Below are 63,025 nucleotides of genomic sequence, written 5' to 3'. Positions count from 1 at the left end.
CCCCCCAACCCATATACTCTCATAGCCACCATCTCTCTACGGCGGACTTGTCGTTCCCGCTCAAACTCTCGGCGGCACATCATTTCCAGTCAAGGCATCATAGGGATACGGGTTGGTGTAGTTCATGGTAGCAGCCCTGCCCTTGATAGTGCTGACCACGGATTTCAAGACACCCTTGCCGTGGGCGCAGGTGGAGGCGTTGGTCGGGACCGGCCAAGTATTGACGTACTGGGCGTCCGACACGGGGCCCGGGTACGACGAGTTGAAGAACAGGCCCTTGGTGTTGACGTTGGCGTTCTTGTACCCGGTCTTGTTGGCCACGAGCTCGAAGACGTTGGCGTGGCAATCCCAGCGGCCAAGGGACGGCAGGCCCCAGTTCTGGGACACCGAGGCAATGGTCGAGTAGTGGTTGTAAAAGGTGTCGTCCGTGGTGCCCTTCAAGTGCTCAGGGACGGCGCCGCCGACAAGGATGGAGAAGATCTTGTTCTGGATTCCGTAGGACTCGTTCTCGTCGAAGGTCAGGAGCACCAACGTGTCGTTCATGAAGTACTCGTCCGCCAGCAGTGGGCTCATGAAGTTGCGCAACCATTGGGACGAAAATGTGATATTGGTGTCGTGAGCATCGTTGGTCATGTTCGGGGTGATGAAAGCCCATTGGGGCAGAGCCTTGTTCGCGAGGTCCTCCTGGAAGCCATCGAACCCCTTGATCAACGCTCGTCGGGTGGCATTGTTGGTGACTGACTTGTACAGGATCAATGGATCGTGCTTGCGGACGTAGTCGTTGGCAAAAGTGACCTGGTTGGAGTAGTTGAAGCCCTGGAAGCCAGGGAAGGGGATGTCTTCCTGATACTCGCCCCAGCTGATTCCCTTGGTGTCAAGCAGGTCGGCGACGGTGGCAACGTCTTCGGGGATTTGGTTGAAATCATCGTTGTCCATGCCGAAGGTATCACCACCAGCGGCAGCACAGTAATTGGGCTCCGAGGGGTGAGTGACGGCGAAGTAGTTGGTCAATGTGATGCCTTGTGACGCAAGGAACTTCTGGTTCGGGTCACCAGCGGCCGCCGAGTAGTCAATGTTCTCCAGCCATATCTGGTAGAAGCGGTTGAAGGCGATCCCCTTGACGTTGCTCACAGGTGACAGACTGGTAGCAGTGGCCGCGGACTGCTGAATCTGGGTGAGCGAGGGCTCGATAGTCGAGACGGCGGGTCGGGATGGGAAAGGAGAGGCGGCTGCCAAAGCACCGGCAGCCACGAGCAAAGCGAGAGAGTTCATGATGATGAAAGAGCCTGTGAGGTGCGTTTCCCAGAATGCTCGCAAGGATGCAGAGTCTGACAGAAGCGAGGGAACAGCATCATGGGGCAACGAGCTCTTTTATGGTTTACCCACTGCCCAAGGTAGAAGAAAACAGAGCTTCGATGTCACCGCCCGAACATGTTGCTGGGGTGCTGAGAGCTCCCATTGCAGCTGGACCACAACTGAGAGCATGCGCTCTCTCGCAGCGTATCTTTTCTGCATGCTCGACGTTACCTTTCCTGGACACGAGAGAAGTCGTGAAAAAAGCATGCCATAAGGGGCCAGCTACCCACCGAGTTAAAGCTTCTGGTGGAGCGATGTTTAGGTACCGAGTAGTCTGTTTGTCTGTATACTAGAACGCCTTGTCGAAGCTTGAGGGCAAAGTGGATCCTTAATGGAGTTCTGCACAACGTTGCCAATCCGCGCTAGTGATGCTAAGCAATGAGCGCCAAGGCAACAGGCCAACCAATTCTGAAGTTCAAGCACGTGTCGCCCAACTGTACTTCTTTCTTCCAACGACAACCTCATGATTTGGACCTTGAACCTCATGCATCTCTTGCAAGGTTCGAGCAGGGACAGGCTGCTTAGAAACGTGTTCCTTCTGATAGGATGGAGACCACGGACAACCTAGCTTTCAGAGACTTGCCGGAGGATGACCGCTTCTCGCTACTGGCAACGCCTGCACGGCGTCCTCAACATGCATCAATGTCACTTTATGGCGAAGGCGACCCAACAATAGCCTTGCCATTTGTGCTGGTATCCATGCGAGCTGTCATGGCAGCCTACGCCGATCTGGGCAACCATACCAGTGATTGCGAAGAGGATGCGAGCACCTCAGACGGCTAGACTGGTGTACTGCCCACTATCATCCCAGCATTTTGTCTCTCCTGCCACGACGGGAACCGGTAAGAGAGATGTTGATTGCAAACCTGAAAAAGATGCCCCGCCGGTGAGATTAGACTCCTGTATGTACTTTTACAAGTCATTCGACACCATTCCATTGTCGACTGCCTGTGGTTCAGTTCGATCGTTCTGCCAGGAAAAATACCTCAAGATATGTCTGCAGAGCAAAAGAGCACTCAAGCGCAGAATGCCACTCCATTTTTCGGTGCGGGAGTGCCGTCAAGTGGGAAAGGTACCGGGGTGCATTCGAAAGGCTCTCGAAGAACAACATACCTCGTCCTCTCTGTGGTCGTTGTAGTGGTTGTACTCGGACTGGCGCTAGGACTGGGCCTTGGACTGGGACTGAATCATTCCAACAAGGGTCAATCGAAAAGCACCGCTGGGTCACCCTCGTCGTCGAACAGCTCGTCGCCCGCCGAGGATTCACATGCATCTCTGTTGGTTCCTCCATGGAGATCAAATGTTGAGGACTACACCCTCGACATAGCAGGCTGGGACTTCAATGCACCGCCAACTACACGCGAATACAATTTTACCATTGATGAAATTGAGCTGTCGCCGGATGGTGTCTTTCGTGAGGTCATCGCCATCAATGGTCGTATCCCAGGCCCGCTGATTCGTGCTAATATGGGCGATCGGATCCTCGTCCATGTTCAGAACAATCTCCGGAACGGGACTGCCTTTCACTGGCATGGGCTTTACCAGAATGGTACAAACTGGATGGACGGTACGTCCGGAATCACACAATGCCCGATCCCACCGGGGGCAAGTTTCACCTATAACTTTACCGTGGAAAACCAGTTCGGAACTTATTGGTATCACACCCACTACTCGACCACGAATGGAGATGGACCAGTCGGACCACTAATTATACATTCGCCAGATGAGCTCAGACTGCAAAAGCTCTACGACGTGGACCAGGTTGTGCTTGTTCAAGACTGGTACCATGACTATAGCCAGGCCCTTCTACCCGACTACCTCTCGAGCGGCAATGAGAACAGCGAGCCTGTTCCGGACAATGGCTTGATTCAGGGTACCAACTATTTCAACTGTTCAACCCTCGACTCCGATAGCGGCTATGTCTGCGAGCAAAACTCGACACGTGCGGTGTTTACGGTCGAGCACGGCAAACGCTATCGATATAGGCTGATCAACACGGGAGCTTTCGCGACATTCGAATTCTCGATAGACAACCATCCCCTCTCTGTTATTGAAGCGGATGGAATCGCGACAGAGCCTCTTTCTGTGCACCGACTCGACATTGCTGTGGCGCAGAGATACTCAATCGTCGTCAACGCCAATCAGACGGCAGGATCGAACTACTGGATTCGAGCCCAGATGAACACGTTCTGCTTCGGAACCAATCCGATCCTCGACCCTAATGTTATGGCATTGATAACATATACCAATAGCACAGATGTACCAACAAATTCGACAGACTGGAAAGATGCGATGGATGTTGAATGCGTCGGTCTGAACTCGTCACTGTTGACACCGCTCTTCGAATCAGAGGCACCACCAGCCAGTATAATGTATGCCATCGCGGCAAATTTCCAGATTGGAGACTACGCCCTGGATCGTGCCTTTATCAATGGGACCTCCTGGGTAATGGCCGACGTGCCGACGTTGAACCAAGCTGTAGCTGGCCTCCAGGCTGGCAATGACTCGTTTACGACCTCTGGAGTCAGCTCGGCGTTCAGTGCCAGCCAATATGTCATCGACATTCCCGATTACGCTGTGGTGGATCTGTTGATCACCAACTATGACGAGGGAGCCCATCCTTTCCATTTCCATGGTCATACCTTTTGGATCCTTGCCTCGTCCCCAGATCAATACTTCGACTGGTCAACCTATGATGGCTTGAACAGGACACTTTCGAATGTCATGCGACGAGATACGCTTATGGTTGATGCATACGGCTGGGCGCTCATCCGATTTGTCGCTGATAACCCCGGATTGTGGGCCTTACATTGCCATATCAGTTGGCACATGGAGGCGGGTCTCCTGATGCAATTCCAGGCCAGGAGCGACATTATGAAGACGTGGACTATACCTTCGGACGTGTTGGGGCTCTGTGCAGCCTGATGGATTGATGATGACATGGATGTAGATGTAGTTGACAGATATTTCCCACCACCAGTTGCAATCGAAATGTGTCTGTCGGTGTGTTGTTTCGTAGCCTTGTCTCCCCTGCTTCCCCCTATTGCCAGTAGTCAGTGCGTGTAGTCTTGGCGCCAAGATCATACGCACCTGCATTGAGGCGCAGCGCGGCGTAAGGCGGCAGCAGCCACGTTCCTGGAATGGAATGGTTCAGGAACAACGGCTCCAGGCGCGTCAATTCAAGGGGATCGAGTCCCAAACTTCTGGGGAAGAACCCGTGTTTGCGCTTCAGTCATTGCTCGTCTTCTTTTTTCCTCGTCATTCACAGTCTTTGTATTGCAAACATTGCCTTTCCCAGTCACTCTTTCCGGCCATTCTACCTCTTGTTGAGAGTCCTTCTTTTCCACTTTTCTCAAGCCTGATCCTCGCGTTCCCCCGAGATTCGAAATCCGAACCCCCATCGTCTGCTCAGGGACCACCATTTCAACATGCAACTCCGCGATGTGCTTTCCACAGTTTTAGCTACGGCACCGCTGGCAGTGTCGGGAGCTGGAACCCTAGGCTTCGCCGTGGGAAATACCAACCCAGACGGCACCTGCAAAACACAGTCCGACTTCGAAGCCGACTTCAAGGCTATCCTGAGCAACACCGATGCTCAGATCGTCCGGACCTATTCCTCCTCCGATCAGTTTGGCAACCCGTGCAAGACCCCTTCCCAAGTTCTTCCCGCGGCCAAGTCGGCAGGCATAAAGGTGTTGTTGGGCATGTGGTGAGTGGTATTCTGGGCGCAGGTTGATGGAGACTCAAGGCTGATGGACATGATTCAATACTAGGCCTGATGGAGGTGCCTATGACAGGGAGAAGGCAGCAATTGACGAGGCCGATCCCACCTCTTTTGGTGATACGCTGTACGGCATCACAATCGGTTCAGAGGGCATGTATCGCGGCACCTACAACGCCGATGATCTTCTAGGCTGGATTGCCGATATGCAAAAGTCCTATCCGGACACCCAACTCGGGAGTGCAGACAGCTGGAACTGTTGGAATAATGGGACCATGGACTCCATCATCAAGAGCGGTATTCAGCTAATGTGAGAGCTACCTACCTCTGCGTGTAATGGGACCGGTGCTGACCAAGAATAGTCTGGCCAATGGCTTTTCCTACTGGCAATACCAAGATATCTCCAACGCAACAAAGACCTACTTTGACGACATGGCCCAGGCGCTCGGCCACGTCCAGGAAGTCACCGGCAGCCTGGACAAGATCCATTTTATGAATGGCGGTAAGAACACTTCTCTGAAACTGGTGAAAAGCACGGGACATTTCTGACAGATATAACAAGAAACCGGCTGGCCTGGCACCGGAGGCACAGATGCTGGCGCGGCAAAGGCCGGCGATGACAATATGAAAACGTACTGGCAATCTGCCGTGTGTGGGCTTCTGGACTGGGGCATTGACTTGTTCTGGTTCGAAGCGTTTGACGAGCCCGGCAAGGCTGACGCGATTGGCGACGACGGACAAACTGCAAGCGAGCAACATTGGGGATCTTTCACATCTGACCGAAAGCCCAAGTTCGACATGCACTGCTAGAGGGCCTTTCCGGGGTTTATTGGTCCACCTTTTGACAGCCTTTTTTCTCTTTTGGCATATAGGTCTCCCAGGTTGGAGGAGGAATCTAACTCGCCAGGTGTTGCGAAAAGGGGCCACATCTGTTGTTGGATTGGGTAATCTGAGCCAGGTTCAACAAAATGGGGAAGACACTTCTCTTGCCAATAAGGTGCGGTCGAATCTGGTGGTGTCTGTCTGTCTGTCCTCTGTCTATCTGTCTGTGTATCTTCGTCCGAGCGAAAAGAAGAGGCAAAAAGCTTTCTTTCAAACCAAATGAGAACAGGCTTGATCGATGAGAAAAAGCATTTTATTGGCGGCTCAAGTGCACACCAGCGTTTTGCTGCCAAAGAGCATTGTAGGGAACGATCAGAAGTTCGAGCAGGACCTTCTCAGTCAATATAATGGTTGAATCGAGACGATGGCAAGAACGAATGGTTTGGCTGGGTAATTTATTTACTCACTCACTCACTCACCAAAGAAAGGCGTCTAGCCGTAGTTTCCCTGCGCTAATAATATTATCCCCAGAGACCTTTACGGTCTTGTCCAAAGAGCGAAGCTGATCCCCTCACGGTAGAGTTAGTTCATTTGGAAAAAAAAAACAATCCTGGATAATACCGAGAAACCAGACAGTGAGGGCGAGCAAGTGCTATGCTATCACGTGAGTACCTTTCCAGAGGTTGAGGCAATGAGTTTGGTAAACACCAAGCAAGCAATCGACATTGCAGACCCTCCGCGTGTCTTTTGTACCTTGAGCATATCTACAAAGGTGCTGTACATAGGTACGTACCACCACGAACCCAGTACATAGGTAAAAGTAGCTAAGGTAAGCTAAGGTACCTGGTACGTGGTACGAACGGTAGTACATATGGAGTTTGTCCAACCCCGGCCATCTCCCAAACAACCCCAGCAAAACGATGCGTGTATATTTGTGCATGTTGTTCCATAACTCACACACGTCCAAGACTCGTCCTCGTGCGTGTTTCGTTTTTCTTTGTCCAAGAAAATAGGTTTCATGACCCTGCTTTTATGGCAGGAAGAACGTCTCGTGTCGACCGGGCCTTTTCCTATCCGGCTTGATCGGCCCTCCTCCCTTCCTGTACCAGGTCGACCCTCTTGACCGGGTGCAATAGCATTCCCGGCAGACACATCCTGCCCTCGCCTGCGAGCTCGAACTGTTCCCCGCCGTCGTTGTGGAACTTCATGCCCAACCATCGATGCCAGAGCACTTCCGGAAAGCCGGCATTGTAGTACCACGTCGTCCCTCGGAAGTTGTGTTCGCGCTCGCCAAATACCGAAGTGCGGGCGCCACCTGTCGCACCGTTGCGGCCTCCGTTGAAGACCGAAGCGAGGTAGTTGGTGGGCCATTTGCGGTCGACATACTCTGGATGAGGCACGTAGACTGCTTTCAAGCCGTGCTGCAACGCACATGAGGCGGGCCACATCTCCGAGAACATGGTGTGTTTCTTCAGCGCCGTTTCCTTGTGCATGGTCAACAGCAATCGACGCGAGAGACGAGATGCTGTAATAATGGCAGTACGCCGTGGGGGTCGGCCACGCGTGATATTATAACCCGTGGTATCGTCCGTAAGAAGCCATGTCGTGCCGTCGGGATCGAACAGTGGGTTGAACACGATCAGGTCTGCGTCTTCGCCGACGCCCCACGTGTATTTATCCTTGTCAAAGGAGGTCGGTGGAGTTGGGTCAGTTTCCATGGCGACATCATCATCGAGCGGTCGTTCAGGACCCCAGATTGGTTTGTCTCCTTGTTGTTTCATTGCTCCTGCAGGACTGTGCTTAGAGCTCGGGTCATTGGGATCCTTGTTGGCGTGGTTCAGGCTGCTCCACAGGTTGGCGACGCTGTTTGTGCCATGTTCCGTCTGGATGCGAACCATTTGGTTAAAGTCTTCCCATTCACCGTGTTCCGATGGGACATAGAACCGGCTGTTTCTCTCCCAGAGAAGTTTGCGGGGTTGTTGTTTGGCCCATTTCGTGACACTGTCGAAGAAATGGTACCAGTGGTGTGTAGTTCGAATGTCCATCTCCCAATTCCAGAAGAAATCGTACTCGGGATGTTGATAGGCAAAGTACTGCATTGGCATAAAGGTGCTGCGGTACACACCGTGAACAGGCAAGCCGCGCATGTTTGTCTCCTCCAGACCACCGTACATGAGCTCCATTTGCTTCTCAGTCCAAAGAGTGCCCATGCCACGGAATTCTTCGGGCAGCGAGTCTCGAAGAACGCGCTCGTAGGTCTCATCGTCAGAAAAGATAGGCACGTCATTGGATTTGACTTGGACCAGGAAATGCACCACGTACTCTCCACCGCTTAGCATATTCAGTTCTGAGATGAGGGATCGGAGGTAGATCTTGTCTTCGGGTGTGTATGGATAGTCCCACCAGGTACGGATCACGACCGCTGTACGAGGAAGTCTTTCTGATCCGGACTTGGGTTTCTTCGGCACGTCACTCGGCTTTGGCGGCATTGCCTCGACGTCAGCCACCTCATCTCTCTTGTTGTAGACTGTGCCGACGGGCATCACTCGAAACGTGTCGATTCGCGGCTTCTCCGGGAGTTCCTTGAAGCGGTGATTGTTTGCCAGAACACATCGTTGCTGAGCGTCGGCCCATTGAACGGTTCTCCAATCCACCTCGGGCGCTTCCTGCCACACTAAATCAGCTCCCTCTCTTTCTCCTTCCTGTTGGGCACCGCTCCCGCCTCGGTTGATGCTGTATCCAAGGCCGTACGGACCTAGCCGACCAAATCGATCGTAGCAGATGTCGTCCCTGAGTCCAAGGAGCTTGGCCGAACCCATGACCATATCCGGAAACTCTCGTGGGATGCCCTCGTAGATGCGCACACGCGGTATCTCGATGGTGTTGTCGGCATCCAGGTAACAATCTACCTTGTCACCGTATTTGGCAATGTATTCTGGTGAAGAGTAACTGGGATATGGGTCGAATCTCTTGCTCGATGGAATCGCTCTCTTTCTCCTCTCCTTCCCCGTCGGGGCTTCCTCTGCCGGCAGATCCTCGACCGCCTCCTCAGTGATGTTCAATTTCTCCCATTCCACCTCGTCCTCTTTCCTGGGGTATTCAGGCACGTTGCTCGCGACTGGAACCAACGATCGGATTCCGCCGTAATATCTTTGCAGAAAGGGGAATTCTTCCCAAGGAGCAGGTCTCGGCTTGATCTTTTCTTGTTCAATCGCCTCTTGCACCTCCTGTTCCGCGACGTAGCTCATTCTGACCAGCGAAAAGATAAAGATAAGGAGAGTGACGGCGACGCCGAGGCAGAGATATCGCATGATGGATCGAGCATTCTGCCGAGATAGGCCGGAGAAGAGGATCGATTGGAACTGTAGGCTTTGTTGATGAGCATGGGTCTATACGAGGCAGAGGTGGCCCGAGAGGATGCGAGCGAGGGGTTTCCCTCTTCGTCGTCAAACGTATCGTTGCTATCGTCTTCGCTGCCGTGAGGGTGACGGTTCAGGAACCCTTCCTTCTCGACATCTGATTCTCCCCGACTCCGTATGCGTGACATGGAGGTTGCGTTGTCTATGCCCAGTGAAGAAGTGCGCGGCCATCCCATTGTTTTCGCGAACTCGTTGCCCCAGGCCGCAGCCTCGGCGCATCCTTGTCTTGGACACGCTCTGTCGCAAGACCGGCAGAAAAGCGCTGACTGCGCGAGCGCACAGGTGTGAAACCCCTTTCCGAACGCGCGGCGAAATCGTTCAACGACGGTTTTGTCGGGTGCAAGACTGAGTTCCGGGGGATGTGAGGTAGTCGCGTCTTCAGGAGTTTCCGGGACGTATTTCCAGGGTCGTTCTTGCCCGAGCTTGTCAATAAGGTACACGCACGCGGGTAACGCAACGAGGTTAAATAACCAAAATTACTAGTATATATACATAAAAGTAAATGAGTCTGAGGTGTTTGTAGATGTACAGAGACTCTTGAAAGAGAGAGAGACAGAGGCACCAAACTTGGACCTGCCAGTTGTGCCCAGAGTTTGGCTGGCTGGGCAAAAAGTCCCTTATCGTTGTCCCGGTTTTAATCGCCCGTCAACATTCAGGCCCACAACGACGCCCCCAAATCCGGGAAAGCGGCACTAAACGCCCATCAAAACGGCGAGTGGGAGCCACATGACTGCGGAGTATGAGGGTAGAGAATCAAGTAAAAGGGGGGCGCGCCCAGGACGACCAGTGGACCACTGTGCAGCTAGCTGGTAGAGGATACATACTGTAGAATTCATTGCCTAGGGTAAAGGAAAGGAGCGGTCTCATTCACAGCGTCGCTTCAGTTCCTCTATCGAAACACATCTCAAAGGGCAAATTGGTGCCTCATTGTCTTGGTTGAGTTGCTTGTCCCCTCTTTCCATCTCTCTCCCAGGGCATCAGACAGGTCGCTGCAGACGCTGGTCTAGGAGTCATTGCCACTTGGTGGCAATCCTTCGACACCCTTGCCCAAGTCCTCCTTCAACGCCTTGCCTCCGACCTCCAAGCTCTTGCAGTCTTGCAACACAAAGATCATGCGTGACCACTCCGTCTCGCTGGTATTCTTCCAGGCGTGCATCGTGGCTCTCTGCACAGCGACATCTCCTCTTTGCATCAATCTTCTCTCGCCGCTGTCCAGGATCATCTCGATCGTCCCCTCAAGGACAATGCCGTAGTCGAGACTCTGAGTTCTGTGCATGATACATTCGTAACCCGGCGCCATGTCGACAACCCGGCAGACTGTGCCGTTGGTGTTGACGAGCCCGAGTTTGCCGCTGGCGACGACTTCGTCGTGCGTCTTGAGGTCACGGTCGTTGTTGAGGTCTGGGGGAAACTCCGAGGTTGTGTACACCACGTTGAATCCCATGAGCTTGTCGTCAAAGACGGTCCAATTGCCGGGTCTGCTGTCCTGAACGATGGCTTTGCCCGTGTTGCCATCGTGACCGGTGATGTGAGTGGTCAGGCCAGGCAGATTGTTGGGGATTTGGGTCGGGTTAGGCGGACGAGAGGAAGACATCTTGACTGAGATGGACGATACCGGTAGCTCAAGGTAGATGGATCGTGAGGTGTGATATGATGTCGTGTGAGGTGTGTCGTGTGAGAGATTTCAGAGCGGACTGAAAACTAGACAATGAAGTCTTGGTGAGGCGAGGTAGTCCCAACGAAGAGGCTGCCGTTACTGTCACTTTCACCTCATCACAGACTAAAAAGGAAACAACGAGTGATCTTTTTCACTCTGACTTGTCTTCTGAGTCTATAGTTGTCCAGGAATCGACATTGACCTGGGACAAGCTGGTCTATACAGCCAATTCAATTACAATACCCCGCTTCTAAACGGGGCCAGAGCGTGTCCTCCTCCTTCACACCCCGCAAAGGAGAAACTACATGCATAAACCCGTTTTTAGCCATCCATCATGAAACATCGAATCTGCTCTACGCCGATATAGGCTTGTCGACACATGGTCTAGATCATCACAGAACCATCTTGAATGACGGATCTCGGTCATCACCGTACCCAATGTATTTGTCGTATTTGCCGTTCGCCTTGTCGCGATTGATCTTTGCGCAATATAGGACATTGCACAATATCCTGTCGGTCGATTGTTAGAAAGGGAACACATTTGACCGATATCAGAAGCACGTGTTGGAAGACTTACGCAAACCATGCATAGACCAGCAATCCCAGGATGATGGTGTGTGATTTGTGGTATTGAGGAGCTTGAGTGGAAGGATAGATGAAGGCTATTCTCAGACATCAGCGACAAACATTCTGGTTCAACGACGGACAAAGATCAGTGCTCACCGCTGACAAATCCACCAGCGTTTGCGATAGCGAGCTGCATGCCGCTTGTCGTGGCACGCTTGTAGTGTCCGGCTGAATTGTTGGAGTTCCATACCAGAACAGGGGGAACGCTGGCATACAATCCTGTGGCCATCAAGAATGTCATGCCATACTTCGTGTGGTTGTCGTGCTCGTCCACATTGGCGATAACCGCATACCCAATGATGGCCAGCGGCAAGCTGAAGAGCATCGCAACACCTCGCAATTTGAAGCGATCCGAGGCAAGGGCGACAACCACTGTGATAACAGCTGCAACAGCATAAGGAATAACGGACCACAACTGGGCCTCGTTCGCCGTGTAGCCCAGACCTTTGATAATGGTTGGCAGGAATAGCCCAAATGAGTACAGGCCGGAAAGAATCGAGAAGTAGGCCGTTGCGGTCAGCCACAGTTGAATATTGAAAACTCCCCGTCGGACTTCTGACCATCGGAACCTCTCAACTCCTTCTGCATTGTGGCCGTCGGGTAAGTGTGCGGAGGTATCGTTTCGTAACCTCCTCTTGCCGAGTTCGCGCTCCTCAGGTTTGAGGAACCAGGCTGTTGATACGCTGTTTGGGAGAAGGAAATATGCAATCACTCCCGCTGCAAAGGTCAAAAGACCCTCGATAATCATGATCCAGCGCCATCTGTCAAACATTTCTCGTTAGTAGGGCTCCCAGATCAGTTTGAGAGGAAGCTACTCACCCAGCATCCACAGCGCTGCCAGTAGGGCCGATGGCAGAAAGACCACGTGCCAAAAGACCTCCAAAGGCTCCAGCAAGAGATGCGCTGGTATAGAACAGTCCAATGCGAAGGGCCAACTCGCCTCTGGTGTACATTCCTGATAGATAGAGCACCATGCCTGTGACCGGAGATTAGAATCAATCATGAACTCTTCGGTCTTCCCGTCGATTCGCGAGAAAAATGGCGAGAGGCTGAATGCATACCTGGCAGTAATCCTCCCTCTGCAAGACCCAGGAATGCTCGCACAGCCAAGAATCCACCATAGTTTCGAATGAAACCTAGACACATGCCAATGATACCCCACGCAGCGGTGAGAAAGGCCAGCCATAGTCTCGGGCTGAACTTCTTGAGAACCAGATTGCTGGGCAGTTCGGCAGCAATATAAAAAGCGAAAAAGATGGCGAGGCCGTTTGCATATTGACCGTTGGTGAGACCTGCATCCTTTTCGAGACCAAGGATCTTTGCATTCCCCACATTTGTACGGTCGAGAAAGGAGCAGAGGAAGAGCAAGGCGAGCACGGGGAGAATTCTGCATGGAGCGATATGTTAAGCACAACACGTCGCGCCTCTCAAGACGGGGCGGGAATCTCTAAAGAAAGAGAACGCATACCTTGTGTCAAGCTTCCAGAGAAGCTTCCGCGTCAAGGCTTTGGTATGAGCGTCGTCACCAAAACCGGACAGTGAGCCCGCCTTCTCTACCGGAACCACTTGGCTGGATGTCTCGAACTCATTCTGAGTGTCCTCTGGCTTCTCGACCATCGGGTCTCTTGCGACCTTTTCTTCGGCCATGGTCAGTGGGGGCTTGTTGGGCTTTTTGCCACTTAAGGCCAGGATGGAGAATGTCCGTTGCGCGGCAAGAGACACCTTTGACGGTGTAGAGTTGATTCACTTGGACACACACACAGCAATGGACTTGTATTTCAAGGCCAGAGGATATAAGCTGTTTCGAGGGTAGACTGAGAGGACAGAGGGTCAAGATCAAGTTGTCATCCAAGGGACATGTGTCATTCTTATAGTATCCAAAGAAATAAGTGAAATACTGGGGCCCCTGGCCGTTGATTATTACCCCGTGGGTTGTAAAGTCGTCTTTGATGGGGACACTATCCCGCCTGCTATGATTGAGGGATGGACGTTGTGGCCCCAAATTTAGCGATGGCTAACAGTCTTGTTGGGCGGTCGCACGACACCAAGCAGTGGCCAAGCACTGGAGAATGTTACGCTCTTGTTGGCAGAGACCAATCAAGGAAGAGGTCGTGGCGCAAGCGAGGGAGGGCGGCACCCGGTCAATGGCCGTACAGAAACTCAGGAGGGGGAAAACGAACGACTACGGCAACACAGTCAAGCCTCTGCGGCGATAAGTGAACAAGCAGGATTAGATAGGATCAGTCATGTGAAAGGCGTCGTTTGGTAGGAAAGGAAGTAGAAGAATGGCCGAAGGCACAGACGCAGACGGAGATGAGCCGGATGAGGCCGGAGTCTGTGGCCGAGGTCCATGTGCCAAGACGCCGCCATTCCTCTTCGGGCCATTTTCTGGGCGCCGGGACTCGGTTCGGTGCTTCTTTCTACCGGCAAATCCCCTTTGTCTCGACATCAAGAATTTGTATCACGACTTCGTCTCATCAATAAGCTCAACACATTGATCACTTTCTCAAAACGGGCTTTCTTTTGGGGGTGCGGGCCATCAATAATATTATCGCCGGAGCTCATAGCGTCTTACAGAATCTCCACGAGCTAAACCCAGCCTTGCATCGTGAGGCTCCACCAATCAGAGTTCATCGGCCGGCACACAGTCGTTACATGAGTGATAACAGCGCTGGCAAGGCAGCGGGAACTCGGTCGCCACAGGGACCACGGCATCAAGATTGTAAGTAGAGAGAAGTCCAGACCCTCTTGTCTCTCACCACCTCCTTTTTCTTGATTCACTGGACGCTTTGTAATGGATATTGCTCCTGATGGTACCCGATTGACACTTACACAACAATCCTCCCAGCCCAACGTCCAGTCCAGATAAGGAGAGCAAAGAAAAGCCCGTCTCGGTCACGGTCAGACGACATGTCGAAACTCTCGGAGCCGTTGAAGCACCTCATCAACGCCGCGCACGCCCTGCCTGGCCAGCTCAAGGCGCCGCCGACGATCCGGTCGACCTATGCTCAAATAGCCGCCAGCGCGAGAGACCGAGGCGTCGGTATCCCCGCGTGGGTCACCATCTCGACCGCGGCGACGATGACGATGAACTCGCCGTCGTCAATGGTGGAGCTGTACCACCTGACGCAGACGCTCCCGTCGGCGCCGTCGCCCACGGCCACGGCAGGGCTGATGCGCGAGGTCGGGCTCAAGTGCATCTCGTTCAACGGCATCCCGCGCTCGATCAACTGCCTGGGCGCGTTCCGCGAAGGCATGCCCAAGGACGTGTTCGACAAGATCCCGCCGCCGGTGTCGCGCCAGCTGACGGCCCAGAACATCGACGAGTCGATGGCCCGTGGCCGCCGCCTGTGGAACTCTGTCTACTACCCGTTTGAGGAGAAACTCCTGGCCAAGCTGGCCCAGTCGCACCCCAACCTGCCCGTCCACATCCTCTCGGGACACTACTCGAACCTGCTGGCGGACCCGCCGTCCGACGCACCCCTCCAGGTCGGGAGAGTGCTGACGTCGCTCACCGGCATCGCCTGTCTTCGCGCCCAGACCGGCGTCGCACCCCAGGTGGTGAGCCACGTCTTCGGCCTGCGCAAGGCGTACCAGGACGGCACGGCCGAGAAGGACATCGAGGGCGGCGAGTGGCTGGCCACGGACGAGGGCAACCAGTGGATCCTGCACTGCATCGACGAGCTAGTCCGGGCATTGAGTCAAGGCCGCGGCACGACGTTTGCGCCAGGCATGGGCGGCGAGGAAATTCCGAAAGCCAAGTTATGAGACTTTTGTCGTCCCCGGGCTGATCATGCATGGTGTCAGAGAGACCAAAAAACATAGAGTTCCACAAGAGAAAAAAAGCGCTGTAGCTCCGTACGTAGATTTGTGTCTTGAAATGAGAAAAAGATTCATCCCAACCCAAGTCTATCCATGACATCAGCACGAAAACTCTTGCATATTTGTGACGGTGTTTGTCCAAGTCATTGTCACAGGATTATGAGGGGGGCAAAAAGGCACGAAACTGGAGTTGGGAGGCCAGTCTCAATCACATACATGTATACCAAGCCAAAGGGCATCTGACGTGTCGCGTTGTGAAGAAAGATCGAAATGACATGCAAAAAAAAAAAAAAAAAAAAAACATAATGTGACTTTTTTAAATCATAATTTTTTTATTGTATATAGACAAGTCTTTTCAACATTTGCTGTTCCAGCTTGCTAGCCCAATAACGCATATATATATTCATGAGGCACGTGTTATAAAGATCAGTCCCGTTTCCGGACCTGCAACGAAGTTCCGGAGATGCTTCGAAGGGGCAAAAAAAAAGAGGATTAGAGTAAATCTATTCCATCGACTTGACCTCGTCCGCAACGGCAAACCGTGCGTCCGTCTTGGCCTTGACATCCTCCACCGAGACACCGGGAGCCAGCTCCGTGAGGGTCAAGGTGCCCTTGACGCGGTCGACCTGGAAGACGCAGAGGTCGGTGATGATGGTGCTGACGACCCTGGCGCCGGTGAGGGGCAAGGCGCAGTTCTCGACGATCTTGGATTTGCCGTACTTGTCCAGGTGGTCGGTGGCGACGACGATCTTGGTCTGGTTGGGGTTCGAGACGAGGTCCATGGCGCCGCCCATGCCCTTGAACACTTTGCCCGGGATCATGTAGTTGGCGAGGTCGCCCGCCGCTGAGACCTGCAGGGCGCCCAGTATCGAGACGTCGACGTGGCCGCCGCGGATCATGCCGAAGCTCTCGCAGCTGTCAAACGTCGACGCTCCGGGGACGAGGGTGACTGTCTCTTTGCCTGCGTTGATGATGTCCGGGTCGACTTCGTCCTCGGTCGGGTAAGGTCCCATGCCCAGAATGCCGTTCTCGGACTGGATCCATACTTTGACATCGCTCGGTAGGAATGAAGGTGCCAACGTAGGCATCCCCACACCCAAGTTGACGTACATGCCGTGCTTGAGTTCCTTTGCAGCACGGCGGGCGATGCGGTTTCGCCGAGCCAGGGCTTCTGACTTGTCGCTCGTCACACATGAGTCGGAGGAATGACCTGCCTCGTCGCCAGCAGGACGAGTCTTTTTGTTTTCGATTTTCTTCTCCACGGTCGCGGGCACGATGCGGTCAACGTAGATACCAGGGACGTGGATGTCGTTGGGGTCCAAGGAGCCTAGAGGCACAATGTTCTCGGCTTCGACAATTGTCAATCTGGCAGCCTTGGCCATAATGACACCAAAGGCCTTGGTCGTGTATCTTGCCCGTTCATCAGCACTTGAGTTGTCTTGGGTCTGTGGGCAGTATTGCGCCACCAGAAACATACCTGAATTGACAATTTCCGGCCTCGTCAACTTTCCACGCACGGATGATGGCAACATCGCCGGTCAACGCAGTCTCCATGACATAGGTTCTACCGTTGAAGATCCTTGTCTCGCGTGGCTTGCCCGCTTCCAGCACGCTCGGTTTCTTCGTCTCCGGGTCAGCGGGTCCTAATCTTGTGGGGATCTCGCCGGTTTGGATGAATGTGTCTAGACAGGGGTTAGCAGCCTTTACAGCGTAACGGGCTCCATAAAAAGGTACTACTCACGGACACCGGTTGGCGTGTAAAATGCCGGAATACCACTGGCCCCAGCACGCATCCGCTCCGCAAGTGTTCCCTGGGGGCATAGCTCGATGGCAATGTTGCCGTTGAGGTATTTCTGCTCGAGCTTCTTGTTGTTCCCCAAATAGGAGAGAATACATCGCGTGATTTGGCCTGATTGCGTCAGGGGTGAAAGCCCCCCGGCGCCTGCCGCACCGGCGTTGTTGGACACAGCCGTGAGATTGTTTAGTGACTCGACGCCGCGCTTGTGCATTGCTGTTATGATGGTTTCTGCCGTTCCACAGAGGCCGAACCCAGCACTAAATATCACCGAGCCGGACTTGATATCTGCCACAGCCTCGTCGGCGTCCTTGAATAGCTTCGACCTCGTTCGATCGATAACAGGTTGGTCATCGCTACTTACTGATTGCGATGAAGATGCTGCTTGAAGGTTCCTTGTCCTGGAAGATGTAAAATGTCGAATATCTTGCCGACTCGAGATGATCCTTGTTCCGACCCGTGATTGGCTAAAGGCAAGGGGTTTGCGAGACACCGTTTTACAGGCATACGCTGCTGTCTTGGAGCCATTCAGGGCTCTGATGTCGTTCAGACACAGGAGCAGAGTACGCCTTGCTGCGACTGCCATCTTTCCTGCTTGCTTTTTTCCTTCTCACTTGTTGTGGTCGATGTGGTTGGGGCTGGACCAACAATATATGCCCGTTACCAATCCGGGCTCCAGGAATGGAACAACGATTCTTCGAGTCTATGACCGGGACAGCCAGGAGCAGAGCAGCGACATCGGCTAACAGCGCGGGTACAGTCGGCAGCGAGTCGCTCAATTCGGTCAAACTTCAGTTGGAAGAATTCCACGTGACGAGACGTAATCTCGGTTGTATTTTTGATGCCGAAGTTTGCGGGCGAAACTCAGGTGGATGTGTGCGGTTAGCGGAACGGATGGAGAAAATTCCCCGACGAGAATGGTCGCGGCGTTCCGAATCTGGGGACGAACAGCGCGCAAGGGGTCGAAGCTCCCTGGGATAAGCGATGTTGTCATACACAAAACAGCGCAGGATGGTTGGACTGTCGAACTCCAGTGTATATTGCTGTGCAACCTCCCGAATTTATATGCGCGTCTGGAAGACAGGTCAGACTTCCGAACGATGGTCATCAAGCCGACTTAAGCCATTTTCCAAGGAACCTCGCGCCCTGTCGTTGTCAGAGAGAGAGAGAGGCGTGCCAGCCAATCCCATTAGCAGGTTTTGCGAACAAAAACAGCGGATTATGGCCAAATCGAAGCAAAAAGGGCAGCCCTTCTGGCTTGGGTAATTGTTGAGACCTCTTTTCGGCCGGATCCGGCTGCTGACACATTCGACACAGAGGAGCTGCTGCGTCGATGGCCGCATGTTTCAGTATGGAAATTCAGCTCATTCCGCTTGTAGGAGAGACCACAGGGAGACTGATGAGTACTTTTAGCACACCCGCTGGATCAGACGAAATAGTAGGTCGAATGGCCGTGTGAAGGGCCACCAAGTGCTGAAGACAGCCATAGCAGAATGCAAGTCATGTCGACAAGGCAAAACATGCTGCGGACGATGATCCGGTTCGCAAGCAGAGATGGTAAGTCATCACAGAGACGCTTGACCCGTGACAAACAACTCATCTAATCCACAGGCATTCCCTCCTTGTGGTGGGGAATCTCGGCTTCGATGCTTCGCCAATCCACATATTCAACCGCAAGATTCGGCCTGTATAATTACTTTGCAGGTATCGCCAGAGAACGAACTGGCCAGAGACGATTACCGAGCTCGTGGGAGATTGTCTGCGCGGGTGCTGCGGGTGGTTTGGCCGGACTCGTCGGAAATCCCACAGAGGTCCGCAGCTCGTATTACGTGATTCGTGGAGTCGCTGATGTTGGTATAGGTCGCCTTGGTGAGGATGTGCGCGGATGGAGCAAGATCGCCAGGTCAACGATTCGGATATAACCACGCAATTGACGCCATTGTGAGGATTGGCCGTGAAGAGGGACTGCGGACCTTTAGCAGAGGACTAGGCCCTAATGTTGTCCGAAGCGTAATAATGAGTAAGTCTCGAATATGCCATGTCGGATCATGTCGCTAAGCAGGTGCAGATGTTTCTCAGATAGCAACGTACGGCACTCGCTTCCTCGTCGGTCTTCATGCTCATATTCGTGCAGGTATTCTGCCGCAAAGCGCCAACTCCTCTCAAACCCTTCCTTGGGCCTCAAAGATGGCATCTTCACACATTTCCTCGCTTCATTGCTTGCAGGCACAGTCGCAACAACTGCTTGCGCACCTGCCGATGTATTGAAGAGTCGAATCCAAAATGCGGTGGCCGTTGATGGCGCGAAACCAGTAAGGCATCCCTTAAGAGGCCTGGCTAGGAGCTAACAAACCCCAAACAGAGTGTAAGGAAGATTGTCACCGAATCTTTACGCAACGAGGGGCCTGGCTTTCTGATGCGAGGCTGGACTCCTGCTTGGCTGAGGCTAGCGTAAGGCATTAACAAGATTTCTGTGCTGGCTCAAGTCCTAACATTCAGCAGGCCGAACACAGTTCTTACTTTCGTCTTCATCGAGCAGCTGCAGAAATTGGTGAACCTGTCAAGGGATATGAAGTCAGTCGAGACAGTTCCGGATGTAGTGCCCACGCGAGTGGCAACCCAGAAGATTTAATGTTGTGACCACGCTGAACACGGGCTCCAATTCACACCAAGACCTACGGCCACAGGTGTGGCCGCTCATGTGACGTTGGGCCAGTCTAACCAGTCGAAGAACATAGTCTCGTCAAGTTGGAACAAGTCCTGCGAAGTACTAGCGTTGTTGATGGCTTCGAGGATCTGGTCGTCCGTCATGTCAAACACATACGGCTCCAGTGGAACATTGGGCGCAGGCATTGAAGCTGTCCGTGGGGGATTGTGCTTAGGATTCTGATCTTGTTGATGATGTTGCTCCTCTGAAGGGCCCGAGACAAAGCCCTGGTTGTCTTCGGGAGGACTGAGTACTGAGCTCTGCATGATTCGCCGAATGTGCCTCGCGAAAAGGACAGAGAGACCCTTGCGGTGTCGCGGGGAGCTGCCAATCCTCTCCAAAACTTGGGCTGTCTCTTCAATCAGGGTTCTCGCATTTGGGGCTAGCATGGCTCGATTGCCCTGACTCGTGGTTCCAAGGGCGAGAGCAAAAGTTGCCGCGAAAGAGACCATAATGACGGTGTTGTTCGGCATCGATTTGAGTCGATTCTCTCCCTGGACCGCTGCACGCATGACATTCATGGCTGATGCAAGGCCTGCGGCACGAAAGAATTGTTTCACGTCGTTCGAGGCCGTCGGGTGGTTAACGACGTTACAATATGTGGAAAGTTTGGTGTGAGAAACAAGGATCTCGACGTAGGGAGGTAATTGACCTGCAAGACACGGTTATGGCGTGGAAGAAAGAAGATAGTCTGTGTTGCTTACCGTCGCCTTGTGTGATTTGACGTGACCAAACTGCATACCACTGTTCAAAGAAACGGTCGATTTTGTCTTTCAGGCTATCAGGCCGTCAGTTCAAGCGATATATCCAAAGAGGATTCTGGGCTCCCAACAGCGCCGCTGAGAGAGGGTCAACTCACAATCTCACGGCCGCTGAGCCACCATTGACACCTTGACTACCATCACAAAATTCGCGGACACTCGTGATGAGGCCGACCTTGCCGGGGTCAGCAGACGTCAGAGGAAATGTCAGGAGGCGCGGCATACCAAGTCTCGCCTCAAAACAGCTGCTGAGATGACACTGCCATCCCATCGATCGGCGATGTCAGAAATGTGCCACGTGTCACAGCTGTCCACCAGTGGCCCGATTGGAACAGCATATGGCCTTCCCCTTGCAAGGCAGATGCTGCAGGCACGTGTCAGCTGGTAGTTTCGTCGCGTATTTAGTATCGTGTGCCTACCCTCGATCAAGAACGAATAATGCAAGCCATACTCGCTCACGGGTCCTCAATAAACGACGGCCCAAGGTGGAAGTCGGATCGACGTGCGGGAAACCATCTAATTGCAAAGCCTTTGCGGAATCGATACACTCGGCCTTGGCCACCCGGTCGAGGAAGCCCGCGGGACGGATCGTGGGGGAAGGGACCACAATCTTGTTCAAAGAGAGGTCCAATGCCAGGCTCAGCGCCATCGAGAGATACGCGCATGTCTCATCGTCCGCCCAGTGTTTCGCCGGCGTCATCCAAGGAATGTTAACCATGAAAGCCAACACAATCTCGACTGATCTATGTCTCTTAAATATCACGGTTTGCGCGAGATTGTTTCGGTGGTTGGAGAGTCGCTTCGACAATGCCTCCGCCTTGGGGAGGAATAGTGCAGAGGCGGCTAGAATGGAGGTGAACAGAAAAGCTGACCTTGACCGCACAAATGACGCCGTGTGGAGGGTAGGGTCAAGACCCCATCTCGTATGCGATAGTCGTTCGTAGAAGTAAGCAAACAGCGAGTCGGCTTCATCCTGTGTCACAAGCCCCAGGTCGATCGGGTCAAGATCGGGAGAATTATCCAGCCTGGGCATGAGGGAGCCAAAAAACTGCTGTAATTCGACATCGCCAAGGTTTGCGTCATTTGTTCCTGGTTGCGACGCAACACCTGCGGGCGATGTGGACATTACGGTCGAGGGTGAATGGCCCGGCAGCACAGAGGCCATGGCAAGCAATTGCAGGGGATTGTCGGCATTGTTGAGTGCGAGTTCGTCGGGTTTCTCGCCGTGGTCCGTCGCAGTCGCCTCGTTACTATTGCTGTCGTCTGCGGCGCCATTATTCTCGCTAGGAACCAGGCTTGTGCGCGGCGGGAGGAAAGTTCGTGGAAGGTTTGTTGGGGTGTGCGAACTCGCCCTCCTCTGTAGTGCAGTGTCGGTCTGGGGGGCCCCGATCAACTGTCGAAGGTCGGCTTCAACCTCGGAGGAGAGCCCAGTCGATCCATCTTTGGTTCGCTTGAGCGCCTGTTCGACCTGATAGATTGCCTTTTCCAACCCTGTTCTCTTGCTGATAAACCGCGGTTTTTCAGCGCCGCGTTACTATCCAGAGCTCGAAAAAACTCACTTCTTGACCCCTTTATACCGTCCAACATGGTACTCTGGCGTGACGCATTGCAGACCTGCCTGTTGGCACTTCCGACACACCGGGGCATTGGCGTCGCGCGTACATTTCACCTTGCTCCGGCGACATTCCAGACACGCAGCCTGCTTTGCTTGCGCCGAAGCAGACGTGACATCTTGATTGGCAGACGAACTAGAACTCATGCCTTGACGCGGGACATTATTCGCGATTCAATGCAAGAAAAAGGCAAAGATTCGAGCTTGAAGACTCCGATCGGGGGTTGTCTCGGATAAAGACGCGCACTCCAGGCCCCGTACGTCAGGCCTTGCGCCGGCCAAAAAATGACAAATAATAACACAAATCCGATGCAAGAATCTCTGGCTGAGGTCAACCCAGAAGAATCAAGCCCAAAAGTGATGCGGCTGGCGTCGGGTTTTGATGAATGACGAGAACGGGCGGGTTTGTTGGGTTTGTTCGTTGGAGACGACCTTATTTTAGGGTTTGGACCTGAAGTCTTGGCCCCACATACAAGGAGAAAGAAGATTAGGTAGACTCGAGAGACATGATTGGCCAGGAGTCACGAGGCTGCAAGGCTGAGCCTCCTGAGCAGAGGTATTGTACTGCGATGCGAATGACAACGTGCGGCACCTTACAGGGTTGTATGACCTTGGGGGCCTGTTAGTCGAAGCCAGCGATATCTACTCAAGTCACAAAAAATTGAAGTCATCATCTTAACCCCATCTGTACTGATCTCCGCGCGACGTCGGTTCTCCAGGCCGTCTCGGTCTTGGCCCTTCCGGTTGTTGGGGTCAAGGTTGTAGCAAGAGACTCCTCGTGTGCTTAGCCGGATGGTACGTCGCGAGAAGCTCTCGTACCGGCGGCCCACCACCTCGCGATGGCCCCAATTACTTCCCCCTTCATACTGCAGTGGTCTGCCACGGGCGTCCAGACTTTGATGGGCACCAAATCCTGAGGTATGCTCTGGACAACGCCCTCCGGATAGTCGAAAGTGATGCTGTCGTAACAGAGACGAGTGCGCGTTGACATTGTACCGTTTGATCATCGCAAGCTATCATGGCTATCGATCTAGCACGGTAAGGAACTCGGACCAAGTTTGTGCCGCTTCAGCTGACCTTGGTCGTGTTGCAGGAAGAAGTGTGACAAGACTGTCTACACAGGGCGTCGAGCAGTGTCTTTTCATTCGTATATATGGAAACTGGGTCGCAAGGAAACATCGGGCGGTGGGGACGGGGTCCCACGACATCGCCCATCATGATTCCGGCCGCCGGCCGACCAAATCGGGAAATTGCGCGCCAGAGCGAAGCAAGATAAAAATCCTGTCAGGTTCATCGCCTGCTGTCGATCAACCTCCTCTCAATCCTTTCTCGCGTCTGGAAAAGAAAAAGGTCAGAGTCACCCGACACATACCCCATCACTCAGCTGGCTATCCTCTTTGCTCCCGAGTCGAGAATATGGCGCAACCTCAACCAGTAACGATCATGGCGTTGGTGCGGAGAAAAGCCTCCATGACCCCGGAAGAGTATAGCCGTCATTGGCGAGAAGTGCACGCGCCCATAGTTTCCCCTTGGCTGGCGAAGCATGGGGTCCTCAAATATCGACAGGTCAGCCTCTCGACCTGGAACATGATTGCCAGTAGCTCACTCACGTTGAACAGGTCCACATTAACCCCGATTCAAACAAGATTATGAATGGCAACGCCCACGGGGGGAATGCTCACGGTGGGACTTTGAAAGTCATTGACAAAGATCTTGGATTCGATGGAATTTTAGAAGTCCAGGTTCCGTCTTGGGAAAGTTTTAGGAAAGCGCTGGAAGATCCTTATTACGTGGAAGTGGTCCGCCCCGACGAGCAGAAGTTCTTCGACGAAAAGCAAATCGTCTGGTCTCTCGGGTCAGATTATATCGGAGTGGACGGAGGTAAAGCACTCGTAGGAGTCGAAGTATGAATTAAACGGTCCGCAGCAGCCATCACTCAAGGAAACCATGGGAGTAACAGCAGATAGTCCAATATCGAATAGTTCGGAACGACCTTGCAGGTCCAACGCGTGTTGTTGTCCCCGGATATCGAACCGCAATTACATGCAATATTGGTCAAACGCAGAGAGAGGTTTCTGAGCATGCTGGTCTCTTACAGCCCAGGCGCCCCGTGAAGAGAGTGCTTCCATTCAGCTTGCTCGCTCCCGTGAACTGCCACCGTGAGACTGCTCTAGTCCTGCTAGGCCTGAGCCTTGTCGAGCTCCTCTCTCTTCTTGTTGTCCTCGTCCTTCATCCTCAAATGTTCGCCGGCGTCTTGACTGCAGGTGAAATCGGCCATTTGGGTGGCAATGTTGGCCGGGAACGACACATGTTCCTGGATCCACCTCCAGACACCATCTCTCTTTTTCAGCAGGCCAGTGTAACGAAATTTAAAGTCAAACTTATGACCATCGGTGCTGACGCCGTAGTAATGCTTTACACATACGTATCAGCAGGTCCCATGCAACAGACATCACAGACGAGGAGCCAGACCTGTTCCATGTTGCAGAATCCGAAGTCGGGAGCAGTGGCAATGATTTCCATGTCCTTGTAGCCGATGTGAGACTTGGCGAAGTACGCTCAAACAATGAGTTCAGCACGTCAAAGCCCATAATTGAGAAGCTCTCACTCACGTCCAATATGGTAAAAATGTTCGACGAAGCGACCGCCTTGAAACTATTAGCCACGCGAGCACAGGGTCAAGCTAGCCACAGCATCAGAGGGCATACGCGGAATCAGGCCCATCAAGTCATAGTACAAGACTTGTGCACCGTCGTAAAACTCAGCGCCTTCTTCGGGGTTGGTCGCAAAGCGATGGTCGTTGAACTCCATCCATCTTACGTAGTGCTCGAAAATTTCTTCTTCCTCCTTCCTCAGTTCCGGCTTGTGATAGGCACTGAGTGGGAACGGTAAAGTTGAATGCAAGTTGTCGAGGGTCGTCAAATCACCCTTGGAGCGGCGCAAGGCCGCACGAATTAGACCACAAACCTATCTCGGGCACAGGGCTGGTACCAGGTAATGCCACTCTGAGCGGCCCTTCTTGCTTTTGACAATGTCCGACATTTCGTCTTGGAGAGTCTAGCCGTTCTCTTGTCGACCTAGGATGGGTTGATACCGAAGGCTGGTGTGTGTTGTCGCTTTTTGAACAAACACAATCCCCAATGCCTGACACGATAAACGGGAGCCCAGAGCTCGGACATAACTGTGCACGATCGTCCGAGTAAAAATAATCCGTTCCGGGGGGTTGGCGTCCGATTGGGGATCTCGGGATTTACATCCGGATCGCGACCCCTACGGTTTACTTTGGACCTTGGTTGGCTGGGGGCCCGTGTGAGGTTCACACGATGTCCTCAAAGGCGCTTTCGTCTTTATTTCAACCACTGAGGCCACCGCTCAGACAAAAACTTCGAGCTGGAGAAGATGGGTGGCTTTCGGAGCCAAACAGGTTAGAGTGAGGTAGCTCGTTTGTGGGGGGCGCCTTAACCCAATTTGGCCGGTTGCTATTGTTCCGGAGTCCGGCCCAAAATGTCAAATTCAGGCTCTCTCCGGGCCGAGGGCAGCGGAAATGCGGGCCGAGTAGGTTACGAGTGGTCACACTGTGGGTGATCTCTGGAATTATCCAAAGGATCTACATCTTACACTAGGCAGAGCAACGAGGAGAGTCTCTGCTACGGTCACGTCTCGGATCAGGCTGGCAGAGCCTCCATCAACCGAGGATTATATCGCTCAGATAGGAATGTCTGCCGACTCCTGCGCGGGAGGATATCGTAATACTATTGGCTAAGTGCTAGTGGGGTGGATCTGATTGGTCATTCCAAGTATCAGTAGCTTTATATTCCTACACTCGGACTAGCGTGTCAGTGTGACTAGTGAAGATGCCCTGTACGACAATCAAATGCGAAAGACAGGGCTTCTCCGCATGTTTTCGAGTAGCTCTATCTGGAGCGACATCCATGTTCAGATATACAGGCAATTTTCACAGCCTCGCCGCGGTCAGCATAGCCTCGACCACCAGCGAAAGGCTCTTACAGGTCTCCAGTCCCGTGTAACTTCTGCAGGGCGAAAAGGAGTCAAATGTAAGCATTCATACTGATCGCAGGGGACAGAAGTGCTGACTTGTCACCCTCTGGGTTGCAGGCAATGGCGGCTCCCCTTGTCCCAGTTGCATCGTGAGTAAAAGCTGATGTGTCACAACCTACAAAAGAGCGACCGGGGTTCAATGCCTTCGTGTGCACGGTCACGGCGAGCAATGGACTTATTTGCCGGTTCGAAGGCGACGCAATCTCAAAGACTACAAAGCCTTGCAAGCATGTCACGGCCATGAGGATTAGGTCGGGGGAGAGAGAGGAATATGCACAGCTTGCCGCCGTCAGCACCGATATCTTTGTCGATGCCACGCGAAGTTTCATACGCAACCTGCCACAGATCAAAATCAATGTCATAACACCCCAATGGTACCCCAGGGTTCACACTACTCTGCTCCGATACCTGCCTCCTTGCTTCTCTATTCTAACATGTGGCTTTTTCCAGGCTGGCACTCACCTATCTTCTAACAGCTCTGATCAATCTTTCCATCTACATCATCCAACAGCCTCATGGCCCGGCCATCGAAGACGATGTGTTGTCCCGCAGACGGGCCGGAAGCTTGTCTCGCACAAGCTTTGCTGCACGTCTGACTTTGGGGGCCCATAAGACGAGGCTCGTGACCAGAGACGAGGCGAGGCGAGTCAAAATACCCACACAAACTCGAGGGATTGGATGGGAGCGATCCCAGAGGCATCCCGAGGGAAGGTAAAGGAGCAAAGCAGAGCAGAGCAGGGGTGTGATGTGTGTGTAAGTGCGTTGATAAATGGGTCCCTTTGAGTCAGCGGGCCAGACACTCAAGTTCCCACGCGCGCCTCAGTGGAGGGCTACTTTGCTTCAAGTAGCGATGGGTCCCGCCCTTCCCCCAGAGGGCTGACTTTGGATCGAAAATATGAGATTGAGATGGTCGTCCTGGTCTGGCCTGGTCTGGTCCACTTCCTTTTCGGGACCGAAACACAGAATGACATTCCCGAAGTCGGTTTAGCGTACCCGAGGAGGGGGGGGGGTGGGTTGCGTTTGTTCCAAGTAGCGCAAAGTGCCGTGTACCTCGTACAGATACGGACGGACAAGCCGGTATCAATGCGGTACTGGCTGTCACTGTCCCATGAGAGATTGTGAAAATCTCGAGTCGAAGTCGCAGTGGATTGTGGATTGGCGATCCACAATACTACATACCTATGTATCGTTACTTCTGCACCGTCGTTACCGCAACAGACTCTGATAGCCCCGTACGAGTACGACGTACTCCTCTCTACCACAAACCACAAACCATTGTACAAGACAAAGTACGACGCTGTACAAAAAGGCTTGTTCAAAATGTAGGGTACCTGCAGTGTGTTGGCCCACAGCCGTTTTTGATATCCCCCTCCGCCAAGTTGTGGGCTCTGACATCAGGGTCCGTAGGTAGGTAGGTAGGTACGGTCTGATAACGAAACGGGTACTGACGACGCCCACCTAGGAAATCTATGGGATACCCTTTGCAGCTAGTGGTAGGCAGAGTGGTAGGGTGGTAGGTAACATAGATATTGCTCCCCCCCGCCGTTGAACACGACTCGAAACAAGCTTTTTTCACGGTTCGGATCCGAGGTATCTTTGAATGCCGCGTGGCGGCCCGCATTGTGTGAAGTATACCGAGTAGGTACGCGATGGCTTACATCTCGGGATATACACACATACGACACTGATCTCACGGTGTTGTCAGCTCCCCAGCCAGCCAGCCAGCCAGCCTACCCATCGACTGCGCGAGCGGCTCTCTCGAGGGGAGTCGATAATAGGAAAGTTTGCCCACACAGACCCTATAGACCCACCAACAAATTGACCGGGCATGGTGTCCCATAACTTGCCGCAAAACAAAACACCCTCGTCCTTTTCAGTCAAGATTGCCCATTAATTTTGAAGAATTTGCGTAACCCCGTCAAAGATACACGAGAGGAGCATGCGGGATGCGGCCTCGGGTTTTCTCCAACATAGATTGCGACCATGGTGGAAATCGTGGCCCGTATTCGAGATTTTTCCGATGCGTCCCCTGCCGCCGCTGTTTGATCTTCTCCAAGGTATGAAGTTGTCCGGGGCCGCAATACGGGGGAGGTGGAAAAGGATGCTGACGGGCCATTAGGGCCAAAAAAACGGCACGAAAAAACATTCACGGGAAGGGCCTCCCTCCCCGTAAGGCTGGATTTCCCAGCCGCTGAATCATTACCATAGCACACCACACACACACACTCTCTCTCTCACTCTCTCGCCGTCACCCATCTGAGACGCTCGTTGACGTTCAAAATTTGCTCAAGGTGCATATTACGTACGGGTCAAGAAGGGCATGTGCCCCGGAAAAACCCGCCGTTAGCGCTTCCCTTGCTCCAAAAGGGCTGAAACCCTCCCCAGCAAAAGGCGTTTTGATCGTCGAGCTACCGCGACCACGACGTACCACTACAGGTACAAGGTGCCACTACTCACACCACCTGCTCAGCTGAGGTTCAACGAGGATCTGCTGCCGGAAAGAACATATGCGACCAGGGGAACCAAGGTTGTTCGTTTTCGCTCGCCTCTGATGCGACACCAATCAAGAAGCAGGGACCCGAAACGAAGCTTGTCCCCCGGACCCAGGCACGAGGTACGTGTATGTACTCAGCGGCCCCGCTTTCTGGGAGGGAGGGAGGGACAGTGCACATGGGTGACTAATGTTGAATAAGAATAAGTGGGGGGGAAGTCGTCAAGATTCCAAAGTCCAATCGCCATCTCGCTCCCCCTGACACCCCTACCCTTTTACCCTTTCGAGGCAGTAAACTGTTGCCACCAACTACCCTGTTGAGGTAAAGCCCAATATCGACTTCGAAACGAACCGGACCACCGGCCCCATACGGCAGGTGTCCGAAGGAAGTATTTTGTCCTTGTACTTCGGCATTTCAAACGTAATTCGGGATCTTCTTTTTTTATGAGTTCCCCCCGACGTCTTTGTAAACTTGATATCCATTCCAAAGGAGGATACAGGTCAACAAAACATACCTTTGGCCCCCCTCCTTTGGCCCCTTTGGAGACCCGGGAGCATTTACCCAAGATTTACCCAAGCTTTAGGGGGCAAAAGGTTTTCGTCCCGCTATTGGTGGTCCTACAAGTACCGAGGGGCCTTCTACGTAGGTAGATATCGAAGGCCTGGCGTCGTCGTCGATGCGCTAGCCGGCGCTCTCCACAGTTGCAGGTGGATCTATCTGCTCGCGATCGCCCGATCTCACGTATAAGGGCCATCGATTACCCAGTGGCTTGCCCCTCCCTCTCTCACTCTCATCCAGCGCCGTGCGACATACGTCCCTCCGCAGGGGTTCCTCGGTTGTACTGTCTGGATTCAGTTTACCAACGATGGAAAGAATGGAGAATCGGAAGGACGATGGTTATCAATGGACAGGGCATTGATCCCCTCTTGAAGCCGCGCAATCTCATCCACTCCTTCTGGTTTTCAGCCCTGGGGAGTCCTAATCAAGACTGGTATTTTGGAATGTTCAAAGGACAAGGTGCAAGGGAAAGTGAGCCTGGTTGTGCTGCTGTTGTTGCTGCTCTGGGCACAGTACTGGCAGAATGATGGTCTTCAGGACGACCAAGCTCGAGAAGTTCGTCCCATCTTACCCTTCTCCCACGATTGCATGCCACTATGTATGGCGCTCTTAGTACATATGGAGAGGCACGTATGGAATGGATGATGACATTGTGTGGTCAATGTGAGGTAGATCTCGCCGTGGCCATGCCTGACGATAAAATCCATGTCGACATAGAGTGGTTCTTTCGAAAAGGACACGATAGTAATGGATGAGAAAATGTTTGTATCTTCCGACCCACATTCAAAGCCTTGCAGGCCTGGTTCATCGCGATATGGCTGCTTCTTGTGACTGCACGTGGCGATACTGTTCAACATTTGTCCTCAACTCTTGTATCTTCGTGCGCATTCAAGAACGCCACACCTTTCCTAGCAGTCAGTTTCCGCAGGACAGACTTATCGCGACGCGGAATGCTCGCAGAGGAACGCGTCCCTTTTTTTTTCTTTTCTCCATGAGCAGGGAGCAAGTCGCCGGGAACCATGCTACGTGCCCGCCAACGCATCTTTTTGCGACACGAAGCTGTATTCCGGACAGCTCCAGCTCGATTACCTCGATTCCCGCTTTTTCGTAGATTCTAGCAAGAAGAAAACAGCTCAAACACTTTTGTCGTCAAGCATATCCAGACCCTCGTCCTGGGGTTCTGGTCGCACTCTCGGCAACATACCCATGTGGAGATTGAGAAACAGACCTTGATGATGTAACGTGAATAATATCGAAAAACAAAGTCTCAGACATGTCTCCCTCTCTTTCCTCCACCTACCTACCTAGCTACCTCGCTGCCAACGACGTAGAAAATCTTTCTCCTTCCCAGTTTGCCAGTCCAGAGGCAGAAGTCTAGCTTAGAACCCCGGAGATTTACCGACTGACCACAAGCGTGCACGCAGGCTTGCGGGGCGTCCACGGTTGGAGTAGTACTCGGTAGTCAAGAAACGTCAAGGCGGTGGGAAAAAGGCTTGAGGGCTTGGGAGCTGGAGCTTGAGCTTGAGCTTGGGCTTGAACCTGAAGCTTGGACTTGGACCCTTGAGGCCTGAACCCCGAGCCCCCGAGTCCCCGAGGCTGGGCGGTCGGCAAATAGTTCTATTCCCGGGAATTTTTTTGGTTTGCGAGCGACAAGGAAGGATTCGTAGCGCCACTGACTCACTCATTCACGCACCCACTCACTCACATACACTCTTACCTCACTTGTTTCGAGCCACGCACACGGGGCACGCGAGATTAAAACTTGACTTACTGTGCAAGTCACAAACAACTTGGCAAGCTTGGCAGATGAGATGGAAAAGAAAAGAAGGGGCTGAAGGACGCGCAGCCTGACTACGAAACGAGTACGAGTAACAAACTAACTGGAAAGGGAGTCTGCACAAACTTCTGCCAAGGACATGGTTAACAGCGAAGCGAAACCAACGGACACTTTACTGGACCTCGTACCCAGGCATTAATCGAACACGGGGTACTCCTACTCGGTTCATATGTCGCGAGACGTCACGGTTGTAGCTGGTCACGGGAGCAGGGGCCCTTTGGTGGATGATTTTCTACGTCCTACTACGCCCGTAGCCTGTGTGAGCGCTTGGTTGGCTGGCCGCTGTGTAACGGGGATGCAGGGGGTCCTACCCATTATTGTCGGTGGAGCATGCCTTAGATGGCCAAAGATCTCGAGATACCCGTACAAAGTATTCAGGCAGTCTTCTGGAAAAAAAAATCTTGGAACCCTTGAATGGTGCCGGCGAAGTCGGAAGGATTCCGATCTTCCTCAGGGGGGGGATCCAGCGGGCGCTTGACGCGACGGGTTTGGGGGGGAGTAGAGATGGCCTGAGAATTGACGAGTTTGAGGAGTGATAGACATCATGCTGCATGGACCGGGATCGAACCAGAGTAAGCGATTCATCTGGGGATCGACGATCTGGTCGATGAACAGGAAGTAATTCTGTGGCGTGTGTGGTGCATGCTCTTCCTCGTCGTCAGTCTCTCTCATAAGGCCAACACTTCGCGGGTTCCGGAATCTGGTGGATATATCCCAGACGCGGCCGCCCTATCCACCGACTTTCTGGCAAACCCACAAAAGAAGGAAAAGACCTGATTAGCACGACGGGAGGGTTATGGCATTGACAGGCTCTCCCGTACAAGTATACTGAGGGATCATTTGTTGACAGCCCTTTGGGGGTCAGGCCACCTCTTCTCCAGAGCGCTGCCTGCCGGAGGTAACCACTCATCAAGAGGGGGAAGGAAAACAAGAATGAGGGGCGGCCGCGTAAATGGACAACAAGTCGAAGATCTGTCACCAGTGTCGGTCCTATTGGCTGTATTCCCTGCATCCGAATCTTTGACTTGTCCAAAAAGGAATTTTACCCAAGAAGCCTCAGGAAGCCAAGGTATTTGGAAAAATAAATGCCATCTCTTTGTTGGATCCTTTTTCCACAGGGTTCGGAGGGAGACGAGGGACCCCTCGTCCCTGCCCTTGAACCCATCCCCCGGGTAGTAAATTAGTGCACCTGTCTAAAGAGGTTTAGTTCCATGTCACTTTGCCCACGATTGGCATAGCCTGGCCAAGGAGACCAGGGCATGCAGGAGTCTCGAACAGTCCAAGACCCCTCGCTAGCCGCCGGATGCGAAGACCCTCATTGACCAGGGAGGCCAGGGAGGACAGAGAGAGTTGGGATCCCTGGGTGGAGTACGACTTCCTAAAGGGTCCATAGTCGATCTACCAGATGGGGGGGGGGGGGGCTCAAGTCTCTCACTACTGCTCGGGTGCTCCTCCAGCTCCTCAAACACGTAGGTAATACTCCGACACTTAACACACCGTATTGGGACCCCCTTCGCAATCTTCCCACGGGCAGTGATTGCCTGTCACAAAAGGATCTCGTCTGAAGAAAGCGGGACCAGTACCTTCCGGATTGCGTCTTTCGTTAGCAGGACGCGGGAGTTGAGCGAGCTATTACTCAGGGCCCGGGACTCGGTTGACCCCAGGAGACGCCATATCCCTGTAAGAGTATACCTCGTATGAACACTCGTACAGCAGGAAGTAGAAGTAGGAGTACGAGGTAGCCCTAGGAAAATGATACCCTCATGTGCCCTTATGGACCAGGGACCTTGAGCTGGGGGATGATTGGGCGCTTCGATGTGTCTCCATTTTGCGTAACGGTGGCCCAGGAAGCGAGAGGGCTTATGTAACGATGCTGCGCTGCCCTGGCACCTGGCAAGCTCTGGTAACCCCCATGACCGTGGTGGCCCTTCCCTTGCTTCTTGTAGCGGTTGGTATTCTGGTAATTAAAAAAATTAAAAAAATAAAAAATTACCGTGTCCTTGACGAGTAAGAAGCCTGGAAGAAAGAGCAGTCAGGGGATTGTTGGAGAATACTCCCCTCCCCTCCCGGTCTCCCCTCTTCCCTTGTTCGTGTATGGTATTCGTCTTTGTCGACTGCTCCCTTGTTCGTTGTAAGAAGCAGGCAACCCTCGCTTGAGGGGCTCAGCCCACGTCACTGGCAAAGAAAACAAATGCGATGATTCAGCCCGTTGTCGTTTGAATGGCCCCCCCAAGACTTTTTCCAAGCTTTTTGGGCCCTGTTTCTTTACTAGGGGAGGAGGGGGTGAAGGGAAGGAAGCCAAGCCGGGCACCCGAGAAATCCTTCCTTCGCTCCCTCGTCAGCCCAAAGTATAGTTAAGTATAGTTGAGGCTATGTCTATTGTGTCTGGAAGGGATTTGCAGCAATAATCGATCCCGCCCTTCTTCTTTTTTTTCAACCCACCCTCTCTCCCGCTTTCATTCGGAGCCTTTCCCTTTCTGGGTAGTTCGCGTACGAGGTCTGATTGGTTCATACCTCTGAGATAGTCGCCTTGCTTGGCGAATCCAATGTCTACCAAGTTTGTCCGTAGGTAACCTCTGTAGTAATGGTCCGGGAGGACTTGTAGATCAGCGCCATGATTCTTGAGACGGTTTGAACGACACAAACGGGGAAACGAAGAGAACATGGCTAAAACACTATGACTTCGGAGTAGATGGAACGAGACAGGTGACTCGTACAGGGCACCCTCTTCAGTAACACTCGGTGCTCTCTGGCTCGAAAAGGCAACAGGGGGTTTGTCACCGTATGTAGATTGTGATTCGTCTGTCTGAAGTCAAGAGTCGGCGCAGAATGCAGCCCACGTTTGGGCTTCTCCTCTTCCGGGTTCTAACCAAGTCCCTCGTCCCTTCCTCGTACTCCTCCCCACGTGGACAATCGACAATTGAAAGGGAAGTTGCCAAGATACTCCCGAATTGGAATAGCTCCAAACCAGGGGCCCCTCCTTCGCTGGCAAGTCACTGGCACGTCTGGCAGCTGGCAAGGTGGTTATGTAACTTATGTAAGTGTCGGGGCTTCTTACTCAGAAGGACCTGCTGAGCTCATTACCTCATGTTGTACCAACGGCTCCAAGGCACCACCAAGGGTTTCCAAGGAGGGGTCGATCATTCTTTGCTTTGTACTTGGTATTTTTTATCTCTCCCTCCAAGGTGATTTAGAAGGGTGGCCCACTTCCTGGCACGGTTTGGTCTGAAATTTGAGAGCCCGGACCTGGTGCCGAACATAAACGTAGAGCGAAACCCACCAAACCACCACAGCAGTCACTATGGCATTGCCAGACATAGCGATTGACCCGGTGTTGAACCGGTGCAGTATCAGCAGACTCGGAGCAAGACTTGTAATTTTGAGACGCTTGTTACATCTTTGGGGAGGAATGAGTGCGTGCAAAACATGAAGAGGTAGTCCTCTGGGAGATGTAAGGAAAATGGATACGGTTGGTTGGACTTCCCTTTGGCGTGAGCCAAGTCGAGGAGAAAATAGTTTTCTATCCAGTTCTGTTCGATCGAGGCTGCTCATGCCAGTTGCGCCTGTTATCGTCACTCAATATTATGGGCCTTGTAGACTCAAGAAGACATTTTCAAGAGTAAAGTCCCTTTTAGGACAAATCCCTCCCCCCCTGAATCTGCTCTCCCGTAGATGCAAACATCCATCCACACACAAACACACAGACACACATTTCGTAAGTTTCAGAATCCAACAACATAGAATGCACAAGTTGCCTCTCGCTCAAATGCACATTTGGTCATCCAGTGAACATCAAATGCCCCCAAACTCCGCATTCCCCATCATCCGTTCAACGCCCTCCGACCCTTCCCGTGTCGTCCCAGCCTTGCGCTATGCTGTCCAGAAAAATCACTCATACGTTATCAGCCCGTGGAGGGTGATAACCTTACGAGTTGCGCCGGCTGGGCATCGAGTGCGACAGCCGAGGAGTACTCTGGGGGCTCAGCGCATCGGCGTTGAAAAATGGCACCAGATCAAACTCTTGGGGCGACTGACAAAGCGAGCCACAGAGGCTGGGCAAGCCCGACTGGAGTTGGGTGATTTCGCCGTTCAGTTGCTCGATTTGCGCCTTGAGACGCGCAACTTCCTCGGTCTGCTGCGAGTACGATCGAGAGAGCATCTGATGTTTTTGCTGCCACTGGGTGATTTGCTCCTCAAGCTCCTTCTGGTGACGCTCTTTACGTTCCCGGTATGCTCGCTGGGAAGAACGGTTTTGTTCTCGTCTCCTCTGTGGACTGGGTCAGCCGGCACGTTTCGGCAGGAATTTCGGTGACTTTGTTTGTCAAGCTTACCTCGATCTTGTCGGGAATGGAGCTCTTCACTTGAGCGACCACACTGCTGCTCGTCGGGGAGACACGTCGCTCCGGCGTTGATCTGTAAGAGCTGTCGGAGCCCGAGGACGACATGCTGTCAAAGGAATTGTCGAGTGTGGCGTAGAAGTCGGCCGCCCGTTGCAATAGATCATTGTAGTGGCTGACCATATTCCGGGGGGACTGGACGCCGGCATAGTCCCATTGAAATGAAGTGTCGATGGGAGAGAAGTTGGCGGATTGCTGGGCCCAGCCGTTGGCAGAGCGGTAGTCGGTCATGGTGATGGTGATAAGTGGTTCGATGATACAATGAAGTAGGATGTGCTAGATGGTTTCACCAAAGTTTTGTTGTCTTGGTCGTGTGAAGTTGAATTGATTAGAATGTGGGTTGAAGAGGAGAGGGGCAGTTGAGGCAAAATGGTGGGGGGCAAGGGCATTTCTTATACAAGGCCTTCGAGCACAAGGCTGGCGTGGGTAGGAGAGGGTAGAGGGTGGTCTGCTAAACTGCTAACATAGTAACCTTGGTTATGTGGTTTCAAGGACGCCCAGCACCGCCCAATGCCGCCCACTCGGAGCATGGCATCTGCTTGGGTCCTGGCGTCTCGGTCAGACCCTGGTCCTGGCCGCGAGATGGAGAAGTGTGAGCTATACCTTTCTCAGAAGGCGCATTAATCCTGCAGACCCCTGCTAGCTTGCTATCTCACTGTGCAGCAAGACCCAGTTGTCCCTTCATCAGTCAGCCAGAACCTTTATGCAACCTTAGTTGTCGCCTTTCCCAATGAGGCAGAAAGTGGCTTGCACTAACTCGACGCTAGGTACACATCATCCAAGGAGCTCCGCACTGCTCAAGGATTGGTGTGTCGGTAGGAGGTTGGTGGGTTTGGTGGGTTTGGGCGGGTGTTGGGTAGGGTTGAGGGATGCTGTAATCCCCAGGTATGCAGGTAGGCACCCAGTAGGTATGGGCTCACCAGGGCTGTTTCCAAGGTTATTACGGTGGAGGAGAGGGGGCGATTTTTGAGCCCTAAGCATTGTGACGGGAGGGAGAATCAACATCTCCAAGGTAGGAGCACTGTGGACATTGTGGACATTGTCATGAAGATTGTGTGGGCATGACAGGTTTGGCAGGATTTGTTGAGGTCAAGCACAGGGCGGGCGAGGACTGCGAGTTTGGGAGGAGGAGCATCCACCGAGTACCTCGTACAGTACGGAGTACGTAACTACGGAGTACCATCAGTTCCGCCAGTACTGGACTGAGTGCCTACGTACTCGGGACAAGTAGTCCCTATCTAGATACCCTAGGCACACCGAAGGAAAGAGTCACTCTGGAGAAGGGGCACCCAGACACCTAGAGCGCACCCACCCAGCTCTGCCCAGGTAGCGAAAATACCCGTCGCCTACGAGTAGGTCCTCCGTACGCCTACCCGTTCTTAGGCGGCGCCCTGTTCGATGACATAGTGGCCCCGGAGCTTCCCACAACCCTACAAGTTCTTGCGGGTTCATGACTGATCCACTGCTGCCATTGCAAATTGGTATCTCTGACCTCTGCTCAATTTTACTACAAGGACGGGACCTTGTCAAACAAAGCAAGCAAAAGCCTGGAACGCTGCTGTAGAGCTATGTATGGCATATTCATCAAACATCTTTCTGCACATATGTAGGCTTAAAATAGCCCTTCGCATGGGATTCTTAGCAGCAGAGGCATGACAGTGGACTGATTACCTGGCCAACTGGCTCACAGTACGAACATACCCATGTAGGTACTCATCAGGAACCTGGAAGCGTAGAATGCCCCCTGGCTCGTATCCGCGCTTCTTATTGGGAGCTATCGCTAAATATAACAATATAGGCATGCTCCATGACTTGGAAGGTAATGCCGTGCACGACGCCATTCCAACGACTCGAATATCCTTTCACGAGTATCAGTAGACCTCCCTCGTGCAGACAACACTAATGAGGACAGTTGCTGCCAACAACCTCGTTCTGCGCAGGCCCAGAGAAAGCAAAGGAGCAAAGGACCCCCCAAGAGAGGAACGCCTCTTCGTACTGCGCATAGAAACTAACCAAGGAATATAAGCTTAAGCTCAATACTTGTCCACAGGCTCGTCAATCGACATGGTGGCATGCGAGTGGACCGGCTGCTGCTTGCATGGCCGCTGCGCAGGAGTAGCAGGGCTAGTACAACCAGGACCAACAATGCCAATCCGGTCGAATGGGCTATCTGCCCCAGGCTCAGAGTTCTCGGCGTGAATGAAACCCTCTCAATAAAGAAGTCGCAGACTCACAACAGACAGTTGCAATGGCTGGCTAGCAATCATTTCCCGAGGTGGACATGAGTAAAGATCAGGGTCCGGTCTGCCTACTCACCTCTGGATCTGCCACCTCTCTGGATCTGAACTGGTCGGGTCGCACCGCTTGAACATGAAGCCAGGACACGGCGCGAACCTGACTCGGGAAATTATTCAGAACGTGATCTGCCTTCTGGAAGCAGGTCGATCCCATGCAGCCTTGGCGATTGCCGCTTAGTTAGCCTGCCGCGGATGGAAGCGACGCCTCCAGGCACTGAGACACTGACCGATGTGTCGCACTCCCTAGGCGGGAGGCTGTGGACATATCCCATAGTATTGGACCCCTGGCCATCGCGGCATCCAGGTGTCTAGCATATGGTGATTGAGATCGTTACCTAGCTGTGCACCATTGCTTTTCCCAAGCAGTTGGATATCGGCTGCATGAGGACACAGCAAGGACGATCTGGACCTTACTTCCGAGATCTCGTCGCCACAGCTGCGACACTGAAGCGACGACTGGACCTTTTTGGAATGTGAGTCCTCCGTTGGCTTCCAGAGGCAATAGTGGACTGTGGAAGAGCTTGGCTCATTGGGCCAGAGCACCCCCGATATGCACCTAGACTTGCTTCGTGGAACATTAGGCAGTACTGCTTGCAGCAGACCACCAAACCCATCCAATGGAGTGACTAATCTGCCCTTGGCTCAGTGTCGTATTCCTTTTAAGGGTCTCGTCGACAAGGGCTTGTCCGTTGAGGACGGTGCCCACAGAGTCCGGATACCGGCAGAAATCCTCCGGCTTGGGTCCAACGGCCAAGACAGAAGACATCATAGCAGATGTTCTCTATTGTCGAAAGGGTCCAACGTCCGCCCATTCGGATCCTCCCTGCAGCTTGACTTGGGTGCTGATCATGGGAGACATGTTGTCGCATGGAAACACACACACACACATCTTGTAGGGTTTCCACACCTATCTTCTGGTGACGGGCTAGATGATGCTCCATAGGCGAAAGTGCGACATTCGACGTCATGGCAGGACCAGGTATATTTTGCAGAATTTGCAGAAGGATATTGTGGACAGTTCCAGGAACACCGATTTGGGTACAAAATAGTTGATTGGTCGCTTGTCACTCAACCAGACTGGCACAGGGTATGGAATATGGCTTGGTAGCTGACGTTATCAATGTCCATGCAGCTGTAATCAATTTTTCCAACTTGCGGTGTATGAGACAGTACCTTGGGGGGTTTTGCACGGGCAGAGATCAGTGTGACGGTTTCGATACCGAGGGTCTCTCTGTAGTGATGCGAAACACTGGAGAAATTGCTTCAGCGTCGTCAAGTCTCGCTCCGCTCGCCCCTAGTGAATGAATCACACCACTCAGAGGACGAAATTCTTCAGACCCTGGCTTCCCCACAGTCATGAATTAGCTCACTAGGAGTATACAAGAGGGTGGCGATACCGCCGCCGCGACCTGGGTCAGGAAAGCTTGGATAGAAACAGGCATGATTTCAGCCAAGGACGCCTGAGGCTCTCGCGGGAGGGTCATGCGCCAGCTGTGATAGTGGGTCACCCCACGTGTTTACGTGTTGTTCTTTGATTCCAGAAGAAATCCAAGCTTGATCAGTGATTGGCGATATCACTACCTACCAGATTGGGTTGGCATTCACCTTTGCTACGCCTTCCCACCTTGTCCAGCCTCGCCGGAAATCCTCGGAAACAACACTTCAACCATTGACGTCATCAAGCTTCGGCTTTGTGTCCTGTTTCGGTCTGGTCTGGGCTAAATGATTGTTGGAGGATAGGAGGGCCTTGGTGGGCACAACTGCCGAACCTGTAGTTGAAGCGGATTCGGAATCCTGCCATATAGAAGTGGGACGACGAAGATGGTGTGTGGGAGACAGTTTGATTGAGTAACCGACCACCGAGTACTCAATACTATTGCAGGAATTGTGTCAGATAGATACGGTAAGTCTGCCGAGTGAATTGTGGCGGTGTGCCAAGGAGTGGCTAGAGCTCTTTTGTGGCGTCAGCTGCGCCCTGCTGATCGACCAGGCCCTCCAGCCCACGAGAGCTACACAGCAAATGTGAGCATGTAATAAGCTCAGGAGAACAAATATTTCCCAATGGCGTCAGACCAGTACAAACTATCGTTGTGAATCAATGTTTTGTTTCATCAGAGCATTTGTTAAAAGCAGAATGACTCTGAGCTTGACTATATGCGCAGCCGAGGACTCGGGTCGCTCACCGTCACTTTGGTGCCCGTGCGGTGCCGACAGCTGCCAGTCCCGCACCTTGCAGACAGCACATCATCGCAAACACCAGCAGATGTTGACAACGTCCTATTCACCTTTTTCTTCATAGCAGGATTCGAGTCATATTTTTTTATGCCTCAAATTGTCCTTTCCCAGCCACCTGGCAAGCTATCTAATTTCGCTACAGGTCTCAAGTTGTGTGTTGTGTCAAATATCCAGGTGGCAGGGTGAGGGGAGGCTGGTATCTTCACCACCCACCAGCACCCAAAATACCCTCACGCTTCTGCCCAACGCTAACAATCTTCTTCAATTCTTTCCTACTCTCATACTCTAATTCCTGTATATTGCTGTTCTCTGAAAAGTCAAAAGGTGTTCGCAGGACCGTTAGGCGGCTGGCCAGCGAAGTATTAGTTGACGCCCCAACCCCGACCCTCTGTACACCGACAAGAACATACACCTAATGCGAAATTAACAACCAGACACACATTTGTACCTACCTGAAGCAACGACACATACGTTCGACTCTGTCTCGCAGTCATGCGACTCCACGAGGCGGCTCCGTCACTGAGCTCGCTCCTCCTCACCGCCCTGCTCTCGCGACCTGTCATTGCAGGCCTCTTGCCGGATTTCCTACAGAGCTTTGAAGATTTTCAAGATATCGAGAAGAGATGCGATAACCCTTGTGGCTACTACGGGCAGTTATGCTGCGAAACTGGCCAAGTCTGCTACACTGATTCCAACAACGAGGCCCAGTGCGGCGCTGGCAGCGCTACCACGACCGCTGCGGGACAATGGGAATACACCACTGTAACATTTGTGCAGACAGATCTCAAGACCGTCACCTCAACCTACAGCTCGTATGTGCCCGTCAGCACCATCAGCTGTTCATACTCTCTGGGAGAAACTCCCTGCGGCAACGTTTGCTGTTTGTCCGGACAATTCTGCCAGGCTCCGGGAAGCTGTGCAGCTGTGGGCGGAGGAAGTTCTGGGTACTATAGCAGCCTCTATACCGTGACCACGGTTATTACCAACACCGCCAGTGCCCCGCTCCGACCGACCAGCAACACCCTCGTCACCGTCACGAGTGTGGGAAGTGCTACTACCACCGCACCTTTCCAAACGCCTGTCGGAACGGACGGCAGCATCATTGTTGGACCGACGGCCTCCAGCTCTGGTGGTGGATTGAGTGGCGGCGCAATTGCCGGCATTGTGATTGGTGTTATCGCTGGCATCTTCCTCCTCATCTTGTTCTGCGCCTGCTGCATTTTCAAGGGACTGATTGACGGACTATTGGCCATTTTCGGTCTCGGACCACGACGAAGACGTACCGAAGAAGAAGTGTACGTTGAACGACACTCACACAGGGATGGAAGAGGCCGGAGAACCTGGTTCGGCACGAAACCGGGGAGATCCGAAGTCGTGGAAGAGAAGAAGAGGAGAAGTGGATGGGGCACAGCAGGCTGGATGGCTGCAGGATTAGGGGCTCTGGCCCTGTGGCTGGGCCTGAAGAGGAGGAATCGACGTGACGACAAGAGCAGCTCTGGATATGGGAGCTCCTACTTTTCCGACTACACGGTATCAAGTAAGTCCAACTGAGGCCCGGCTTCTGTCCCACACATTTTGCTGACTTTGCCCACAGGTAGTGAAAGCTCCTCAGACCGGAGGACGAGACGAAGCAGCAGATCGAGGTCGAGACGATGAAATGTATGATGATACCGGAACCCAAAAGTTCTGGCTTTACGCAGCTATTGAGATCACTGGATATAGTTCGATTAATGAAGGAAAGGGGATACATACTATACCTATTGTGCATTGCATTGAGCAGGCTCTGGTGAAAATTGACAATTACTGTTTCATATTATTGAACTGATCTTGACTTGCGCACCTTTTTCGTAGGATCTGTTCCCTACTCACCTCTTTCTCATGTGCTGAGTTTCGGCAAGAAATCATATATCCAGTCGCGACGGCAGGCAAATTTTGTAATGTCTCGATTTCATTGGTGGAACAACGATGTCATTGACTGAGAAGCTTCGGATAAAAAAAGCGAAACAGAGCCTGTGGACCAGCCATGAAAGGACCTGTTACGAAGGGAGGTGAGGCTGGTCGACTGAGGGAACGTAGTATGTAGGTAAGCAAGTAGGATATGTACGAGGTGCGTGCGAGGTATAGGGACAATTGATCAATTGAAGGGGCTTCCGGAGACCTCGCCGTTGGCCGTCTCACCCCAAGGCCGCTGTCTTAACTAAGCTGCCAAGCTTCTAAGCCTAGTTTGCCTAGGAGTTTGTGGCCCCCAGCGACCTAGGCACCTGGCTCGCTGGGTAGGTATGTACGAGTACGGTGAGCCACAGACAATTGGGCCCACGGTTGCTCGTGATCCCTTTCGAGTTTTCTGCGGACTGCAAAGTAGGGGGCCGATTTCATTATTTCGTTCCCGCTCCCCGCTCTGCACTTTGCTGCGTCGAATCCCTTTCATTGTCGAGTTTCAGTCTCTATACTTCCGATCTTAGTCACTCACATTGTCCTCGAATCTGCTCGGTGACTTGGACTGCGGTCTCCGTCACCGTCGTTTGATTTCCAACATTTTTACTGCCTCACCCTTTCGACCTGAAGAATGACTTTAGCCTGACCCTAACTCGACCCTCTGACCACCATGCTTCAGACACAGCATCTTTACTCGCATCAGCAACAATACAACCAGCATGACCAATCCTCCTGGCAGCACAACGGTCCACAACAGAGTCATCAAGCCCTGAGCCACGGACAGCAACAGGCGCAGGCTCAGGCCGCTGCCGCCGCTGCCGCCGCGGCTCAGCAGCAACACTACTCCCGACTCGCGGTCAACCCCAACCACAACTCTTCACATGCGCAAAACACAAACCGCCAGGCTACGGCCGACAACGCGCAGAATGCTATGGGCCCGTCCCTGACATCGATGAACGAACAGGCAACGCCGGGCATGGATCAACAACTGTCAGAAGAGAATCGCAAGGTGTTACAATGGGTGGCGGAATTGATGGATCCCAACAGAAGAGAAGGAGCTCTGATGGAACTGAGCAAGAAACGGGAGCAGGTTCCAGAGCTCGCGCTGGTCCTCTGGCACAGCTTCGGCGTCATGACCAGTCTACTCCAGGAGATCATCTCAGTATACCCGCTGCTGAACCCAAGTCAGCTCACTGCGGCGGCTAGCAACCGTGTGTGCAACGCCTTGGCCTTGCTTCAATGCGTGGCGAGCCACAACGAAACCAGGGGGCTGTTTCTGAACGGTAAGCAGTTCACGGCCTCGGAATGCGAATTCAATGCTAACATTGGCCGTCAGCGCACATTCCACTCTTTCTCTATCCGTTCCTCAATACTACATCCAAGTCAAGACCGTTCGAATATTTACGGCTCACGTCACTTGGTGTCATTGGCGCCCTAGTCAAGAATGAACCGTCATCCGGCGTCTCAATGAATCCGGCAGGCACACCAGGGGCCCACGGGAACACCAACAACTCTTCCCCTACAATCACGTTTCTGTTGACAACAGAGATAATCCCCCTCTGCCTGCGCATCATGGAGACGGGCAGCGAACTATCCAAAACTGTGGCCATCTTCATCGTCCAGAAGATTTTGCTTGATGACACAGGGTTAGGATATATCTGTGCCACCTATGAGAGGTTCTATGCGGTCGGCACCGTTCTGAGCAATATGGTTATTGGGTTGGTCGAAACCCAGACTGTACGGCTCTTGAAACACGTGGTTAGATGCTTCCTGAGGTGAGTTTTCAGTCGCACGGTGTGGTATTCAGCGCTTGTTTCTGACCCAACCCCAGGCTTAGTGACAACAACCGAGCCCGCCAAGCGCTGCGACAGTGCCTGCCTGAGCCACTTCGTGATGCGACGTTTTCCAATGTCCTCCGCGACGATGCCGCCACCAAGCGATGCCTGGCCCAACTCCTCATCAACCTGAGCGACACTGTTACCGATACGCAAAATGAGCAATTTGAATGATATTAGGACTTCGGCGTAACCGCGGGCTCTACATCGAATTTTGCTGTGCGAAGATAACCGGTGGTCAAACGATACCCTTTATCAGGATGACGAGTTTCTCAATCTTTTTTTTCCAGGATTGCGACCGCAACATCGGCGACAGACTGGTAACAAGCATGACACAGGAAAGTTTTGGAGTCGTTCCTTTTTGTTGTTGGCAACACAAGCATCAACATCACCAAGCATAGAAATTATACCCAATGGCCTCGGCGAGGAAGACATGACAGGCGCACTGTTTTCCATTAATTGAACGAAGACATGATCAATGCACAAAGGCGTGGCTTGATGCCCGAAGACTGTAACAAGAGCCAGGAACTCCTCGGTTGAGGTCACTGGGCCTGATGGCTGCCATGGATGGGATTGCAACGAGGGAAAAGTGGTTTGTGCCAGCGCGTTTCTTGCCTTGTTTTGGGAGGTCACCATCTCTTCGACTTTTCTTTGGTACCGGGATATAACCAAGCTCTACACAACATCGTGAACTGTACATGAATTGGAGTGGCATGGACGAGGACGTGGCTGTCGAGGGAAAGGGGTCTCTTTGGATTACACAAAACTCACAGGCTTCTTTCATCTCTGAGCCAGGATTTGACCGTGGGATGAGATGAACCACATGAATTCCTTTCTTCTTTTTTGCCCCGAGCACAGTCAGCGACACCTTTCTGTTCCTGCAAATAGTTACCTTTACAGAACCCAGATGTATTCCATAGGATAGTACAATGACATTGATCTCTTTCTGACATGAGCATATATGGAGAGACGGACTTTGGTGAAGCTGCTGCTCCTCTCCGCCTGATTGTCTTGAGCCTTTCTACCGCGTCTTTCTCACTGCTCCACCTAATCCGATGTACTAACGTCATTACTACTACTACCACCATCATAGCGCGCTTCTCCAGGCAACCGTCAAGACGGGAATCTCTTATCTCTCTTCTAGATCGCAATACAAACAGACAATCTCCCCACGCGATCGACGTTATTTACGGTATTTGATCTACCACTGGTCGGCGAAAGCCTTTTTAGACCAGATCCGTAGCGAGTACCTCCCCCTCTACATTGCCGCGGCTTGCCTTCTTCAAAGGCAGTAATACACAGAGATCTCTCCAACACCATACACCTGGTCGACTCGCAGTTCCAAACGATGTCCGCTCCCATCAAGATCCTCGGGAAGCCCGTCGGGCCAATTGGCTATGGTATGATGGGGTTGACTTGGCGACACAATGCACAACCGGCGAGCGACAGCTTCAGGGCAATGGAGACGGCGCTGTCGCAGGGCGCGAATTTCTGGAACGGCGGTGAACTGTATGGGACACCGGAGCGGCACTCCTGCCACTTACTTCACGAGTACTTCAAACTACACCCGGAAGACGCGGAGAAGATCGTGCTCAGCATCAAAGGCGGCCTTGTCCCGGGCGGGCTGAAGCCCGACGGATCGGCCCAAAACGTGCGGCGCAGCGTGGAAGACTGCCTCAAGGTCCTCGATGGCACAAAGAGCATTGACATCTTCGAGTGCGCTCGGCTCGACGCGCACACGCCACTTGAGGAGACCATCGGCACCCTGGCGCAGCTCGTCAAGGAGGGGAAAATAGGTGGCATTGGTCTTTCCGAGGTCAAGGCGAGCACCATCGAGCGTGCACACGCCATCCACCCGATCGCGGCCGTCGAGGTCGAAGTGTCGCTTTGGACGACGGACATTCTGCGCAACGGCGTCGCCGCCACCTGCGCGAAACTCAACATCCCCATCGTCGCGTACAGCCCCCTCAGCCGCGGCGCGCTGGCGGGCGAGACCATCCGCAAGAACGCCGACATCCCCGAGGGCGACATCCGCAAGTTCATGCCGCGGTTCCAGGACGACGTGCTCGAGTACAACAACCAGATCGTGGACGAGGTGCAGAAGCTCGCCGACAAAAAGGGCGTGACCAAGGCCCAGATCGCCATCGCCTGGGTCCGCTGCCTGAGCGGCCGCACCGTCACCACGGAGAACGGCGAGCAGATCACACTGGGCACCATCATCCCCATCCCTGGCGCCACCAAGCCGGAGCGCGTCGTCGAGAACACTACGGTCGTGGATCTCTCTGACGACGAGATGAAGGAGATTGCGGAAATTTTGAAGAAGAATCCCGTCAAGGGCGACCGGTACCCGGCGCAAGGGATGGCTCACCTCAATATGTAAAGGGGCGCTGAGAAGAACGTTCTTCGGAAACGAGAATGGATATTTTGTTGTTCCCATCTCCAAAGGTAGGATGATGCCCTAAGACGGGCTATCAGGGGGTGGCCAGTGAGCGTATATATGTCAGGTACGTTGGTGAATTGGAGCTCTCTACTCAACACATGCCCTGGTTGCGCATTCTCTACTCACGCGTAAGCCGGTTGCGCATTTTGTCAGGTATGTAATCTATGTATGTATTTGGCCAGTGTACAGGCTACCACAAATCAAGAACATTCCAGAGCAAAGAAAGCATCGAGAAGAAAGGCGGAAATCAAATCAACCCCGTCTGATTTCTTCCCTGGACCATTTTCTCGTGTCTCCTCACGACAGAGCGAGGAATCACTGATTGCTTTGTGCAGCTTTCCTCGCCTTGTCTATAATTCACTGTTACTGCTACGTGACTCCAGTCTGCTCGACCGGTTGAGGCGCAGATCATCTGTTCCTTACCGTCAATAAGCCAAGAATACCCTTGCTGGGTGCTTGCCACAATACTTCTGCTTCTGTACGCTCGCAGTCGGGCTTTACCGTGCATCCACATCCACGAAACCATATACGTGTTTCCGCGACTCTGTCCCCAGCTGTCCTTCTCATTGGGCTAAGCGATACATCCCCTAACTCGAACTCAGGGTCAGATAACCGCGGGCTTCGCCTTTGGCTGGGAGCAGGCGTAAGTGCCAAATGCGCCTGCTATGACTCGATCAGGATGGTTTGATTATCACTGCCTCAAGCCCGTCGCAGGTATCTTCAATTGAGACAAGGGCGAGCTGGGTCGAGGTTGATATTGGGACCGCGACAGCCCTACTCCCTCCATCGGAGAGCCCAGTTACCTTTGGCAAAACTGGGTTCTACCACCGAACCGTTCATCAAGGCTTCACACTTTCGTCGCAGTTGAGGAGACGATTGATCCCCCGTCGCGCTCCCATCCATACCTGACACGGCCTTTTTTCCTTTAGCCTGCTGCGTTGAAACATCCGGCTGTGAGGAGAAATCCACATCAAACCCGAACACGACCCCCCGCCTTGCAGCTCGACGGACCATCTCGCGTTGCTCGGCACGTTGCTGTCCCTCCAGTCTCTTTTCGTACTCCTCGGGTGTTTCAGAGTGACGTTCGGCCCAGCCTTTCTCTCCCCCGATACTCCCGTTGACGTCGGACTCTAGCTGGGGCGGGCGAATCTGCGGACGAGTTCGTTGACGACCATCTTCTACTGGAGATACATCCTGATCGGAGGAAGCTCCGTGATCCTCAACCATGTCCACACTTTTCCATTCACCATCGTCCTGCAGCGCACGGCTCGCACGGTTCTTTTTGCGCCCAAAGGTTTTGGTGGGATCGTGTCTCGTGCCGAAAACGGCCTCTTCGATCTCATCACACGTCACAATGACCCGTCGGTCTCCTTTCGCCACCTTGGCTCGAGCGGCGGTCTTCTCGATCCCGGATCCGTCCTCCGCGTTCAACAGAGCCACGATCGCCCTCTCCACCTTCTTGTCCGTGGGACCTGGCTTCCGACCTCGACATCGGTCGGAGCAGTATTTGATCGTGTTTGGGCCTTTCTGCAGCTGCTTGCGGATGCCTTGGCGCTGTCAGAGGTTAAAGTTCTCATGATCAATTTGGGGACCGCGGAGTTGCACTGACTTATGACTCTACCGCACGTGCGGCAGTAAGGGACGTCTTCTCCTTGGGTGAGATAGAATGGCGGTGGTACTGCCGCATGCTTGCCCGGCCTTGACCAGGAGTCCATCCAGCTCATTGTGCTCACAGAACGCGTCAAATGTCGGTGGATGAGACGGTAGAAAAGCATATGAACTCGCTCACTGGTCTCAGTAGCCACCAGCAATATTGAAAAGAGAACTCCAAAATGAAGTTTGGTTGTGGCAAGAGAAGGACTCCCTGAAGTATCGACGATATTGACGACGTCACTGTCCAATGACGAAGGAGGTGGGGAAGGAGCTAATCCTAAAGAGTCAATGGTATCTGAATATAACACTAGACCAAATTAGTCATAGCGCATTTCTCGCCTGGCTTACAGGGCAGACATGACATGAAATGAATTCTCAGTCTTGAACTCTAAGTAATACTCTATACTCTTCAATAGTCAATAATTCTCCTGCGCTGTTCACTGTGCCACAGCCGGTGCAAGATCACCTCCCTGGATAACAAGGACGATAACATGCAGACGAGATGGCGAGTCACCAAGAATCCCTCAACTTGACCATAGTCCCTTACGGGGTAAACGTCCGTCAAGCTCATAAGAAGTCCCGTGCGGGCTGCTATACATGCAAGACCCGCCATGTCAAGTGCGGCGAGGAGAAGCCTCGATGCGGCAACTGCGTCTCCAAGGGAAAAGACTGTCAATACCCAGCGTCCATTAAAAGACGGATCAAGAAGCAAGATAAAGCCAGGGGTATCGAGCGTGTATCGCTAGAGCCGACGACCGAAATATCCATGGTTTCCGCATCATTCACCCTGCACGACTTGCGGTTATTCCACCACTTTCTCTGCTTCGCATACCCGCCTCTGCCTCTAACCAAGAAGTCGGTTTGGACGCAAGACATACCTCAACTCAGTCTTCACTCCGAGCATCTGATGAATGCTTTATTGGCTCTGGCTGCCTCGCATATGGAAACGTTGACTGGCGTCCATCATGATAAGTACACTGCACTGTTGCACAAGGGCCGTGCAATCTCTGGACTCAAGGATGAGTTTGCCAAATCCCATCACTCGGCAACCGAGCATGATGTGATGCTGGCAACTTGCTACGCCTTGGCCTTTCAGTCTGCGCTTCTGCCTGGATCGGCGGTCGACTTTACAACCTTCGTACGAGGCTGTGCTCTTATTACACGTCGTATTCAGACTGAAGGACAACAGTCGGTCTTCGGCTTTTCGCGCAATTTGAATCGAGCACCAATCCGACGCACAGTCTTGCTCAGAATCGGTTCCGCAAGTCGGATTTCTGGCTCTCATTTTCGGCTGCTGATAAAGAAGGGGATGGCATCACTTCTTGCCGCTCATGAGTCTGTTGAAGACGCAGGGACTGGCCATAATCTGTTTCAAGCCCTGAGCTCGACCTTTGCCGGGTTTCAGGTGTCGTTTGCGAAAGGATATAACCGTTTTCTCAGCTACTACGCTGTTTGGTTCAAACTTGCTGAAGCTAAAGATATCTTCGCCCCGGATGCAGTAAGAGAGGCGGCGTTCTTGCTCTGGGCTTTCTTTATCGGTATCCAGCTACTGATCGCTATGCTCGTGGTTGATATGACCAGCGGTGAAGTGAATAGGGACCGTGCAGCAGGATCCGACCGTTTACTTGGTGTTTCAAAGATGATTAGAATGACTGAGTGGCTTTGCGCAATCGAAACAACTACACCGACTCACATGAGGGAACACCTTATCTGGCCAAGGCTGGTCTCGAGCCAGGTACTCTTGGGACTGCAAATAACGACGATGTCGAAGGCCTCAGTCGATCTCAAGGTAAACGCTCTTCGCGATCTGGAGTCACGCTCTCACATTGCGTTGGGAGAACTTCTGGAGCTGTCTGCAAGTCTGGCCAACTGGATTGAAGACCTTCTGGCATCACAAAGTGGCGATGAAGGCAGCAGCGGTGAAATGCAAGGGTGGCGGAGAGCACAGACCCAGATGACCTTTGGAATTCTAGATCAGGGAGGGCAGGACACGCCGATCGACAGACGTGGCCATGGGATGGTAACTACGCCCTCCAGCACTCCTTCCCCCCGCCAATATCCCGGGAGACGCTGACCAGTGCAAATCAAAAGGGTGAGACACGGCTGCTGCTAGTCTAACGAACGGAGTGGCAAACCATCTTCAGGAGCTGGTAGGAGCTGGGCAGGAGGTGGCGCTTTCCTGGTCTGACCTACACATCTACCAGCATTAGAGTCTGGGCTCGATCGCCTGATGCTGTGCAGAACACTCTCTTCGACATGCGCTCAAACCCGGTCTAGATCCTGTTGCGAGCGAGAAGCAACACCTGACGCAGGGTCTAGGCCAAGCTAGGGAGAAATGAGGTTCAGACATCCAGGTTGCTCGCTTCGTTGAGGGTCATCGGCGGCTCCCCGGCCCCCATCCACCAGATAGAATACCAGGACGAGATTGCCCAGCCCGATGCAAGTCTCGATTCAGGAAAAACAGAAAGCTAAGCAATGCAGATCAGAAGAGCCACCAAGAAGGTCAGAAAGTCTGGGCGGCTGGATCCAATTGATGGCAGTTGTGTCGCCTGTATACCTGCTCAAACCGGTTGGCACGACACGAACTCTGAGGCGAATCCCGGTCTGGAATTCGATCACGGGCGGTGTTGTCCAATCTAAATTTCTCTGCAAGTCACGAAGAGACCAGAGCATGGCTCAATGCGTCAAGATCAGAATCAGGTTGATGGGCTTGGATTACCATTAAAGGCCAAGCGGCGTGGCGGAACCACATTCCAAATCGCCCGAAGAGCCACGCTCTCTGTGGAGTCAAGTATTCCATGGGCTGGGTATAGGGCAGGTATTCAGTCGACCACTCAGACAACCGGGGACGGGTTGAACGTTGGCGTGATGGGCTTGTTATATTGCCACACTAAGATGAGGAGGCAATTGACATGGCGGCACCAAATCAGTAAACTAAACACCGCCAACAGACCCTCGGACCTGGATTCGCAACGCCGAAGTCGATGTGGTAACTGGAATTCTTGCTTTCTGTCTTCCGGTAGCGTGGCTAAAAAGCGCAACGAGGGGTGCTGGCCATTGAGGGTTTCGAAACGAGTCTTTGCGATGGCGCTACCTTCGCCGGCGTTCAGGGTCAGAATCAACCTCTCGAGACAGGCGTGACCAGCCAGTAGAAGAGGAGGTTACAGACAGACCTCACCACCACGCAAGGCTGAAGTACAAGACTCCAATCTTAACAAGCCATGCAGCTTGGATTCCGAGGATCAGCCAGTGCCAAGTTGTAATTTCGAGGACTTGCAATTTTCAGTGCTCAGCAGACTTGGAGCTGGGGTTCTGTATCCACGGTACAGAGACCAAAGGTTTCTATAAGCAGCAGGTAGGCCAAGGAGTGTTCCGTTCTCCGTCTCTGTACTCGGTAATGAGACCAGCAAGGAGTGGCCCGAAGTTCAACCTTGCAGCAGCAGGTCAGAGGAGAGGGTGATTCATGACAAGCTCTGGCGTCGACCGTGGGCATGACCGTGGACAAAAGAGGAAAACACGGAAAAGCCCCAAGAGCTTCCATGCTATAATCAACAACGCCACAAGCAAGAACTTGGCGACAGCACCGTTCGTGTTCGCCCCATGAATTCCACGGGAACAAGTTGGCAGTTTTGCTCTACCGCTTAATATTCGGCAGCACAACGCGATGGCACTCGTTCGCTTCTTGGTAGTCCGTCCTAATCTCACGCCAATGACAAAGCGAAGAGTGTCGACTGAAGATGATGAAGGTTCGAGGGATAAACTTCCTTCGACCATGGCGCCGCTAGAGCCTGGAGGAACAAAGGGTCAGCCTTCTAGACTGACATTCGTCTCACCTTCAATGCAACCCTGACGAATGGCCGTGGACAGCCAAGATCGCCAACTCCGCCAGGTCAGGAAGCGAGAGAGGCCCATGACCTGCCCGCTTGATCCTCGGGCGCGAAACTCCTGGTGTTATTCGCCCGGACAAGCCAACTACAATCTGGCGAATGCGAGGCTCTGAAGGTTCGTCCTCGGCCCGCTGAACCCATCTCGCTTTGCAACACTGGTAAACCAGACAGAAGCTCCTAGCTCTAGCTATCAGGCTATCGGTATGCAAAGAATCGGATTGGAGGCTCTAACCGACGATTTAATCAGCGACCAGTTGGTCCAAGTGACCTGCATCAAAGTTCCGAACACCCTTCGAATTCTGGGACCCCCGTCTGGATACTCCGCAAGCAAATTCGAGGAAACCTAACGCCCCCCCGGATTCAAGGCGGCTAGGAGTCTTGGGCACGAGCGTCTCCCCTTTTAGCATCGTGGTGGCAATCAATCGGGCCTCTTAGATTTCCCCTCCTTCATCGGCTTCATGTCGGGAGGCTTTTCTTCCTACCCCAGGTGCCCAGGTTCGATACGACCTGATGGTCTGACCATCCCGCATACACCATCAACCACACCAGGCTAGGAACGGTGGACTGTGAAGCTCCGCTGCAATATGGTAACATGTCTTGGTGGATATAGAGATTAAATAACCCTTCATCTCCCCGTCCACTTCGTCTCACCATCACAACTCTCACTCTAGAGACACAATCACTTTCTTTGACAATCTTCCTTTCAGGATTTTCCAGACTTACAGGATGGCTTCTCCAGAGAAGATCTCTGATCCTACGGCGCAGACCGTGGAGCGCATTGGCTCAATCGACAAGAGCAAAGATGTGAGCCTCCATACTCACCGAACATACCGTGTCCTCCTATTGCCCATTATAGAACGAAAGACTAACCATCTACCTTGTGTCGCAGGTCGTCGCGGTCAAGGAAGTCAGAGGCAGTGAGGCCTTCAATGAGGCTTTGATCCGGGAAGATGTGCCAATGTTGCACCCGCGCACTCTGCAGCTATTCGCCTGCCTACTCATTGGCTTCTTCTGCCAGACGATGAACGGCTACGACACGATGTTGTTCGGTGGACTGCTCAACAACAAGGAATACTTCCTCAAGCACTTCCATGGGGAGAACAAGGGTATCTGGGCAGGTCTTATCACCTCCATGTACCAGATCGGTGGTGTCTCTGCCTTGCCTTTTGTCGGGCCCTGCATTGATCAGTGGGGACGCCGCGTGGGCATGTTTATTGGTAGCATTCTCATCATCGTCGGCACCGTTGTGCAGGGCTTGACCTCTGCCAATGCCTCCGAGGGTCAGATGATGGGCGGTCGATTCGTCCTGGGTTTTGGCGTCACCATCGCCGCGGCAGCCGGCCCCATTTGGATCGTGGAAACGGCCCATCCCAAGTATCGTGGGATCATTACTGGTCTCTGTAACACCACCTGGCTGGCTGGCTCGATCTTGTCCTCTGGCGCGACGCGAGGTGGTCTCAACATCAAAGGCAACAACTCTTGGCTCATCCCCATCTGGCTGCAGATGGTCTTCCCAGGCTTCATTGCCATTTTCGCCTTCTTCCTGCCCGAGTCTCCCAGGTGGGTGTATGCCAGTGGAAAGCGCCAGAAGGCCCACGACATCCTCACCAAGTGGCACGGCTATGGCAATCCCGATTCCGCCTGGGTCAGACTCCAGCTCAATGAGTATGAAGAGTATCTCGAGTTGGACGGCTCCGTAAGTCTTTTTTTCCCTTCATCTCGGCTCTCAGGTCTTGCAGCAAAGCTGACGGATTGACGTTCCAAGGACAAACGCTGGTGGGACTACCGTGCGCTTTTCAACAAGAAGTCGAGCCTCTACCGCACCGCGGTCGCTTGCTGGTTCTCTGCATTCACACAATGTAAGAACACTCGCCTCCGTCTACCTTCGCTGGTCCACTGACGCGTGTCTTCAAAATAGGGTGCGGTAACGGTCCTCTTTCGTACTTCATGTCCGCCGTCCTCGACACGGCCGGCGTCAACACCTCGATCGGTAAAGCCAACGTCCAGCTCGGCTACAGCGTCGAGCAGTTCTGCTTCGCCGTCTTCGGCGCGCATTTCGTCGAGCGATTCGGCCGCCGCAAGATGATGCTGGCCGGGTTCTTTGGCGTGTCTGTGATCTGGGTTTGCATGACCGCCTCGGCCGGGACGCTGGCCAACTCGCTCGTCTCGGGCTCTGTGGACGACAGCGACGCCGTCTTTAGCAACAAGACGGCCGGCAACGCCGTGCTGGCCTTCATCTTCATCTTCGGCGCGTGGTACTCGTTCAACATCACACCCTTGCAGGCCCTGTACCCGGTCGAGGTCTTCAGCTTTGAGATCCGCGCCAAGGGTATGGCCTTCCAATCCTTCTTCGTCAACGCCGCCGGTCTGATCAACCAATTCGCCTGGCCCGTGGCGATCAAGGAGATCCAGTGGAAGACGTACATCATTTTTGTGGTTTGGACCTTTGTCCAGGGTGTGCTGGCCTATTTCTTCTTCCCTGAGACGAAGAAGCGCACTGTGAGTCGAGACACATGCCCCATTCGCTCTTATGCTCCCCCCCCCCCCCCCCCTTTTTTTTTTTTCTTCCCCGTGCGCTGTGCTTGATACCTTGGAAAAATATGGAATGCTAATCACATTTGTGACCTGTCTACAGCTCGAGGAACTGGACAAGATCTTCGAAGCCAAGAATCCCGTCAAGTACTCCACCCAGTCTCGCACCTTGGCCATCACCGAGGACAACACTGTCGTCGCCGTCGACATTGATAAGGTGTAAGAGGGAGAGAGAGAGGGCATCACAATGAGAGGTTGGGAGTTTTGCGTCGACGACGTGGACACTGGACCTTGGGAATTGGGTCGTTTGCTCGAAGTTGAGATCTACTCCTTGCTTACCTGTGGTGGTTTACTTGGTTGATGTAGCAGCAGTGGGAGACGAAGTTCTTGAGACTGGAAACTGAGAGGGATATATCGTATGCAGAACTATACATAAAGCGGATAAATCAAGAGAGACTCGATCATTGATGAAGTAAATTGACTACGAAGGAAACTATGATTCTAGACAGAAGGAAATTCGTCACTCTACGGCGTTGTTCTGTAGTTCTGTAGCTCTTGGCCAGAGCATACCAGACAGCCAGATCACTCCACGCTGTGGCAACGGGCACCCAGACGGGGTACTTGCACCTGTACCTCGTACAGTAGAGAGAGTGAAGGCATGGGTGGGGACGGCCTTGGCGCACAGTCAGGGACTTTTGCGCCGAGGCTTTCAGTTGTCAGTTTTTTTACTCGCCATAAACATGTGCATGGCTTTACGGACAACTCGTTTACACAGTTACCTACAAAATACCATACTATATCCCGACCTGTACGTTACCAGAGGATACAAACTATCATCTCATCCAGGTAGATCTCTTGGTCCAGGGTCATTCAGCATGGAGCACGGAAGAGGGGGGGATGCATATCATCAGAGCGAGCGTGTAGCCATCATCCGCGTTGAAGGGGGAGAGTTGGGGAGAGGAATGCTTAGCTGAGTGCTTGGTTGGAGTGCTTAGTTGTGGTAAAGTCCCCTTGGTGCCCCTGGAAGAATTGGCAAGGGCGAGGGAACGTAAAGGTCACTCCTAAGCCTTCCAGGTGGCCTGCCGTGCCTATCTGTTGTCCAGGCTCTCAGTCCAAGACCCTTTTAGGCAAGCGAGGCGGGCTCCTGCTGGCTGAATACCCTACCTGCGCGCCTTCGTGCCCGCCTACTCCCTACTCGGTACAGGTCAGCCCGTCTATGCACGTCACATTTTGTGTTTGTTCATGATCTGTGCAACACCTCCTCTCGTGATAATCATTGATCTCGACTTCCTCCCGACTGACCTGGTCCCTGCTTCTCGCTTCTTCTTACCATGTACATACATACTCCGTACGGGGTCAGGTTGGCTCCCCAGATCCACGATTCCCGCCCCCGTGGCTCCCGTCCCCGCCTTGTCCTTTATCTCTTTCCACTCCCGGCTTTCAACCCACCTTCCTTGACACACATTACGCGCTGAACCGCCCGAACTGGCTCGAAGCCTGACAAAGAATGGACTTGAACGACACTGACTTCCGTCCCACTAAACGCATCAAACGAGCCTGCCTGAACTGCCGGTAAGTCCAGCAGCCCAGCGACCCAGCCGACAGAAGGCCGTGGCGTGCCACATTTGTCTCCCCAAGTCGCCACCAAGAAAAAAGCGAGCTCTTTGACTGAAAATTACCCAAATCAAGACGCAAAAAGGTCCGCTGCAATGGGGAACAACCAGCCTGCAGTTTCTGCACCCGTCTGGGTCAAACGTGTCAGTACCCGCACACCTTTCGATGCAGGCCTCTCTGGGATGATGACCAGACGGCGGCCGAGACTCCTTCCAAGATAGCTAGCCCTGGATATGTGAGTGATAGCAAGTAAACAACAGAGTGGTGCTCTCGCTGACGGTCCCTCTAGGAGACTCTCCTCTCCCGGATCACTTCAATTGAGTCTCGCCTGGCCAAAGCTGCTCCTGGCGGAAATGAGTAAGGAACACACACCCGGCCCACCACTGCCTTGACCATGGTTGAGCCTAGTCGTCACGGGGGGCTAATCATAAGGTCATATACAGGAGATATGGGGCTAGTCCTGTCGACTCAGAGACAACCGAGTGAGCAAAACATCTCCCTCCCATGGACAAACTGCCTTGCTTATCCAACTCATCGCTTTCCCCCCAAGCAGTGTCTTTGACACCTTGCCATCACCAGAGGTCGTTTGGGCCGCCATTGACAGCTACTTCAACTATTCACACAATCAGCCATACTCGTTCTTCCACGAACCATCCTTTCGGCAAAGTGTTTCTGATGGCTCGTTGCCCACCTTCCTCCTGCTCGCCGTCCTGGCAATGTCGGTCCGCTTCGTCCATCATCCCTTCTTTGCTGGTCAACAAGTCCGCGCCTCACAGTCCTACGCCCGCGCTTGCTGGAGATTGATCGCCTCGCAATGTTTGGACGACGACCTCGCCGACTACCGACACGTTCAGGCTCTCACCCTCCTTTCCATCTGCGACTTTACCGGTAAGTCGAACTACACACCTGCTTCCCCTTCCTTTGCCTTGGTCGTCGTCGCCCGTTCGCGGGTCAGCCACTGAATGCGACCGAACTAACTGGCGTAGCTTGTCGCGGATCAGCCTGGATCAAAATCGGCCTGGCCGCTAGGGTCGCTCAGGTCCTCGGCATGATGTTCGAGCCACACCCTTCCCTGCCGTTCGCCGCACAGGAGGAGCTGCGGCGAACGTATTGGTCAGTCTACCTACTCGACAGACTCGCCACTTGTTCGCGTGGAAGACCGGCCAGCCTACAGGATTACTCCTGTCAGCTCCAGCTTCCGTGCCATGAGGAGGACTTCATCTCGTCCATCCCTCAGACGACGCTGACATTGGCCCAAGTCAGCAGCCAAGGCGCCACCAGCGAAGTCTCAGCATCCAGCCTCTCGCCCTTGGGACGTGTGATCGTGCTCGCCGCCGAGCTGCATCGGACATCCGTCTACATTGTGCAAGGGTATGACCAGGACGATCAGAAGCCGCCGTGGGCACCTCAGTCTGACTTTTCGGCCATCCGAGCCCGACTGTCGTCGCTGGAAGTCCAACTTGAATATGATCGACCGATCCAGGAAGTTCTGGCGGACTACTCTGCCATGCACCCCAGTGCGAATGCAAGAGAGCTCCATTCGGTGGCCCCATTGATCTTCTCCTACGCGCTCTATCACTTGTGTCAGTGCCTGCTGCACCACCCATTTCTGCTCCGGCGACGGTTTGAGCTGAGCAACGCCAAATTCCGGACCAGTTTCTTCGCCGCCAGCGTCGGCGCCTCCTTCAAGCACGCCAAAATCTTGACCGAAACCCTTCAGAAAGCTCGGGAGGCTGGGTACAGCACCATCGCCTCCTTCCTCGGGTACTGCGCCCTGGTGGCAGGATCCATTAACTTCCTACACTCGCATTCGGACTCGGAACCTGACCGCTTGGCTGCATTCCTGATGAGTCGACAAAACGTGGCTTTTCTCAAGAGCCACGCGCTGATGTGGCACAATTCCACCTCGATGGCGAATGAACTCGATGCCTTTGGCCCCAAGGCGAGCTTGTACCGGGATCTCATCGACCCGTCGTGCTACCACGTCCCACTGACGCAACAGGATCTGGAGCTCCTCTACCGACTCGTCGACTACGGGACCATGTCCAACGGGACGCATTCGGGGACCCCGTGGTCCCCCAGCCTGTCCCAAAGTCTCGTCCAATCCGAGCTCGGCGGGTCGCCAATGACTTTCCGGAATTCCATGTCCCACCTCGACAGCACGGCCCAGGATCTGTATCTGGTCGGCGCGATATCTGACCACGAGGCCAGTCTCTGTTCACTGGGGTTTGGCAGTCTCTGGGACCTCTAGCGGCTCTAGGAAGTTGCCGGACAGGTGTTGGCCCGTGGTCAGAGGTGTGTGTGTTGAGCAGCCTTTTCGAGATAGTTGATAGCTCGCCTCGCTCAAGGCTGCTGCTGCTGCTGCTGTCACGACCTGTCGAAGAAACTCTAATCATTTCACTACACCTTGGAGCTGGACCCAGTCTATCCCGGCCCCGTCGGCAATTTGCACATAGCGTGTCCCAAGGGCTGAGTTGTGGCAATTCAATGTTATGTATCTCCTGTGCATTTGGAGGAGCCCAAAATCCAATCTACACGACTTGTCGTCTTTTCACACAAGTGTAATGATATTCCGAGGAAGAAGGCCCATTCACATCCCTCCCTGACCATACCCGCAGTCTCTTGTGTTGGGGGGCGCAAATCTGAACATCTTTCTTGATCGATCGAAGAAAGCGCGGCCTGACTCCAGCGTTGTATGATTCACACGGGTGATCCATCTCCATCCTCCCAACGTGCCAATATGCCTCTGCCTCTCGGGGAGGTTGACAGGCCATTTCTTGAAGCCCTGCCTCAACGTCACATGCATGGGAACTGACGCCCTGTCACTTACTCGCCCTTCTCTACATCCGTGGCTGCAGACTTTGGCGCCCTGGCACGGACGAGGTGGCTCAAGTCCCCGACGGGCAGGTGAAGGGGGAACTGCACCGCCTCCAAGAGTTGGGCAAAGAGGAGGTAGAAGCCCACGATGCACATGGCAAACACGCACGCGCCTGAAGCCTGGAAAATTTCGCGCCCACCTTTTTGTCAGCCTTTGTGTTTTGTTTTTGGCGAATCAAGCGAATCCCCAACGTGTGGTCTTTTGTCTTTGTGTGGAAAAAAGTCTGACGACGGACGTACCTTTGCGAGATTTTCAAAGCCCTGGCCATCGCCGGCCGCGGCTCTCCAGTAAGCCCCCGTGAGGAGGAAGAGGGCGAGATCCAGCAGGAAGAAAATGAGGAAAAAGGCCACGTTGGTCCGGAGGGAGCAGATCAGGTACAGAAAGACCAGGATGCCGATGGCGAGGAGGAAGAAGGCTGGACCACATTAGTTTTCGCTGGACCGACCGGGCATATATGTATGCGAGAGGAACAGACTCACCCAAGCTCGATTCAAAGGACGCCGCTCCCGCTGCCTTTTCTGCCGCAGTCGTGGCACCGGCGGTGAATGCGCCCTCGGCATTGAAGTACGGTGTCAATGTGGCGCCGAAAGCGAGCCAGAAAGCACCTACGGTAGGACGATGGTTATTGTCAGAAGAGACCGCGAATAATCTCCGGGGATATGATATTACTGGGACTTATTACCAAAGGAGCCAAAGACCACAAAGGGAAAGGTGTTCCCCAGGATCCACTCGAGGAAGCTGCCTATGAGCTGGAGCAAGCCTCCAAAGAAGTAGGACGCTCCGATGGAGGCAGCGCCGCCGCCGCCAGCGCCACGCCAGCCCATCAACGCACACGCCAGGGGAAAGGACGCGACGAGGAAGCCGAGAAGAGGCCTAGATATAGGTAGACTTAGGTCAGCGAGGGAACTAATGGGGATATGCAAGAAGGGTGTTTTTTTCCTCACAATGGAGTCGGGTTGGCAAACGTCTTGCGGAGGTCGCCCTTGACCCTATTCTGGGGGGAGAGGTAGAGCTTCTCAAACATCTCCATGCTGAGGTTGATGCTTTGGATCGTGTCTGTCCGGCCCAGGGGGACAGGGCTGGGGTTGATTTCTTTGGCGTCCATGGTGTTGTTGCAACTGGGCAAATGATTCGAGAGTATTCACTGCTACTGTACGACCGCAACGTGGAACGGGGGAGGGAAATAAGTCAGTCTTCGACTCGAGAAGTCACACACACAGAGAGAGAGAGAGATATGTGGGAGTGGTTGAGGAGGATACTGTAGCTCACCGGGTTGCCAGGCCTCCCCCCCCCCTGATCTTATATTCGACCAACGCCGAGCCCTTGATTCCCGTGCGAATATGCCGTCTCCTACGTGACTTTGTCCCACAGCCGTGCAAGTGCAACTTCATGTTTTGGACCCGCGTACACACACTATGAATGATACCGCAGGGTTAGAGTTCTCGTTCTCAAGTCGGGAGGGTACTCATTCGCTCGATAGTGCCGGGTGTAGGATGTGGTCTCCCCGCAATTCTGGAGCGTCTCCACGAATGGTTTGACCGACAGCTTCGCTATACACAGCAAGTACTCGTGCCTCGTACAGCGTGATTTGCGGAGCGTGGAGATCTCGTCTCTCATGTCTCCAGACAGGAGCCGGGGGGGGGGGGGGGCATGGCCTCGAGAGCCGCGTGAAGGCCGTCCCCAGTGCGGACGATTGCCCAATAACATCCCGATCTGCTACAAACAAGTGGATACAGGGACCCCACATGGGGACGGTCTTGGAACTTTACTTTGTACAATACCAAACACTTTACTTTGGGGAGAGGAGCTTCACGCCATCATGGCCTGTGGCCTGAGGTTTTCCCTTGAGGGGTAGGGAGACATGGCCTGACTATTGACGGGAGAGCCCCCAGGAGGGACCGCCGAAACCGCACTTGAAAAGGAGAAAAGAACATGTGTAAGGGCTCTGGCCTGGCATGCCATTGAAGTAAGTGCTGTGGCTGTGTGTTTGGGTTCTACGACTCTAATAGCGACGTATTCTCCCAGACTGCCAGGCACCGACTTTGCCAGCTTCTTCCCGTTCCCAAACTCATCAAGCAAAGAGTGCTTACTTCTCTGCAATGACCCAGCCATCGCTATCGCCATCGTGCCCCGTGGATCCTTCCACGCAACCCCAATCATTCAACTTCGCGACACACATTGTCGACCACTGGGCGCGCGTGGCGCCGTCGCAAAACGCCCTGCACTGGGTCAACCAAGATCTCAGCGTCGAGAAAAAGTTCACGTACCGCCACTTCGCGCGGCAGTCGCACCGGATTGCCTTGCTGTTTGATTCGCTGGGGATCCGGGCAGGCGACGTGTGTGTCTTGATCACACCACGACTCCCCGTCTGGTGGGAGATTGTGACGGCGTGTCTGCGGTCGGGCGTCATCGTGTGCCCCTGCACGACGCTGCTGGTGGACAAGGACATCGAGTACCGCATCCAGGCGAGCCATGCGACCGCCTTCATCGGGGACGAGGTTTCCGTGGCAAAAGCTCTGGCGGTCCGGAAGAACTGCCCGCGACTGAAGACGATTTTCCAAATCGGACGAGTCCCACCGGTCAGTGACGACAATGTCGTCCTTCTCACGAACGCGCTGTCCGAGATCCCCGAGACGACACACTTCGCCGTTCCTCAATCGCTACAGCCCACGTCTCCGGCAATGATCTACTTCACGTCGGGCACGACGGGACCGCCCAAGATGGTGCTCCACAGCCACATCTCGTACCCGCTCGCCCACGCCCTCACGGGAGCCCACTGGCTAGAGCTCGACACGTCGTGCACGTACTGGAATCTCTCGGAACAAGGCTGGGCCAAGGCGGCCTACTCGTTCTTCTCGGCCTGGAACCTGGGGGCGACGTTGTTCGTCCACGACGACCGCGAGGCCTTTGACCCGGTCCGGACGCTGAGGGTGCTGGACCAGTACCCCATCACGACCCTGTGTGCGCCGCCCACCGTGTATCGGAAACTCATTCTGGACGAGCACCGTCCCCTGCTCGAGCGGTTGAGGAAAACGTTGAGACACGCGACGGGCGCGGGGGAGCCGCTCAATGCCCACGTGATAGAGAAATGGCGGGAGGTCCTCGGTATGACCATCTACGACGGGTTCGGCCAGACCGAGACCATCGTCCTCTGCGCCAACCAGGCCGTCAATCCCGTCCGGTCTGGCAGTATGGGGAAACCCCTGCCGGGCGTGCCGCTGAAACTGATCGACCCGCACGGCGAAGAGGTCGATGCCGCCGGCGTCGAAGGCGACATGGCCGTCCAGGTGGATTCGCACAGTGGGGGGTTTTTCGGCATCTTCAAGGGCTACATCGACATGGAGACCGGTGCGCTCGACCGGCGGCTGAAGACGTTTGCGAACGGCAAGCGATTCTACCTGTGCGGCGACCGTGCCACGCGCGACGACGACGGATACTTCTGGTTCGTGGGCCGCGGCGACGACGTGATCAACTCGGCCGGATATCGAATTGGTACGTGTCACTACGATCACTGCCGCTAATGCTACACTGCTACATTTTTGCATCCTGTACCCTGTCGTCATTCATTCGTTTATGTACCCAGCAACCCTGGGGAACTTTTCCCCGAGTTTTTGTATGTTTTTTATGTAGATTGGGAGCTCCCATTCTGACTTTTTCGCAAACGGCACAGGACCATTCGAAGTCGAATCGACGCTCAAGCTGCACCCCGCCGTCGTCGAGTCCGCGGCCGTGGCCTCGCCGGACCCGGAACGCGACGAGGTCGTCAAGGCCTTTGTCGTGCTCACCGACGCGGCCGCCGGGGAGATCGCCCACTCGCCGAGCAAGGCGCGGGCACTGCGTGAGGAACTCCAGGAGTTTTGCAAGAGGAACGCCGCCCCGTACAAGTACCCGCGCAAGATGGAGTTTGTCCCCGCGGCCTTCTTGCCAAAGACCATCAGTGGCAAGATCCGGAGGGCTGAGCTGAAGAAGTTGGAGCGACGAAGATACCTGGGGCCTACGAGCGCGAAGCTATAGATGACCCAGCTCAGCCATGACTCATTCTGGAGGAAGGGGGAAGGGGAGGGGGGGGGGGGGCGC

At 53.6% G+C, this 63,025-nt stretch overlaps 22 protein-coding genes across 22 annotated transcripts; 12 read left to right on the top strand and 10 right to left on the bottom strand.

The window, feature by feature from the left end:
• Positions 1 to 60: 60 nt before the first annotated feature.
• On the bottom strand, positions 61 to 1,272 carry AYO21_11148 (hypothetical protein; the record flags this gene model as incomplete). Its single annotated transcript, XM_022661046.1, has 1 exon — positions 61 to 1,272. One exon carries the CDS (start codon positions 1,270 to 1,272, stop codon positions 61 to 63), a length of 1,212 nt encoding a protein of 403 aa, XP_022506665.1.
• Positions 1,273 to 2,349: 1,077 nt separating this feature from the next.
• On the top strand, positions 2,350 to 4,281 carry AYO21_11147 (hypothetical protein; the record flags this gene model as incomplete). Its single annotated transcript, XM_022661045.1, has 1 exon — positions 2,350 to 4,281. One exon carries the CDS (start codon positions 2,350 to 2,352, stop codon positions 4,279 to 4,281), a length of 1,932 nt encoding a protein of 643 aa, XP_022506664.1.
• Positions 4,282 to 4,784: 503 nt separating this feature from the next.
• On the top strand, positions 4,785 to 5,887 carry AYO21_11146 (hypothetical protein; the record flags this gene model as incomplete). The annotated part of the gene is made up of 4 exons (XM_022661044.1): positions 4,785 to 5,065; positions 5,130 to 5,387; positions 5,440 to 5,579; positions 5,640 to 5,887. The coding sequence occupies 4 exons, from the start codon at positions 4,785 to 4,787 to the stop codon at positions 5,885 to 5,887; spliced, it is 927 nt and encodes a 308-aa protein (XP_022506663.1).
• A 1,082-nt stretch (positions 5,888 to 6,969) lies between these two features.
• Positions 6,970 to 9,210, bottom strand: AYO21_11145 (hypothetical protein; the record flags this gene model as incomplete). Its single annotated transcript, XM_022661043.1, has 1 exon — positions 6,970 to 9,210. The coding sequence occupies one exon, from the start codon at positions 9,208 to 9,210 to the stop codon at positions 6,970 to 6,972; it is 2,241 nt and encodes a 746-aa protein (XP_022506662.1).
• A 1,111-nt stretch (positions 9,211 to 10,321) lies between these two features.
• Positions 10,322 to 10,912, bottom strand: AYO21_11144 (hypothetical protein; the record flags this gene model as incomplete). The annotated part of the gene is made up of 1 exon (XM_022661042.1): positions 10,322 to 10,912. The coding sequence occupies one exon, from the start codon at positions 10,910 to 10,912 to the stop codon at positions 10,322 to 10,324; it is 591 nt and encodes a 196-aa protein (XP_022506661.1).
• Positions 10,913 to 11,367: 455 nt separating this feature from the next.
• AYO21_11143 (hypothetical protein) lies at positions 11,368 to 13,249 on the bottom strand (the record flags this gene model as incomplete). The annotated part of the gene is made up of 6 exons (XM_022661041.1): positions 11,368 to 11,485; positions 11,553 to 11,637; positions 11,699 to 12,363; positions 12,422 to 12,578; positions 12,664 to 12,989; positions 13,071 to 13,249. 6 exons carry the CDS (start codon positions 13,247 to 13,249, stop codon positions 11,368 to 11,370), a joined length of 1,530 nt encoding a protein of 509 aa, XP_022506660.1.
• Positions 13,250 to 14,512: 1,263 nt separating this feature from the next.
• Positions 14,513 to 15,370, top strand: AYO21_11142 (hypothetical protein; the record flags this gene model as incomplete). The annotated part of the gene is made up of 1 exon (XM_022661040.1): positions 14,513 to 15,370. One exon carries the CDS (start codon positions 14,513 to 14,515, stop codon positions 15,368 to 15,370), a length of 858 nt encoding a protein of 285 aa, XP_022506659.1.
• A 557-nt stretch (positions 15,371 to 15,927) lies between these two features.
• Positions 15,928 to 17,805, bottom strand: AYO21_11141 (hypothetical protein; the record flags this gene model as incomplete). The annotated part of the gene is made up of 3 exons (XM_022661039.1): positions 15,928 to 16,834; positions 16,902 to 17,106; positions 17,166 to 17,805. 3 exons carry the CDS (start codon positions 17,803 to 17,805, stop codon positions 15,928 to 15,930), a joined length of 1,752 nt encoding a protein of 583 aa, XP_022506658.1.
• Positions 17,806 to 18,721: 916 nt separating this feature from the next.
• Positions 18,722 to 19,141, top strand: AYO21_11140 (hypothetical protein; the record flags this gene model as incomplete). The annotated part of the gene is made up of 2 exons (XM_022661038.1): positions 18,722 to 18,776; positions 18,831 to 19,141. The coding sequence occupies 2 exons, from the start codon at positions 18,722 to 18,724 to the stop codon at positions 19,139 to 19,141; spliced, it is 366 nt and encodes a 121-aa protein (XP_022506657.1).
• Positions 19,142 to 19,916: 775 nt separating this feature from the next.
• AYO21_11139 (hypothetical protein) lies at positions 19,917 to 22,446 on the bottom strand (the record flags this gene model as incomplete). The annotated part of the gene is made up of 6 exons (XM_022661037.1): positions 19,917 to 20,578; positions 20,631 to 20,704; positions 20,786 to 20,862; positions 20,913 to 21,051; positions 21,107 to 22,189; positions 22,247 to 22,446. The coding sequence occupies 6 exons, from the start codon at positions 22,444 to 22,446 to the stop codon at positions 19,917 to 19,919; spliced, it is 2,235 nt and encodes a 744-aa protein (XP_022506656.1).
• A 1,296-nt stretch (positions 22,447 to 23,742) lies between these two features.
• AYO21_11138 (hypothetical protein) lies at positions 23,743 to 24,209 on the top strand (the record flags this gene model as incomplete). The annotated part of the gene is made up of 2 exons (XM_022661036.1): positions 23,743 to 23,865; positions 23,919 to 24,209. 2 exons carry the CDS (start codon positions 23,743 to 23,745, stop codon positions 24,207 to 24,209), a joined length of 414 nt encoding a protein of 137 aa, XP_022506655.1.
• A 269-nt stretch (positions 24,210 to 24,478) lies between these two features.
• On the bottom strand, positions 24,479 to 25,341 carry AYO21_11137 (hypothetical protein; the record flags this gene model as incomplete). Its single annotated transcript, XM_022661035.1, has 5 exons — positions 24,479 to 24,712; positions 24,772 to 24,857; positions 24,912 to 24,947; positions 25,008 to 25,227; positions 25,291 to 25,341. 5 exons carry the CDS (start codon positions 25,339 to 25,341, stop codon positions 24,479 to 24,481), a joined length of 627 nt encoding a protein of 208 aa, XP_022506654.1.
• A 9,829-nt stretch (positions 25,342 to 35,170) lies between these two features.
• AYO21_11136 (hypothetical protein) lies at positions 35,171 to 35,873 on the bottom strand (the record flags this gene model as incomplete). Its single annotated transcript, XM_022661034.1, has 2 exons — positions 35,171 to 35,512; positions 35,577 to 35,873. 2 exons carry the CDS (start codon positions 35,871 to 35,873, stop codon positions 35,171 to 35,173), a joined length of 639 nt encoding a protein of 212 aa, XP_022506653.1.
• A 4,793-nt stretch (positions 35,874 to 40,666) lies between these two features.
• Positions 40,667 to 41,725, top strand: AYO21_11135 (hypothetical protein; the record flags this gene model as incomplete). Its single annotated transcript, XM_022661033.1, has 1 exon — positions 40,667 to 41,725. One exon carries the CDS (start codon positions 40,667 to 40,669, stop codon positions 41,723 to 41,725), a length of 1,059 nt encoding a protein of 352 aa, XP_022506652.1.
• Positions 41,726 to 42,779: 1,054 nt separating this feature from the next.
• AYO21_11134 (hypothetical protein) lies at positions 42,780 to 44,118 on the top strand (the record flags this gene model as incomplete). Its single annotated transcript, XM_022661032.1, has 3 exons — positions 42,780 to 43,392; positions 43,446 to 43,884; positions 43,941 to 44,118. The coding sequence occupies 3 exons, from the start codon at positions 42,780 to 42,782 to the stop codon at positions 44,116 to 44,118; spliced, it is 1,230 nt and encodes a 409-aa protein (XP_022506651.1).
• Positions 44,119 to 45,292: 1,174 nt separating this feature from the next.
• Positions 45,293 to 46,324, top strand: AYO21_11133 (hypothetical protein; the record flags this gene model as incomplete). The annotated part of the gene is made up of 1 exon (XM_022661031.1): positions 45,293 to 46,324. One exon carries the CDS (start codon positions 45,293 to 45,295, stop codon positions 46,322 to 46,324), a length of 1,032 nt encoding a protein of 343 aa, XP_022506650.1.
• Positions 46,325 to 47,158: 834 nt separating this feature from the next.
• Positions 47,159 to 48,108, bottom strand: AYO21_11132 (hypothetical protein; the record flags this gene model as incomplete). The annotated part of the gene is made up of 2 exons (XM_022661030.1): positions 47,159 to 47,931; positions 47,994 to 48,108. 2 exons carry the CDS (start codon positions 48,106 to 48,108, stop codon positions 47,159 to 47,161), a joined length of 888 nt encoding a protein of 295 aa, XP_022506649.1.
• Positions 48,109 to 48,539: 431 nt separating this feature from the next.
• AYO21_11131 (hypothetical protein) lies at positions 48,540 to 50,111 on the top strand (the record flags this gene model as incomplete). The annotated part of the gene is made up of 1 exon (XM_022661029.1): positions 48,540 to 50,111. The coding sequence occupies one exon, from the start codon at positions 48,540 to 48,542 to the stop codon at positions 50,109 to 50,111; it is 1,572 nt and encodes a 523-aa protein (XP_022506648.1).
• A 2,539-nt stretch (positions 50,112 to 52,650) lies between these two features.
• On the top strand, positions 52,651 to 54,679 carry AYO21_11130 (hypothetical protein; the record flags this gene model as incomplete). Its single annotated transcript, XM_022661028.1, has 5 exons — positions 52,651 to 52,728; positions 52,781 to 53,620; positions 53,690 to 53,783; positions 53,843 to 54,423; positions 54,560 to 54,679. The coding sequence occupies 5 exons, from the start codon at positions 52,651 to 52,653 to the stop codon at positions 54,677 to 54,679; spliced, it is 1,713 nt and encodes a 570-aa protein (XP_022506647.1).
• Positions 54,680 to 56,165: 1,486 nt separating this feature from the next.
• Positions 56,166 to 58,321, top strand: AYO21_11129 (hypothetical protein; the record flags this gene model as incomplete). The annotated part of the gene is made up of 5 exons (XM_022661027.1): positions 56,166 to 56,213; positions 56,264 to 56,305; positions 56,360 to 56,427; positions 56,624 to 56,958; positions 57,057 to 58,321. 5 exons carry the CDS (start codon positions 56,166 to 56,168, stop codon positions 58,319 to 58,321), a joined length of 1,758 nt encoding a protein of 585 aa, XP_022506646.1.
• A 575-nt stretch (positions 58,322 to 58,896) lies between these two features.
• AYO21_11128 (hypothetical protein) lies at positions 58,897 to 60,053 on the bottom strand (the record flags this gene model as incomplete). The annotated part of the gene is made up of 5 exons (XM_022661026.1): positions 58,897 to 59,067; positions 59,188 to 59,363; positions 59,428 to 59,553; positions 59,631 to 59,821; positions 59,893 to 60,053. The coding sequence occupies 5 exons, from the start codon at positions 60,051 to 60,053 to the stop codon at positions 58,897 to 58,899; spliced, it is 825 nt and encodes a 274-aa protein (XP_022506645.1).
• A 994-nt stretch (positions 60,054 to 61,047) lies between these two features.
• Positions 61,048 to 62,962, top strand: AYO21_11127 (hypothetical protein; the record flags this gene model as incomplete). The annotated part of the gene is made up of 2 exons (XM_022661025.1): positions 61,048 to 62,440; positions 62,619 to 62,962. 2 exons carry the CDS (start codon positions 61,048 to 61,050, stop codon positions 62,960 to 62,962), a joined length of 1,737 nt encoding a protein of 578 aa, XP_022506644.1.
• Positions 62,963 to 63,025: the final 63 nt, after the last annotated feature.

The sequence above is a fragment of the Fonsecaea monophora genome, assembly GCF_001642475.1.
Source record: "Fonsecaea monophora strain CBS 269.37 chromosome Unknown Scaff145, whole genome shotgun sequence".
NCBI classification, from domain to species: domain Eukaryota; kingdom Fungi; phylum Ascomycota; class Eurotiomycetes; order Chaetothyriales; family Herpotrichiellaceae; genus Fonsecaea; species Fonsecaea monophora.
This window is presented reverse-complemented; position numbering and strand designations above follow the sequence as displayed.